Raw genomic sequence first — 72,089 nt, forward strand, 5'->3', positions numbered from 1 at the left:
ATTAGTCACAAATTCCAGTCTGGTTTCAAACCATTCAAGTCCATTCATTCAATTTTTAAAATAGCTTTCATCAATTAAGGTCCTTAACAACATGTGAAGTGTACACCTCATTTTTTAAAAACCTCCCTGGAACACTGTGCACAGAATTATGGAATTAGTTACTAGAATTATTTCTAATTATAGAAAAGATCTGTACATGACATTAAGAAGCCTCCCTCGAGTTGAGCTAATCTACTGTAAATTAAAGGATAATCTTTTGCAATGAATTCTAACCATTTATTAATCAAATTTGTATTAGCACATACATTGCTTTAACTCGCTATAATATTGACAGTTCCTTTTATTACCTGCCAGGTTTATAGTTGCAATATTTTCCGGTGTGTCTCGATTATTTAAATGAGAGGGATATTGCTCTGGCTAAAAATTAATTCTGTACAATAAGTTTGAAAAAGTTTTGAAATGCTCTAGACTGCAAAATAAATTTATGCAAATTCAGTCATTGTTTTAATAATACTTTTCCTAATTCATCAGTACAAATTCCGCATAAAATATTTAAAAATAGATTTTTAAATGTTTCCTTCTTTTTTTTTATTGAAAAGTTTTATCATACATTTTATCTTTAACAATCCCCCCAAGCCCTCCCCTATCCCTCCCTCCCTACCCCTCCCCCCCCTCCCCCCCCCCGACTTCCCAGAGCTAAGTACAAGGTATAAAAAACCAAAAAAAACCAATCGTAGACATTCATATGCTAACAACCATAAACTCTGAAATCCATCTCTCTCTAGCTCATATAGGGTAATTACAAACACTATTAATATAAGATATATAAAAAAAAGGAAAAGAGAAAAAAAGAGGAGAAAAAAAAAGGAAGACTTATTCAAATGCTACATGAAACTTCTTAGTCCCATATTTGTTCTGGATATACTCAATCCATTTTCTCCACTCCATAACATAACGTTCTTGCGAGTGATCTTTCAAATAAGCCGAGATCTTTGCCATCTCTGCCAGGTCAGAAACCTTTAAAGTCCATTCTTCTACAGTCGGCAGTTCCTCCTTCTTCCAATATTGGCCTATTAAGAGTCTTGCTGCCGTAATTAAATTCAACATCAGCTTAGTGTCCACAACCGTAGCATCTGTAATTATACCCAACAAAAAAAGTTGCGGACAAAACTTTATCCTTTGCTTGAAAATCTTCTGCATGTTCCACCAAATTTTTATCCAAAAGGCCTTAACCTTTTTACAAGTCCACCATATATGAAAATATGTTGCATCTTCTTCACCACACCTCCAGCATTTAGGCTGAAAGTTCGGATACATACTTGCCAGCTTTTTAGGATCTAAATGCCATCTGTAAAACATTTTATAAAAATTTTCTCTTAAATTTTGAGCTTGTGTGAATTTTACGTTCCTCACCCAAATCCTTTCCCATGTGTCCATTGTAATAACTTCTTGGATATTTTGGGCCCATTTAATCATACAATCCTTAACGAGTTCTGTTTCTGAGTCAATTTCTATCAAGGCAAGATATATCTGTTTGATATGTGCTGGACCCTGATTTCTGATTTGCTTTATCAGATTTTCATCAGTCATTGTAAAACCATTTTTCTGATCTTCTTTCCACCTGGCCCGTAGCTGAGTATATTGAAACCAAGTCTGAACAATCTTCTCATCTCGCAAGAGACTGTATGGTTTCAAACACCAGACATTTCTTTCCAAGCTTAGAATCTCCTTGTACGTAGTCACATCGTGTTTGAAACCAGCATGTATATTTTCTATTGCGTGTTTTGGGATTGCCCACAATGGTATCTTACAATCTAATTTATGTCTGTACTTCTTCCAAACCCTCAACAATGCCTGTCTTAAAATATGCACTCTAAAGACATTATCTACCTTCTTATCATACAACAAATATGCATGCCAGCCAAACAACAAGTCATGGCCCTCAAGATGTAATAATCTCTCTTGTGTCAAATTGATCCAATCACTTATTCCTGCTAAAGCAGCAGCTTCATAATATAATTTAAAATTAGGCATTTTAAGACCACCTCTTTCACGAGTATCCTGTATTATCTTTAGTTTAACTCGTGGCCTTTTCCCTGCCCATACAAATTTATTGATACCTCGCTGCCATTCCTCCAAGTTAGAATCTTTCTTAAGAACCGGTATCATTTGAAATAAAAATAAGAATTTAGGCAGGACATTCATTTTCACTGCTGCGATTCGCCCCAACAAAGACAATTGCAATTTTTCCCAACTCTCCATTTCTTTTTGAATTTTCCCCCATAATTTTTCATAGTTATTTTTATATAACTTTGTATTAGAGGGCGACAGAAGCACCCCCAAATATTTAACCCTTTTAACAATCTCAAATCCAGTTAATCCTTCTAAGAGAGCCTTTTGCGAAGCTGTCATATTTTTGGCCAGAATTTTAGTTTTTTGTGTATTAACTTTAAATCCAGAAACCTTCCCATGTTGTATTATTATCTCCATCAGGTCCACAACAGAGTTCTCCGGCTGGGTCACTGTAACAACCAGATCGTCTGCGAACGCTCTCAATCTATAATCCTGATCTCTAATTTGTATACCCTTAATTTTTTCCGAATTCCGTATTTTAACCAACAATATCTCCAATGTTAGTACAAATAACAAGGGCGATAACGGACACCCTTGCCTTGTGCCCTTCTCAATATTACATGCTTCTGTCAGGCTATTATTAACTATTATTCGGGCAGTTTGTTTTTGATATAATGCCCTAATTGGTTGCAAAAAATTATCCCCAAAATTCATTTTATCCAAGACTTTCATCAAAAATTGCCAATTCAATTGATCAAAAGCTTTTTCAGCATCTAAAAAAATTAGCGCCGCAGGGATCTGGTTGTTCCTTTCCAAAAACTCTAACACATCAACTATATGCCTCACATTATTTTTCATTTGCCTACCACTAATAAACCCCGTTTGGTCCCCATGAATCGTCTGTTGCAGAACCCTCATCAATCTATTAGCCAACACCTTAGCAAATATCTTGTAGTCTGTATTTAAAAGTGATATCGGTCTATAATTTTTAACTTGAGTAGCATCTTGGTCTTCCTTCGGAATCAAAGAAATAAAAGCAGTTCTCCAAGACGGAGGCACCTTTCCCACCCTCTGAATTGTCTGGAACAGTTCCTTTAACGGTTTTATCATCTCTAATTGTAGATTTTTGTAATAAGCCGCAGTCAAACCATCCGTGCCTGGCGCTTTGTCCACCTTCAATTCCTTAATTGCTATAAGAATTTCTTCTTCTGTTATCAATTGATTAATCCCCTCTTTTTGTTCTTGCGTAAGAACCGGGATGCTAGCATTCTCCAAATATATATCAATGTCTTTTTCATTAATCTTCTCCTTAGCATATAATTTAGAATAAAAATCCACAAAAGCATCCTTAATAAGATCCTGTTGAAACACAACCCTTCCCTTATGCTCAATTTTATCTATATTAGAAGCCCTTTGCTTTTTCCTCAGTCTATAAGCTAACCATCTACCTGGTTTATTAGCATTGCAAAAGGTGTTGTGCCTGGCAAACCGTAAATTGGTTGCCACTTGGTCAGCCATTAATTTATCAAATTGTCCTTTTAATAGCTTAATAACCTCCTTAGTCTTCACATCCGCTGGATTCAAAATCAAAGCCTTTTCTTTTTCCTTAATTTCATTCTCCAATTCTTTCCTCCTGGCTTCCAAAATACGTCTATGTTTATTGTTCATATATATCAACACCCCTCTCATATAGGCCTTGCTAGCATCCCAAACCATGTCCATAGAAGTGTCTTTGTTCATATTAATTTCAAAAAAATCCTTCATCCGCTGTTTACATTCTTCCACATTTCTCTGATTTCTAAACAAATTCTCATTTACGCGCCACGAGCGCCTATCTCTATTCTCCTTATTAATCTCTAGCCAAACTGGGCTGTGATCAGAAATAGTTCTTGCACATATCTTCACCTTTTTAATCCTTGAAAAAAAGTCATTAGTCAGCAAAATAAAATCGATCCTGGAGAAAGATTGATGTCTGTCAGAAAAAAAAGTATAATCCTTTTCATGCAAATGTATTTCACGCCAAATATCTCGCAGTTCCAAGTCATCCTTCATTTCAAAAAAGGATTTAGGCAGTCTAGCATGACTTGGAACGTGTTTAAAAGAACCAGCCTTATCCATCTGTACGTCCAAAACACCATTCCAATCCCCCATAAAAATAAACGATTTATAATCCAACTGAGTAAGCTTTGTGTGAAGTAAACTAAAAAAATCAGCTTGTTGTTGATTAGGAGCATATAATCCAACTAAAAGCGTCTTTTTACCTTCTAACAGCAACTCTATCATAACGTATCTTCCATGCTTATCTGCTTCAATTAAGTCCGCTGTTAAGGCACTTTTAACATAAACAACCACTCCATTTTTCTTATTCATTGCAGAAGCAACAAATTGCGTGCCCAACCTTAAGTTCAATAAATACTTTTGGTCCATAGCCCTAATATGCGTTTCTTGCAAACATATAACATCTATCTTGAATTGTTTTAAATATTGAAAAACTTTCTTCCTCTTCTGTGGTGAATTTAGTCCATTAACGTTCCAGGTTAAGAATTTAGTCACCATGCATGTCATCCCAAAGCTGTTGGAGCACATCTTTAATAGGCTCTCCTTTAGGCCGTGCTCCTCCCACTGCTTGGCTGTAAGTACGTTTTGGAAGTTCCATAGACTTCTGCTGATCTTGTTCTTTTATTTTTTTTGCTCGTTTTAAAGCAGCACGCGTCACCCTCTGCTCTCCAGGATCAGCCAAAGAAGTTGTAGCTTGATCTCCTCCAGCACCATTCTCCTCTGTCTGTCCAGCTTCAGCCTCTTGAAGTTTTCCTTCTCCAGATCCCTTTGCAGCTTCCAGAAGTGATAGTGGGGTTGCTTTTAAAACATTGTTGTAAAAATCCCGCGCCTGTGTCACAGTGACCAGACGGTACCTTTTGCCTTCATGCATCGCCACTAATCCAACTGGAATCTCCCATCTGAACCTTATATCACGTTGTTTGAGCTCTTGCACAAGAAATGCATAATCTTTTCTTCTCCTTAAAATCTTTGGAGGAATTTCTTTTAAAACCAAAACTTCTTGGTCAGCAATCACAACTTTAGTATCATAGGCAGCTTGAATAACTTCATCTCTAATTTCCCTCTTTGCAAAATATACCACCACATCTCTAGGTAACTTTCTCTGTCTAGCAATCCATGAGTTAACACGGAACACTTTATCCATGCCTCCCTTTATTTCAGATGCTGGCTGACCCAATACTGCTTCCAGAGCTTCAGAAATCAGCTGCTTTAGATCTTCCTTAACATTTTCTTTTAAACCTCTGATTCTAACAGCATATTGCATCTGGTAATATTGAACTAGACACAGTTCTCTGTCCATTTTGTCTCTTAAATCTTCATTCTCCAATACCTTTGCTTCTAATATGGCATTCTTTTGAGTCAAGTCCTCCACTTTTTCATCCAGATCTTGCACACATTCAGCCACACTACGCACTGTAGACAAAATGTCTACCCTCATCGCACTGAACTTCTCCTCCATCCTCTCCTCCAATTTCTCCTCCATCTTTGCCAATTTATCACCCATTGATTCCAAAATTACCTGGGCATGTTTTTCAAGAGCATCTTGTAAGTCCTTCGATGTCAGTGCAGCGGGAGGAAGCAAAGCTTGCAATGATGTCTGTTGTACCGGAGAAGTTCCAGCACTCCGAAGAGTTTTTGGGGGAGGTTTAGCCGCCATCTTTTTACTTTCACTTGTGACGCACTTTCACTTTAAGTTTATAAAGTCCATTAAGCTAGAGAGCAAAAATAAAAGTCCTCTTCACCTTATCCTCCTGTACCGCTCTGCCTGCTCTTTTTATTCCATGGTCTTTCCTTCTGGCAGGGGTGGTCGCAAACGCCTGGCTCCGCTCCAGAAATCACGGAGCGGAGACGCTGAACAGCTGGGAGCAACCCAGGCTACGGGGGAGTTCAATCCTTCAGCCGCCCAAGCTTTAAGCTCAGGCGGCCCCGGAGAACTCAACCCCTACCTGGGGCCTCTCCCCCTCCTCTTCTCCCGAGGAGGGGGCTTCAAATTCACCCGAACAGCTGATCGGCGCTGTTTCGGGTGAAAACAACACAGCTGAGCCGCGGGCAGCCCGAAAAGGCTGTCTCCGGCGCCGCGCCGCCACCGGAAGTCCAAAAATGATCCTATTTAATATCTTCTTCCTAGCGTTATTCCTGCACTGGCAGGTTTCACTTATTCATTTAACATCATGCACAGTTACGTGTATATTTATGTAGATTTGTGTACAATTCCTTTTTTTACTTTACTTTTCATTCTGAGGTTACTGTTTTTCCTTATCTTGTAGATTTTCTCTTGTTCCTCATTTTTAAATAAGAAGCGCTAGAAATTGTCTATCTAAAGTTCCCCAAGTTGTTTCCACCATAGATCTAAATGTGATTCTTATTGTCAATTCATAGTGACTTCCTGTACATCTCTTCAGAATGGAGCCTCCATTCTGCAATGAGCTACACAACAGGGTGAGAAAACAACATTCTAAACATCTGCTGAGCATTATACCACCAGTTCTCATCACAGGAAAGTGGTCCACAGAAAGGCAATCCAGGCTGCAGGAACTACAGATCCCATTCTGAGCCTCGAAAATCATTCCAAAGCATCAGAGTTGCCCAGAGCAAACCACATAAAGCTTTATGCAGTGTTTTCCAAAATTGCTAACTTATAAAATGTGTGGACTTCAATCTCAGGAATCCTGCGAGTTGAAGTCCCCTCTATTTTCAAGTTGCCAAGTTTGAAAAACGCTGCTTTAGTGTATGTATATCCAGCTGCAACTAATGACAATTCCGTAAGTCCTAAGATCTTCCTTCGAAAACGGTTGGGTGGCGGAAGGGTATTACCTCTCAGGTTAGCCCAAATCTTCAATCTATTGCTTTTCACCCAATCAGAAGCAAGCTGGGCGCCGGGGGCACGATAGCTGTGGGCCAACAAACTTCTCTTCCCATTGGCTCTTCGGCGACTCTTTTTCCTCATTCCTGAAAATGAGCAAAAGTTCTGCTTTGGTTTCCGCACCTTAATGCCGTTCCAGCGGCGTGCTCAGCCGATCGTAGGTCAGGTTGTGTGAACGTTGGAGGCAGGCAGCCTTTGGGATAGCTGCTTGTTTCCACGCCTTCGCTCTCTTTTGCCAGGGAGAAGCAAAGCAGACTATAAAGCTCGAAGTGGAAGACCGGCTGGGTTACATTGACTATATGGAGCTGAAAATTTTATAATATTCTTGTTCTTATTCCCACTGCAGCTGTTTGAGTGATTTAGGTTCGAGTTAACCTCACGTGTATAAGCACTTACGTGCAGTTCCCCTTTTATATTCATCTGTCTTTGTCGCACATTAAAACTAAATAGTGATTTGCTCGTTTGTGTGCTGGGTGAATTCAGCCCGCGTGGCTTGTGGAAGGAGGTGGAAACCACTTCTGACTATGATTTCAAATTCTAGAGCAGGGTGTTGCAGGGGAGACTTCAACTCCCAGAATTCAACGCGTAAACTCGTCTGGACTTTCACAAGCGGATGATAGAGTTCCCCCCCTTTCTGAAGACAGAGTGTCGCTGGCACGAGCTCTCAAGGTAGAGATGGTGGTAGGAACAGCTGTTTTTTCTCTTGGCTGGGAAAAAGGGAAATTGCTGGCAAAGGAAGGTGAACGCTAAAAAGCACCATCGGCGGCTGCGTAAACAAGTCTGGGAGAGAAGGTAAGTGGCAAAGAGAATATTTTAAACACTGGCTGGACGATCTATTTAATCTGAATACTGAATTGACCCGTTTTCTTGTGTTTGCCTAATGCAGGGGTCTTCAAACTTGGTCCTTTTATGACTTGTGGACTTCAACTCCCAGAATTCCTCAGCCAGTCAAGCTGGCTGAGGAATTCTGGGAGTTGAAGTCCACAAGTCATAAAAGGGCCAAGTTTGAAGACCTCTGGCCTAATGCATTAAATAACCAAATAGGCTAAATCACGCCCGCCTGCCCCTGGAACCAGGCTTAACATTTAACAGACATGGCCTGGTTGTGACAGCCACTGCCTCATTTTTCAGTGGCTTAGTTCAGCGAGTGGTTTGAACTGGGGACTCTGAAAATCCGGGCGGGGGGGGGGATGAAGAAGACGCTGCTACCAAAACTCAAGAGAGATGCCTAGAGTATTTCTTTAAAAAAAAAGATAATGGCTATTCAGTTTTTTAATTCCATTTATATCCCGCCCTTCTCCGAAGACTCAGGGCGGCTTACAAGCTTAGCAGTAGCCTTCATTCTATGTATATGCCTGCTTATTAGGGCTTTCATACACCCCCCAAGCGGCATTATTACAAAGTCATCTTATTGCCCCCAACAATCTGGGTCCTCATTTTACCTACCTCGGAAGGATGGAAGGCTGAGTCAACCTTGAGCCTGGTGGGATGTGAACCTGCACTAATTGCAGGCAGCTGGTGTTACTTAAGGAGGCATTAGCCCACTGCTCCACCAAGGCTCTTATTGAGCCTTGTACATGCGAACAAGATAGATTAAGATGATACACATCCCTTGGTATAAATTCACCGTTTTACTGAAAAGTTTTGAAATTGCTACACCTGAATTCCCTAATAAGAGCACAAAGCAAGTGTCCGTCCCATTAGTTCATAAACCTATCAAGATTCATCTTTAGTACCAATTTAAAACAAAATGAAATGCTCAGTAGTGAGGGTTATAAGGTTGTGAAATAATTTTGTTTCCAAATTTCTATTTTTCATTTAGCGCTGTTTTTAAATCGCAATAATTGGCGTTACTGAAAATTTGGGGTTTTTTATTTATAGTTAACATCAGTAGGTGGCAGTAATGCTCATCTTATTTTAACTTCCTTTAATTTCTTTAAGTTACTTTAAAAAATTACTGTTGGTTATTGCACAAACAATATGATAACCATAAATCATAGTTATTGATTTATTTCAAAACCTAAGAAAAATGAAAACGTGGGGGAAATAGGAAGGTGTCTATGTTCACCACCTTGAATTACTTATAAAGTAATAAAGGCAGAATAAAATTCTAATAAATAAACATCAAAATGTTATTATTTTAAAAAATAGATCACCCTCTTTTCCGGTCTTTGCATGTGTTTTTTTATGTTCTGTCAATTATCTGCAACAGTAACAACTCAAGTTTCTCTGTTATTTATTATGAGCAATTAATTGTCTTTGTTCTTTTAACTAGGAAAAGTGCGGCAACAAAAGCTGTCACAAAACAATGTATTCAGACAAAGCAATTGTCCCTTCAGTTCTGGCATTTCTGATCATTCTTCATGTGAAATAGCAAACATGTGCAAGCTTAAGTTAATGCAGAACATCAAACAGTCAATTCCTTGGTCTCACAGAAGTTTCATCCAGGGAAAACCATGGAACAAGAGAGAGTTGGTGGCCATCAGCTGGGATTGTGTGTGCTTTGTGGTTTACCAGCAGCAGGTAAAACTAGCACAGCACAAGAACTGAGTTCCTTCTTGAGGAAGCGCAAAGGATGGTCTTGCATTCTTCTCAGTTATGACAATCTCATTCCTTTGGAAGCATTCAGTCAAACAGAGGTAAGATCAGGGCAAGAGATATAGCAGAGTTTATTTAATCAAATGTATTATCATTTACTTCAGAAGACTCTGGGCAGTTAGAAGATTTTCTCACTGCATGTTTTTTAATGCAAAATCAGTAAGTTAATCAACGATAAATAGCAAATTATGAGAATAAACCAGAGTTAAATCCCAGTTTGGTGTAATGAAGGCATTAAGGGTGTGTGTACATGTGTGTGTGTGTACACACATTGCTTGTTGTCATTGCTCTGTTACGTTTTGGAGTTATTCATTGCCCTTCAGTTAATTCAATATTTTATTTTTAAAATTAACAGTGAAGGTTATCTTGAGTATATGTTGTCCTAAATTTGCTACTACACGTATAAGCTGGGTATAAAAGGAGCATATGAATTTATCATTAATTCATTAAATCCTTAACATTAATAAAACGTCATTTTAGTTTTAATTCACATTTTCTGTGACTTTATTTTCATAGCAATTAGTTTATTTTACATTAACAGAATATATTAACATTTTCAGTAAAAATAATTAAGAACACATCAATCTTTTAAAATGCTTCTGTATATTTAATAACATGAACATCAATACTAGCCTGCATTTTTAAAGCATACAGAAATATGCTATTGGAAATAGTTTTGTATCTGAATTTTACTGTTTTGTTCTTTAATTGTAATATTTATATTAATCACCATCATGATGTTAAATTTTGATAGTATTTTTATATATGATTACTTTGAGGGAATAAAAAGTAATGTTTGAATAAATGCATAATGTTTAGCAGATTAATATTAACCTAACTGATACTGTTAAGAGAGTTATACTGAGAGAAGTAAAAGAGTTTTACAGTACCTTAAAACATTGCTGTGTAAGCTTTTACAGAACATCTTCTTATGCCCCTTTTCCATTATTGAAATTAGTATTGTATACATAGTAATGGGGGGAGTGTAGCCATCATAACTTCAAAAATGGGTATTAAGTAGCTCTGGAAGGTCTGTTGTAACTTAAAACGGTTAAGTGACTTGTCATAAGTCAAGAACTACATACTGTACATACATGTGTGTGTACAGTGCTTTCAGAAACTATTCAGACCTACTTCACTTTTGCCCAATTTGTTATGCTGCAGCCTGATTCTACGGTTGTTGAAATTCATTTTTTTCCTCATTAATCTGTACTCAGTACCCCATAATGACAAAGTGAAAACAGAATTTTAGAAATGTCTGAAATTTTTTTGAAAAAGAAGAAAACTGAAATATCATATTGGCATAAGTATTCAAACCATTCACTCACTACTTTGTTAAAGTGTCTTTGGTAGCAATTACAGCCTCGGGTCTTTTTGGGTATGATGTGACAGGCTTTGCACACCTGGATTGAGGGATTTTCTGCCATTCTTCCTTGCAAATCCTCTCATGCTCAGTCAGGTTGGATGGCGACTGTTGCTGGACAGCCATTTTCAGGTCCCTCCAGAGATGTTCAGTAGGGTTCAAGTCAGGGCTCTGGGTGGGCCACTCTAGGACATACATAGAGTTCTCCCTAAGCCACTCCTATGTTGTCTTGGCTATGTGTTTAGGATTGTTGTCATATTGGAAAGTGAACCTTTGGCCCAGTCTGAGGTCCTGAGCACTGTGGAGCAGGTTTTCATTGAGGATATCTCTGTACTTTGCTCCATTCAGCTTTCCCTCAACCCTAACCAGTCTCCCAGTCCCTACTGCTGAAAAACACCCCTTCAGCATGATGCTGCCATGATCATGCTCCACTGTTGGGATGGTATTGGGCAGGTGATGAGCGGTGCCTGGTTTCCTCCAGACATAACATTTAGAATTGAGGCTAAACAGTTCAATTGTGGTTTCCTCAGACCAGAGAATCTTATTCCTCAAAGTCTGGGAGTCCTTCAGGTGCGTTTTTGCAAAGTCCAAGCTGGTTTTCATGTGTTTTGCACCAAGGAGAGGCTTCCGTCTAGTCACTCTGCCATAAAGACCAGATCAATGGAGGGCTGCAGTGATGGTTGTCCTTCTGTAGAGGTTGTTACAAGAGCTGTACAAAATATATGAAGAGGTATTTCCCAAATGTGGACATAAGCAAAACCATCCTTCCTCAAAGAATTAAAGCAGCCACATATTCCAGAAAGCTTAGCTGCACTGCTTTTTGCAAGTCTATGCATACACAGCTTGCTTCGCAGACTGTTCCAGCAAGAAGTGTTTTCTCTGAACACACATGCACATGGAGATAATCTGAAAAGGCCTTCAAAGCAATTGAGCCGAATCTTCAGAAAGATGCTTCTGTGCTTTGAGGGAGGGCACTTTCTTCATGCGCGTGCACTTTGCAAAATGCTCCTTTAAATGCTTTACATTGAATCCTTTGTCCAGTCGTGCCTGTGAATTTTCAGAGGGTTAGCTGCTAATCAATTCCAACAGGAACAAGACTTTGGTGGTTTCTCTGGAAAGACTCTAACAGTACCCTTATGGTGAAATTGAGTTTTCTGTCAAAATATGTATGTGGAGGAAGGTTTAAGTTAAATAGAATGAGGTGGCTAGACAGAAAAAATTGCCAGTGACCAAAATATGATGAACACCGATCTCCATTTTACACTGAGGTAAATAACAGTGCGTTTGTTGCTGTTGATAGCTCCAAATTGCAGCCAATCTGTAATCTAACGTGAATAATTGTCTTCTTACATTATAGATTTCTCATTGGAGATCATACCGGCATGAATTATTATTGTACCTTGAACACTTCCTTCAGGCTCTTATTATAGGATGCCATTACTTTCCTCCTTCAAACAGAACTGAAACAACGTGGAAAAGTTTTGTCTCCTGTTTGATGGAACAAGGATTAATATCTGCAGGAACAAAAGACTATGCATCTTGTCAATATTTAATAGATTTCATTCCACTCAGGCCAATATATTTTATTTTAGATGACAACTTTTATTATCGGAGCATGAGATATGAAGTGTACCAGTTAGCTCGCCAGTGTAAGTTTGATTTTATATTTTACACCAGCAATTCAACCTTACAACCCAGCAATGCAAACCATATGTTAAGCTATTATAGTTAAAAGGGGTGGGTTTTTTTAGAGTTTCGATGGTTTTATAACTGCTGAGCAAATTCCCTGGCCAGCAACTAACTAGCATGGTTTTTCCTCTGGTATTGAAAGAAATTTGGCCTTAAGAGACCGACACCAAAGGGGGAAGCCTTTCTCATTTGAAGGAGAATGTAATCCACTCACTTAATAAGCACAGGAGGGGGAAACCGATCACCCCGTGGTCCTGTTCAATACCTTCAGTATTCCAAAACTATTTTTCATGTAATGCAGATACGCATTTTAAAATTCTCTTGCTTGCATATTGACAAAAGAATTAACCTGAAAAACTTGTTTAAATAGCTAAGCAGATTTTTTGTGTGATTACATTTAATAAATGTTTAATTGTCCCTTAACCCATTGTTTAATTTTTAATTTCAGTAAAGATTTTTGCATCTTACACAGTCTATGTGCAATGAGTTTTAAATGACTGTTTTTGATAATTATATACATATATATATATTACTTTCTAGATTCCATGGGCTTCTGTCAATTGTTCCTAGACTGCCAAGTTGAAATTTGTTTAGAGAGAAACGCTCAGAGAAAGCAGCCATTACCTGAAGAAACCATATTTGCAATGGCACAAAAGTTAGAATGTCCAAATCCGAAGAAATACACATGGGAGCAAAATAGCCTTATTCTGAAAAATGCTGAATTTTCATTAGAAGATAAGTATGTGATCTCATTGGAACAATTATTTATATTCTTTTTATAATTGTCTCTGGGCATTCTCTGTAGAATTCTTGCTTCAGAGGAAAGGAAAACTTCTCACGTAGCCTAGTAAAAGTCACTTTTGGAAGCTATGGGGGAGGGGGAGGGCTTCTACTTGTAGAAAAATTCATATTCCTCCGTACTGAGTTGCAGTTTGTACATTGAACTTTTTCAGGGTTTAGCCTTTTAGATGGATGTTATTGACATTATCAGACATTATCCTTGATGCTAGTCATTCATTTGCATCCATTTGCAATTTAATTTTATATTTCTTTTCAGTCTTCAGGTGTTTAATTTGTTATCTTCTGCTTTGGAAAACCCAGTCAAACCCATGGAAGAGAATACAGAAGGAAAGGTACCTTGGATTCAGTGGGTAACAAGTTCAGGAAATTTTCTATACATTTGGAAGCCATTTATGGGGATAACATATTTAACCCCTGACATTATGGATAGAAATAAACAAGAGAGCTGAAAAGTTATTCATTGTTTTACACCAGGAGTGTCCAGTTTTTTTCTAAAATGGAGGATTGCATTTTTGATTGATTTTTTTAAATTTATACGCTACCCATCTCACTATAAAGTGACCCTGAGCATCTTGTAACATCATAAAAGGATAATGTAAAACAATGAGAACATTAAAAACAATCGGCATTAAAATTAAGATATTAAAATGATCAAAAGACTGGATAAAAGGGACCAATACACAATTGGTCGTTGACACTTCAGAAGCGGGTGAAATGGGATAGATGCAAAACCCAGATTCATTTTAATTATATTGTATCTAATCAATGTTTGGTATTTGTGTCACATGTTTGTTCAACTAATAGAGAGGCTTTAGAGGCCACACGCTTTGAAGGCCACAGATTGCACACACTATGGAAGCCAAACATTATTTATATAAAAATATAAATCTCATTTACTGTTTAATTTTTGCTTCCCAAAAGCTGAGTAGAATAAAAAAATGATTACAACTCAGAAGGCTCTTAATACACTTTACCTTATTGCTTAAGATTGTTTTCTATTTTTAAAGTTCCTAAGACAAAATTTAAATTTTCCAAACTCTCTCCTGGGCTTTTTATACAATCCATCACCAGTTTCTTAAATGTTGATCTTTGGCCTAAAGACACTGTATTCTGAAAATATAAAAGCAAATCCTACTTAGTACTATTAATGTTGGTGAGAGGGTTAAATGAAATAATACCACCAATTTTATAAGCTGCAAACAGATGGCAGTAATGATGCACTAGAGCATGGGTGTCAAACTCGCTGTGTCATGTGACGTGTCGCAATGTGTCACGACTTACTTTGTATTGCTGGAGGTGGGGTGGGCGCAGCTTCCATGCAACGGGGCCGCAAGCCAGCAGTTTGACACCCCTGCACTAGTGGTTCAGATGTGTTCTTTAGTATCTGTTCTTTCAATTCAATTGATGGAAAGTTGCCATGAGAAAAGGTTGCATTATGTAATTGTATGTGGGAATAACCTTGGGGGGGGGGGAGGAAGAGCTGCAACCTAGAAAATGATCTGATAAAACAGAATTTTAATCTGAAGCAGAAAGATTGGTGAAAATGTCTCAGAACTGCATCTCCCTAGTTCTGGACAGAGAAAACAACCCAAAAGTTGGATCTTGGTATTTTTCCCCGTTACCCTATAGTCTTTGGTGCCATGAAACTTTTTTCTCAAAATTGAATAAACACATTTCTGGACATCAAATGAGGTGGAAAGGATTGACAGAATTGCTAAGGCTTTAAGAAGCTTGTTCATCATTGGCAAAAATATGTAGTGATTATGTGGAGAAGGAATACAGGTAACAAAATGGCTCATTTCAAGAATTATTTCCCATTTTCATTACAATATCCCAATTTAAGCTAAAGTTACAGAGGAGAAGGCAATACTGTTCATTCAACCCTTGCGTATAAAGATTGTGAAGGGAACTTGCTGCAGAATTGGAAGAAAAAGCAGACCCTTTGGGGCCAGGCCAAAACTTGGCAGGGAAGGCGAAAAACTTTCAGAAAGTAACCTGGAATTGTTCCAGTATTGTGGGAATACAAACTAACCTGTAATTTATCAAATTTAGACACTGTCCATCTTACTGTCCAGAATTCTGGATACCTACGATGGACCAAGAATCAGTAACTCTTATTAAAACAACCTTGGTTGATCTTGGCTAGGAGATGGATCGGGCTATATGTGCAGGCAATGTTCTACATCAAGCTGATCAAGCTCTCAGGCGAACGGTCTCTGAAACAATGCAAAACGCTAAAGGTATGTTGAGCAAGGGATGACTTCACGAGGCAATGTAACTTTTATTTTCCTTCTGAGCATTTGACTGCAAGGGCGGGGTCTGCTTTTTTCAGATAACTCGAGTGTTGATCCATTGGTTGCAATAGGAATTGACTTACTGGTTTGTCTCTTGAGCCTAATGTCATGGCCTGAGGGAGGGCGACTGTCCCAAAGTCAGCCAGCCAGCCAGCTTTCGCACCGAGTGTTTTCATACACAGAAGAGATCATATATATTATTGGCAGTAGAAAAGTACTTGGCACATCACTGTTCTGCAGTGGCAGATCTGGTTCATATATTACACTAGACTTTTCTAGCCAAGACATCAGAGCGCTGGGCTGGCTGTAATATACTGAGAAGGATAGTAATCTCACAGTTGAAAAGTTGGTTGTTTTTTTATTGGGAGGTTGGGTATCATAGAAATAAAATTAACCCTCAAAAGCTTAGTATATATTGGTGGTGTACCCTATGGAGTAGATAAGCTGATTTATAGACTAAGCCATAACTGGCTGGGTTTATACAACACGTGTAACATATTTTTTATACTACAGTGGCTGATTGTAGAACCTCCTAAGCCAACGGAAATGAACCACATTATGACCTAGACTTTATAACTGATCTATTTTATAGTTGTAGCCATGTTTCTTTTTAGGTAATAGCTTTTCCTTCTCAAACGTTAAGATAACATAAAGTTTCAACTACAGCATTTCATCGTTTGTTTTGTTTTCCAGCCAAAGGCCTTACTCCAAGTGAGATGAAGATTTTGTCAGAGGAGCTCAACAAGCAGAAAATAAAATTCTTAGAAAATTTAAAACAAAAGACTAATAAAGAAAAGCAGTTCTATGTAGAAAATAGCACATTTAATATAACTTCTGTATTTTCCCAAGAGACAGATGATATTGTTAAAAAGTATTTAAATAAACAGTAGCATTTTATCTTGCTTCATAAAGTGGTATCAACTGTGTGATGGAAATTTAACAACAATAAAACTATAATACTTTCCCTGTGTAATTTTAAAAGCGGTTAGAATGTAGAATGTATTGTTCAATTTGAAGAAATGTTATTTCCTGCTTGAAGATGTTTAAGGGGCACTATATTTTTCTGCCAGCTGTCTATATTGGTGGCCTATAATTATGGCTCTTGTAAAGATAGGCAAGTTTAATTCTAAGTTCCTCATAAAAACCAGGCAAACAGGCTGGAAGATCCTCATACCTTGGTAAATAAAAGCAATAAAGTGTTAGGATAACTTTTAACAGATGTCTATTATATCAATTTGTTCATAATGCCTAATGGATTTTGGCTGATCAGAAAAAAACCTAAACAATAGTAGACATGCTTAATACCTGCAGGCAAATTCACTAAGAAATCCCAGGAATTTTTAAAAAGGCAGTGATCAACCACTTCCATATTATTGCCAGGATATCTACATGTTACAAGAGGAGCTTAATATGAACAAATGTACTTTATTAGCATCCTAATCAAAATAATGTTCAAAGTATTGTGATTCTATTTTTCATCCAAAATGGCTTCCTTTTGTTGGTGGCAAAAATAGGAAATCCAGGTTAGAATGTATTCTTGCATCACCTTTATATTTTACCATCTATCAAAAAATACATACTTTCTGATTTCAGGCAACTCACTATTCTCAGTGGTGTCCTTCCTGCCCCATTTTCCTGCTTTCAGTACAATGTCTAGCCAAGGTTGGTGATCATTAATGCTATTTATTCTTTTGAAATTACTGTACAGTTAGTCCTCGAATTACAATGGTTCATTTAGCAACTGTTTAAAGTTAAAACATTGCTAAGCGCATTGTGCTTTAGATTGTAAGCCGCCCTGAGTCTTCGGAGAAGGGCGGGATATAAATGGGATTAAAAACAAAAATGACACTGAAAAAATTAAGTTGTTTTTCACACTTATGACATTGCAGTATCCCTATCGTCACATGATCAAAATTCAGACACTTGGCAACTGACTCGTATTTATGACAGTTGCAATGTCTCGAGGTCATGGAATCATCTTTTGCAACATTCTGACAAGCAAAGTCAATGGGGAAGCCAGATTCATTTAGCAACTGTGTTACTAACTTAACTGCAGTGATTCACCTAATAACTGTGGCAAGAAAGATTGTATAATGGAGCAAAACTATCTCACTTAGCAACAGAAACTTTGGGCTCAATTGTGGTCATAAGTTGAGGACTACCTGTACATAATAAGGATGTATTTTTTTCAACCACATATTCCTTGAGCCTAAGCGTGCATGATCTGCAATATTCCTTGTTATTGACATTTTTCATCATATATTATCTGTCCTAAATACAACGTCCATCTCTCTCTGCATTGTCTTGCTTATCTATGTTCAACCCTTTATTTTTAACGGCTTCTGTACTCTTGGTCATAACTTGGTCATTGTCCATGCTTCTGTTTGCTACAAAAGTACTGGCAAGACTTAAAAGCAAACAATCTGTCAAGTCTTTTAATTTCCTCCAAAAATAAACTTTATTTTTTTTAAAAAAGCCATCATTTGCTCAGTACCGTTTCTTCATTGCTACATGGCCATTTGTTGTTGAAACTTATAATTGTTGCGCTCTTGACTTTTTTTTGCCAGTTAGCATATCTGATTCAGTTATTTCATTGTGCCTACCCATTCGTGCTTCTTAGTTATTTCAGTTCATAAGTAAATGAATTAAAGAGAGAAAAAATAGGTAACATCCCATTTTGATTTCTTGGGCTTCGATATTTTAAAATACAAAGTTCCTAAGCGCAGTAAGGCAGAAATTGTTCATGAGTGAAGTGCTAGAATGGGACAGTACTATCAATGATCCTGTTACTTGCTTCCCTAGTATAATTGGCACCAACTTGCTACTGGCATTTTTCTGTTAAATTTGCTCTCCTTACCACCTAGCAAAACAGGACGAATGAACTGGTTATGTTAGTAGACTACAATAATCTAATTGACAAGTTGTATTCTCTATTTACCCATTATTGCAAGTGACCACTGGTAATTATATAAATAAAAGATGTTATGTGAGATAGATGGAAGCTATGTGGATATTCAATAGTACAAATTATTCAAAATAATGATCTGTTGTAAGATTATATAAAAATATTTTCCAAAATCCAGTTTTTTTGTATGGTTATAGAAATAGGCTTCTTTCATTAGAATAGAAACTAAATATTTCTTTTTAGAACCTATGGCAGAATGTCATTGTGAGAAAAAATACTTTGAGACTGAAAGAGCTTCCAACAGGGAATTTGCTGAGGTTTTGTATTTATGCAGATGGAAAACCTAGCTAGCATTTTTTAAAGTCATATTCAAAAACTTAACAGACTGTAACAAAACAAAATAAGGCTATGTGCTTCCTGTCCAAAACTATAATTGGGTTAAAACAGCACAGCATTTGGGTTCCTATCACAAAAGCACAAACATACTGACAGTTCCATTGAAGCTGAGTGCTTTGACATCTCATGCAAATATGGCTTTTGTTACTGAAATCATGGATTTTAAATAAATTTATTGATTTCTCAACTACTTTAAGCAGTTGCACCCCACTCAACTTTAAATTAGATCTTTATGATGGATTTCATGATTCCCCCCTCCCAGCAATAGAATTTAAGCTTATATACCACCCCATGGTGCTTTATAGCACTCTCTGGCAGTTTACATTTTTTTGCATTTTGCCTCCAACAATCTGGGTCCTCATTTACCGACCTCAAGCTTAGAAGGATGGAAGGCTAAGTCAACCTTGAGGCTCGTCAGGATCAAATTCCAAGCTGTGAGCTGCGAGTTTGCCTGCAATACTGCATTCTAACCATGCGCCACCAGAGATCTTATCCTACTTATCAATCTTTGTGTTACAGGCAGCAGTTCACAATCAATGGTTCTGCAAAAGGGATCAGGGAAACTCTAAAATAAGTGGAATTACCCCTTGGGCAGCACTGCCACCTTAATGCCAAAATCTAAACTCATTTAATAAAACAAAAAATGATAACAGAACATTAAAAGTATTAGCATTTATTGAGCTTTTGCTGCAATTTTATTGATGTAGAATCCAATTTTTAAATTTCTACATTTCCTAAGGACCTATTAATGAAGGTATTTCATGTAATGACCCTATTTGAAAGTTGTACAGATAATCAACAGATCACAAGAATTGGTACCTTAGACTTGCACTGTCTAATTAGTGGAGTCCAGTGTAACCTAGTCAGTAATTTTGGCCAGATTGGTCCAAGTAGAAATCTTTGGAAGCTGCAAAACTATGTAGTGCTGTTATAGGGATTCAAAATATCTGCAGATCAGCTTTCCCTAAAGAGATCACTGATAAAGACTTTCTCATAAGTTCCTATGCACAAACCCATATGTACTTTTAATCATTAAAATGGTAGAATATACCATTTGTATTTTAATTTGGAGGTAAACCAGAACATTACCTCTTTCAAATGCAAGACCTGCAGAAGTCTTGGATCCCCGTATCAGCACTACGTATTTTGAAACTTCCTAAGATTTCTGCATGGAAATCAGTGTGGCTATACAAAGACCAAAATCATTGACTACATTACAGCTGATTTCTGAACATAGGTATCACTGGAATCTGCTAGAAAGGAATGTCAGGTAAGTAGATAATGATGTGTTGTTTTTTTTAAAAAACCCTGCAAATATTTAATATTTTACTCAACTGTTAAGCTATTGAATATTCTCATAAAAACATTTACAGCATTTTTGCAAATAAAAGTATCAATCACTCAAATCTTTATTACCATCATAGATGAGCAATGCAAATTAAGATTTGAAATATTCTTGGGAGATTCCCCCCCCAAAAAGAAATATCTCCCACTCTGAAGAAATATATGAGTCCACTGATTTGCTTTAGGCAAATGGTGTCATCAACAGTTATCCTGCCCAAATCATAGCTACTTACCAGATGCTTCTACCTTTCACGGTTTACTGCAGATGGGCAACACCTAAACCCAACTTCTATCAGCAGATATGTCCAGCAGTGATGGGAATTTCAGTGCCAGGCTGTCTGTGACATCCTTTTGCAAGGGATTTTAAATACCACTGATGGTACCTGTGTTAACCAGCAAAACTTCTAATAAAAAAAATCAGGAAATTCTAAAAATGCTCTGACCAGTGACTACATGTAAGAATATCTCTAAGTGAATGATATCTTCTTTTCTTACACCCTGTACTCCCTTCTTCCAAAGCCTTTCCTCAAGGTCTGGAAAGGTCCATTTTTCAGAGGGACCAAAAGTTCTGAAGATGATTGTAATCACATTCCCAAACATGAAAAGAAGCAGGATTTTTAAAAAGTTCAATAAATGCACTCTATCATATTTGAAATGGGTATGTGCATATTTACTTGTTATGCAAGGGATAGCAATATAAAGTGTATTTTTGTTTCCTGTGAAATAAAAAAATATACAATAAAAGTGCATTTCAGTGTTTTTCTTCTGTATGCTATTAAAGAATTATGTGCTATAAACTAGTATTTTGTACTCTACTAGAATAATTTGTTTAAAGTGCCTATTTTTTCCTAAGTATTTTTAAGACAGAAGTATTGTACATCTTATATCCACTGCAGTTCATTAATGTGATTCTGCATATTTGCATCTTGCCTTAACATGTCCAGAATCTTTCAAGAAAACCAAAGTCTAGACTATTCTTTGTCCATTGTTACCTCTATGACTAGAATGCTGTTTCCAAAAAAAGAAATGGTTTATGGTTAAAATGACCACACAAAACCTGAATGGGTCATCGAAATCATGTAACTTTCTTGCTGTTTCATTTCCATTAAAAGACGTTACTGCTTAGAAGGCAAAGGCAAAATAGCACAGACATCTGCACTCAAAGGCAATGAAAATATTTGTAATGTGCTGCAAAGCTTGTCAAAAGGATTATGGTACATTCTTTTAACACATTATCCATTTTGTTCTAAAGTTTTCTTTTTCCAGAGTTTTGAAAAGTTGCAAATGTTTTAAGACCAGGCATTGTTTGGTTGTATTCTGTCCCCCACCCTCAAGAACAGAATAGTAGTACTGGAAGGTGGGTATTTTTGTACTCTTATTTCACATTATTACTTCCACAATGTACTATTACAAAAGGAATATCATTAAACACCTGACTGCAATTACAGGATCTTGGGTGTAGGAAATTCTAGATTTTGTTAATTTTTTCTGGTAATTTCCTGGTAATCCTTAGAAAATTTTCTAGCAGTTTAGCATGTGGTCCCACACATACAATCTTACAGCCTCCATACTGATTGTATTAGGCTAATTTAAGAAAAGCAGAATTATAGGCTATTTTGTGGCATAGGCTAACCTAAGGAATTGTAGCTGTGCTAGAACTGATCCACTATTTCGAATTATATAAAGTAAATCCACATTTTGTTGTTCTAACAAACCTGTTTAGAAGGTATGATTGCACTGTAAGCCTCACTTTTGTTTTAGGAACTCAGTATAAAGAATACCATGACTAGCAAACATATCATCGGCAAATTTTGACGATATATTGTCTGCATCCAACATTAGTTATCTGGATTCCCCCAAAGACAACTTTCCAATGATGTAAGAAACAGAAATGTGTTTAAACAAATAAATAAAAGAAAGCACGGTGTACGTTAAAAATTCAGTCAATGCTGGCTATGTTGGCCTCTGGCAAAATGGCAAGCAAAGTCATACTTGTTTTTACACTTGCAACCACAAATGTTGCATTGGAAAGGGTTCTCAAATCCATGGCATCCCATATGAATAGTGTACAGGATATTGTCAGCAAAATACATATCACAGTGCTGGCAGTGATGCAGAAGCTGAGGATCTTGAGCCGGAAGAGTTGGTGCTGGCGTACTTGGTTGACTGTTACTGATACTTGGCGTGCTGGCCTGGGCACTGTGGTCACTACTTGGACCAGCCACCGGACTGTAATTTCTTTGCGAATGTACAGGACGAGGATCTGGACTTGTGGGGGATGAGTTCTGGGGAATACTGGTTGTTACACCTGGAACAGAAGTTGCTGCAGCAGGTTGCTGCATCATAAAAGGCTTTTCATCTTGACATGGTACAACATCAGGAGATGGTGGGTTCTGGTTTTCAGGGGGGAGACTGGACAACTGTCCTGCTAAAGTAGATAGCTGGTTTAGAGGGTTATCTATCATAAGGTCTTGTGAATCTCTCGGCAATCCACTAGTCTCTGTTGGCTTTGTTATACTTTCATAGGCTTCAGCCTGAATATTTGGAATTTCATGAGTGAAATCATTAAGATAGTCTGGCTTCTGAACCACCATGGAAGGTGGACTTAAGTTAATTAGCGCTCTTCGGCTATACCCCAAGTTACTGGTCTTTTTTTGCAAAACACCCCACATTTTCTTGCTACTAAGGGAAGGCCTTGTACCCTTTATTGGCACCATTTTATGTTTGCGTCTCCGGTGGTGAGACAAGTTGCTTCTGTCACTACAGCGGAAGGAACACAGTTCACATTTGTAAGGTTTTTCACCAGTATGAGACCGCATATGAGCTTCCAGGTGACGTTCATAGGCGGATGCAAAGGGACATAGATGGCATCTATGTGGCTTTTCACCTGGAGAAGCAAGAAGAAAGCTTTATTTTGATCACTTTTTTATGGCAAAGCACCCTAATAAAGCAAAGGAAGTAAGAAACTACATCAGTGTCTGAAATAAGGCATTGAAGTGAGATGAGTTCTAAGGTCAGGACTTCTACTTTTAGCAAGTTCTAAGCAGTTAAGACACTTAGCAATTACAAGAACCAATTAGATCCAAAATCTAAATTGCAGTCTTATTTCTAGAGTAACAAAACTAAAATAAGTCTGCCACATGACAAATATAATGTGGCTTGTTTTTCTTGGCTTAACTTATATTTAAATTTTAAGCATTTGTTGGAATATATCACAGGAAAACACATAGCTCACATGCAATGTATTGAAGTGTACAACACCACTACAAAAATATAAAATATACAGATACAATGATACCTGTGTGAATTCTGATATGTTCTATGAGTCGTGCTGTTCCTTTGCTGGCATAGTTACAATATCGGCATTTTAATTTCCCATCAAAAGTTCTTTCAAAACCATCTACTAACACTCCTGAGTTTTCATCCAGTGGAACTTCTACTGAAGGATGATCTAATCCATTTTGATCGCCTTCTGTCCCTGCTGTAATTAACAACAGAAAGGCACATCAAGCTTCTTATTGGGAAACATTGTACAGGTTACAGGGAAAGAGGAAAAAGGAGTATTTCTTAAACACTGAGCCTCTTTTCATTTATACAGATGTATGAAAGCTCAGCTGCACCATGTTAACCTACCTCCTTGAAGTGTCTCTGCATCTTTGTCCCCACTAACAGAGCCTGAAATCATGTTCACATGGTGAGTCTGTTGAGTTAGGTATTCCTGAAAATCTTTTACAAAATCCAAAGGTTCTGGTTTCTTTTCACCCATAGTCACACTATAAATTCACAATGTTGCAAACCTAAAACATGACATCGAGTTAAAATTTATGCCAAAACTGTTTCAGGATTTAGTACAGTAATTTGTTGCAAAAGTACCATTCTAACTTACACAATAAAAAAGGGGGTGGTAAGATAAATAAGTGTCATGTGTGCATATACTTCCTTGTTGCTTTTTCTAAAACACTGAAAAAGAAAAACAACAAAATGAAGAGCTAACATTTTGAAAGGCAACATGCCAATATCTAGCACCATTTTTATTCTCCGTAATCCTTCTGGTTTATATAGAGACATTCTTAGAAAATTAAACAAATGGGGGCACCCCAGTAATTAGTTTAATGGAAAGGACTAGGGGTGACATGATAGCAATGTTCCAATATCTAAGGGGCTGCCACAAAGAAGGGGTGGATGGGTCAACCTATTCTCCAAAGCACCTGAAGGCAAGACAAGAAGCAATGGATGGAAACTAATCACGGAGAGAAGCAACTTAGAACTAAGGAGAAATTTCCTGACAGTGAGAATAATTAATCAGTGGAATGACCTGCCTTGTGGGTGCTCCAGCACTGGAGGTTTTTAAGAAGAGATTGGACAACCCTTTGTCTGAAATGGTATAGGGTTTCCTACTGGAGCACTAGACTAGAAAACCTACAACTCCCACCCAACTCTGTTACTCTGTTAATTCATTTGTATATATGTCCATCTAACCAATTAAAAAGAGATGGGTAAACTGGGCTAGTAAAGATGCTTACAGGACTAAAGCTGCAGTGCCACCATACTAGTTTGCCTTATGGTAAATAGGCTGCTTCTAACTGGACCAGTCATAATGACAGTCATTTTATGAATAAGCAAGTTCCACTGGTTGCTACTTGGTGAGAACACATCTTACTCTCAACATTCTAAACAAGCCCAAATAAACTGTCCACCCAACAGAAACTGGCTGGATTTGCAGAGCATAAGCCAGTTTTGTAATAGTGATTTACTGGAAACTACAATTGTTTAACTACAAGCGAAGTCACAATAAAAAGCAATTCCATCATGGCTTAGTGTAGTAAATGAAACCAGTGATTTATCACTACATGTATACATTAGATCTTTATAAAAATATTGACTTTTATTTCGTCAACACAAAACATTTTGGCAATGACTGAAGTCTCGCATATGTGTTTTATGATTACATAAGAGTTACTATAAAATTATTAAACATTCCTTGAGCACTTAAAAGTTCATCGCAATTCCCCAATATGCATTTCATTTCATTAAAATGGATCCTTAAAACAAGACTGGCTCTCCAGCTGGTGCTGAACTAGAAGGGCTGAATATTGCCCACCTCTGTGCTATGAAAAAAGAGACCCATGATTTGAGTAACGATTAAAATGGTTGTATGTGCTTTTAAAAGGCAAGATCTCTAAAATGACAATTTTCCTATTCGAAATATCATACCTGAATTTATTATGTTGAAAACATTGTGAATTCTTCAAATCTTACAAGATTTCTTATGAGATATAAAGCAGATGTGTCCCACTTTTCCTAACAGAAAAAAAATCAGAACATATTAGCTAAATTAGCACATCTATTCTTTGTAGTTCAACAGCCATAATGCCCTATATCACATCAAAATTATAGAAAGCAGAAATAAACTACACCATAATTTTTAACTTAGTGGATATTTGTGAAAGTTCATCAAAATGTACAAATCAATTCAACCAGCAACAATAGAAAGATCACAATCCACAGAAAAGTAACCTTCCCTTATACATAAGGAATCTCATAGATCATTACTAGATCAGTACAATCATTTGGAGTAATCATAATTTACAAAGCAATGAAGGCTCCACAAAGCATACTAAGCAAATCGAAAAAACCTGCAACAAAGGAAAATAAAACAGAAGTTATCTACAAAATAAAATGTATGCAACAACACTATATTGGATGAAATAGCAAAAGATAGCTAAACATATCCGCAAATGCCAACTTGCTGTCAAAAGGTATGACTCGACTTTATTAATCATGCTCCTGGAGGATAACTTCTTAGAAACAGTAGAACTATTACAAGAAGCTAGATTGAAAAATGCAAGTTTTTTTAGAAATATGTCACTCCAACCCAGCAACAGACATAGAGCAGGGCGGGGAATTCTGGGAGTTGAAGTCCACAGGTCTTAAAGTTGCCAAGGTTGGGGACCCCTGACATAAGAGGATGAAACTCTTAGCTATGGACCTGTCAAAAATATAATCAAGGTCCAGTTGGCCAACTCAACACCCAACAACATTCCTTCCATCACACAGCAATCAGTCAGCACCTACAAACTAGACTAATCTCCTTATCACAATTATAATTACAGTTCAAAAACCACACACAAAAAAGAATGCTATCCTCCCAACAGGCTATCCCTTCATACAGCTATAACATAGGAAACAATCAACTTACAAATAAGATAGAATACCAGTTAAACAATTTACTAACAACAAGTCATCACTTGCAAAACAACATCCACCCACCATATTCTAGACAGAAAGATATATAACCTCATTCAGTCAATGAACCTTGTCTATCCAAAATTCCACTGCTCATGTTACCTAGTAGGGCAATGAAACACCTACAACCCAAAACCAACCTTGGAAACTGCAAAAATTCAACATGCCAGGACTGATCTATATCTATTTGTTCCACTGCAATATATGTTACCATCAGCAATTTTGTCTTGTTGGACTTCACTTTGATCCTATATTTTGCTAGCTTCTTAAAACTTCAAATCATCTCAAATTATGCTCTCTCTGTTTCTTCTTAAGTTGTTCTCTTTATAAGCAAATTCCTTGGGATTTACTTTTTCCTCAGCTTTTCAACAGACCAACGTGGCTCTGTTTCAACAGTCAACCCATGATTACCTGCAAGTCCCAGTCTAATCTTTAAGTTGCCTTTTCACAAAATCATGCCTAGAACAGCTACAACTGATTTAATCCCAATATAAAGAAACAAAACTAAACACTACAAAGCAGATAGTGATTATGAAGGGAAATAATAAAATAAAGCTACAAACTCTTCTCCAAACTACTTCCCCTTTTTTTCTTGTCTTTCTTTTTCATTCCCCTCTCCCTGCATCTCCAGTTGCAAATTATCCATTTCCTCTGCTATCCCTGCTCACCCTCCAACTTGCATATGTAAACTAGACCAGCCCAAGGCTAATGCGTAACTTAAAACATGGCTGTTTTCACCAAAATTGCCTTTTAATCCTTTCACAAAACAATCCTATCACCTAAAATAAGAAGAGAGACCACAGGTATCCCATCCTCTTAACAATGGAATTCTTAGCAGCTTTGCTTTACAAATGCATTTTCCTTTATTTAAATATCTATCTTTCTTGCTCAAAATGTGTCCATGAATCAGCTGGAAATTTTCTGCTTATCAACCCCAAAATGTATAAAGATCTTTGCCTTTCTATTATTCAGGATCTTTCTTTCTTGCAAAACAGGCACCCAATGGTCATTGAAAAAAAACTGGCCATTTCTCCTCAGCATTATGCTCCTTTCTTCAGCTAAAATTTCAGGACACTGATAATATTTTTCTTCACACTCCTTAAAATGTTTTACTTAATTCTGTAAAGCTTTCATCAGAGGTATGCTCAAATACTGCTAAAGTTCTTTTTTTTAATTATTAAATGTTAATATTATATAACGATTGAATCCACAAAGCATTTACATCAGTTAAAAATTTGCAAACTTAAATATTTATAAAATATCACTGGTTGACATGCTCCAGTTTTAGTACAATTGGCCTATCTAGAGAGCTAAAACTAATTTAGAGTGTTCTGTAGTGAACATTATATGGATTATAAAGATTTATCAACTACAATGCTGGACTCAATAGGAACACACGTATACAAACATTCGGTTTATGATCAGACTTCTTAACCAACGACAGAAATACTGCACAAAACAGGAACTGATTACAGATACCAGATGAAAACAAATATGAAATAGTCATTACTACGGTAGCGCTAAACTTTTTAAATCTGGATTATTTCACATTTAAAATATATCACTTGAATGTGATTCAAAACAAGAGTTTCATAGGAATACAAGTTAAAACAGGCAAGAAAATGGTAAGAGAGCACCTCTCCACCCTAGACGAGTTCAAATCACCAGGGCCAGATGGATCACACTGCAAGGTTCTGAAGGGACTGGCAGATGTGAACTCAGAACCACTGAACTATACGTTTCAAAGATCCTGGAACACTGGGAAAAGAAATGGTATATAGGGTTTCCTGCCTAGCAGGGGGTTGGACTAGAAGACCTCCGAGGTCCCTTCCAACTGTGTCATTCTATTCTATCTCAAACCAGGAACACTTTACACCACTTTACACCAGTGTTTCCTACTCTTGGAAATTTTTAAATGTGTGGACTTCAACTACCAGAATTCTTAAACATCTTAAACAGTTGCTAAAGCTGAGAAATACTGCTTGAAACTCAAAAAGGATTGTGTGTATCTGTATCTCTAGTCTTTATGCTGTTGGTGTATTTTTGGTTACTTTTCTTTTTTGAAGTTTCATTTTTAACTTAAAAAGATTAAAAAAGCCAGTAGAGGTTTTTCGGCAGACCAGAGGGGTGGTTTCATGTACTGCCTGTATCCCATGGATGGGGCTTTGCTTGTTTGTGCAGACCGGTTTCTGGCATGCCGCGGACCGGTTGGGGACCCCTGGCCTAAGTTATCTAAACATTAAAATAGTAATAATATATATTATTTGACTTATAACAATAAAACAAATAAAAATTTTAAAAACTATTCAAAATTATATAAATTACCTTAATTACTTTAGTCCAAATCAGCTTCAAAGCACTTACAGAGGCAAAAATCCACTCGTGAGATTTATGCTCCATCATACTTGGGAATACATTTTTCTCATTAATGCCTCTACAATCAGCCTGCAAGAAAATGAAACCAGGATATATATTTTAATTAAAAGTGACATTTGCTTTATGTACTTTTAACAGAAGGATAACTTGTATTTTTACTAATCAAGCTTTTAATATAACTTAGGAATGTTAGTATGGTCTCAGAAAAAGGAAAATTTCCATTACTCTGGAAGAAACATTCATTCATTCCAATGCTATATATCTCATGTCTCTCATACTTTCTGGTTTGAGAGTTCAATCTCAATAGTGAGACTGTTGAGAAAAGAGCAATATTTCCCTAGAAAGATTCCTTCCTCAATCCCATTAGACAATCATGTCAAAACTTAGCAATATTAAGAGATTGGCCCTAGCTAAAGAAGAAAGCAGCAAACCAGCAATAGTCTGATTTTCAAATTAAGGGTAGGCATTTGAGTGATATAATATTGTTAAATAATATTTTTCAAACATTTAAATTTCAGATGATTGTCATCAGGTCTAATACCAATTGCAAAAAGACATTAGAAAAGCCATTCTTTTCCACAACAGTTAATCTCAACAACAGCCAGCCAGCCAGCCAACCTGAAACCAGACCATGACTCAGAGGCAATCAAACGAACAAAACACCATTTGTATCACACACACGATACTTAAACACCAAAGACTATGGCCCAGCAACAAAAACCAACCAACCAAACAGCCCGAAACCAGACTATGGCTCAGAAGCATCCGGACAAATAACACCCAGACCAATTTACATCACACAAAAAGGTATTTAAAGGCCAATGCCCGACAGACCAGCACAATCCAAAGTGCACTGAAGATTTCCCCCCTCCCGAATGGAGACGAAAGGTTTGCAGCCAAACCAAGCAGCTTGGAGATTAAACCAACAGCTCAACTACCAACCTGAGCTACTAATGTTCAAACACATCTCAGTTAAATTTTATTATTATATTTTTATTCATTCTTCTCCAAGGGATTTCATATTACTAACAGTTCCCCTTGCTCTCGATTTTATTTTAGCATGAAATAGATTAGGCTAAGTGACTGATAGCTCAATGTCATTAAATGAGATTCACAGCTGAGTAAGATTAGATTTTGGATCTTCCTGAGTATCCTTTGACACTATCCTTGTTCAGTCATGATACTGTCTTACAATTTTTTTTTCTGTTAGAAATTCATAGTTGTAGCAGATAGCGAGTAGAAAATAATGTGTATGATCCTTGAATTGTTCCCAGCAAAGACAAACTGCCATCTTTATAGTACCTTTCCTGAAATAATTGAAAGAGCTCATCTGATAAGAGTAATTATCTGAATTCACACATGGAGAATCATGTGACTGTCCCCCCCAATAATTATGGCATTTAAGCTTCAATAACGTCATACAATTACAGATATTTCTTATCAAAGGCAAGGAACACCTTGTTTGTGATCCTTATACCAGAATGTAACCTACAAACACCAAGAACTGATAAAAGTATGTTGCATTCCTGATTTTAATCTAAAGCCCCTAATAATGCCAAAACAAAAACAAGTGAAAATGTTATGTGTAAACACGTGTGTAAATGGAAGAAAAGTATTATACTTTTTAAGCTCACAAAACACAGCTACAACTTCATCCTGGGTGTGTACAAGCAGGACAGAAGGAAGGACAGGTACTTTCCTGTCTTCCTTGAGCTTCTATTTCTTAAAACTATTTTCTTTTCCTCTACAATCAACCTGAGAAGTTGGTGCAGGAGGAAACGAGGATGATCTGTGCCATCTATAGAGATGGTCTATGGCAGGGATGTCAAACTGCCAGCCTCCGGGCCGGATGAGTCACCAGGAAACCGTGCCCACCCCATTGCCGGCAATGGTGGAAAAGCACTGATATGTCACGTGACATCATGAGTTTGACATGTCTTGCCTATGGAGATTCTCAGTCATCCAGGTCATAGTTTTCCAAAAGGTGCATTTTCAAGAGGCAACTGGACTTTTTTTTTTTTTGGAAGATGTTTCACTTCTCATCCAAGAAGCTTCTTCAGCTCTATAGCGATGGTATTCTACTTTCCATGTTGGGATATTTCTTCCAATCCAGATTCTTCCACAACCTGTGCATAAAATGTCCCTAATAGATCTGCGTTTCCTAATATCAGCAAGCCATAAATTGAAGGGATTTCTGCAGGGATTGGAAGTCCAGTCTCTAACCTGGAACAAGTAATTCCAGACTATCATGTTTTATCCACACCTCCACAAAAATACTTCTATAGTATTATAAAATTAAAATCCAAATGGAGTAAATCATAAATGTTGTGCTCTAACAAAAAGAAGTTATGCAGAAAACCCTAAGAACTGAATATTACCATTTACATGAAATTACCTACAAGATCTAGGATGGTTGTGTCACAATATTCACTAACAACAACTTTTAAAACCACCACTCTAGCTGGTTGGCCACACCTAACAATTTTGGCTGATAAAAAAACAAATGAACACCCAACTTACAGATGGGAGACCACCAGAAAACCTAATGTTGTAAGCTACCGAGAGAAAAATATAGAGGTGGCCTACTTATATTCATTGAACAAATAAATTGCATATCAAATGTACGAAAGAAAACTAAACAGCTGTGAGAAAGGGGAAGATCAAGAAAATCATGGCTGATGGAACTGATGAGATTGCAAGACAGAATAGTGACTTTAAAGAATAAAAGGCAATATATGGAATGATTATGGAGATGATAGAAGCAAGGATAGAAGTGTTGGGAAAAGTAAATGATATTGAGATAAACTAATTTTAATTTTCTTTTTCCAAGCTCATGTCTTTAATTTCTTTGGCTTATAGTTACAGTATCTTACTACTTTTCTGTGCATCACTGTGTTCTAAAATATGTGATGTATATGTCTGTAATTTGCCTTTAAATAATATGGCAGAGCAACACATTTCAATAGAGTGGGTATTAAGTTACATATCATGTATTCTCCAGTATTAACAGTCTCACTATAATGCATATAATCTATAATATCAATATAAACTATCCCTGCACAAATATCCCAAGGTGTGTGGGGGGGTCTTTTTAATTCAAAAATAGTGTATACAAAAACAATCTAGGTTGTAGACTGAACATGATTTTTTTTAACTCTGAGGTTTCTGTAACTGAAGAATTTACTTTGTACTGCATAGGGCAGATATAGTAGTTTAATGCTCATGTCTCTTTAATTTGAAATTTGTCTAAGCTTGTCCATATCTATGTTTATGACTCCTTATTGCTAATTTTTTTGGCTAAAATAATTTATCAAAACTAAAATGGAGATAATAAAAGAAACACAACATGCAAAAAGATACACCGTTAAAGTGTTTTGGGAAGGAAGACCATTATTTTTTCCTTCATTATAAAATACATTTTACTTTATTCACAGTGGCTGACTTTTATTTCCAGAGAAAAGGAATAAGCAAGCTACATCATCTCTTGCTTCAAATCAAAATCCACAGAGATCCAGTTAGGAAATGTTTCTACATCTCTGATTCCATGGTACAGTATAATTTCTTATTTATAGGTTAAAGTGGCACTTAAAGCAGAGGCAGAAAATTACATTACGATTATGGTAATCATTCTATTCTTCCTTACAATGTTTATTCAACAGAATACTGTATTGATTAAGGTTTCATTTGGATGATTATTTCACTTCAGTGGCAATCTTCTGGAAATACTTTTAATGCACGTTCAGATAAGCAGAGGGGCATGAAAATGTCTTAATGCCTCCAGGAACACTGCAGTGCCCTTTGTACAGCCCTAATAGCTGCCACTCGTACCCTTCTTGGTACCTCTCAGCCTACTTCCCTTCCTTACAGAACATAGTCAATAAAAACTTGAAAGGATAGGAAGCAGAGGAACCTACTGTACCTTCACCAGTACCTTGAGAGTTCTGCTGAATGAATTACGCACAATCCTGTTAGAAAAGAACACCTCATTTGCTAGCAGCTATTTAGTTACTTTGCCTGTGCAATCCTGTGCAGTTATGGTTACAGTCGCTTTCATATAATTGCTATACATAAAAGCTGGGGAGACCATACAACGGATCCGTAGGCAGTTGGAATAGAACTCAGATTTTTCATTCACCAGAACTCCAAAGGCCTTCTTCTCTATGACTTACTTAGCCTCTGGCCTTCCTTTCTTCAGACCCACACAAAAACTGGCTTGCTTACTACTGCTTTGCCACCTTACCAAAAGCTCTATTCTTATAAACATTGAAAGCAATTCCTATTTGCTTCTATTCTCATCACTATGATCACCGGGTACTTTCCTTCCCTTTTGGCTTCAGCTGTGCCAGCCAAGAAGACCGCATGTTTGACCACACACCCATTTGTGGACATGAAACCAACAGAACCAAAGGCCGAGTAGGTCATCTGGAGCGTTGCTGTGTGTCTCCCGTTTGCGTTCGCAGAAAGGAGTGTGCGGTTGTCTGAGGTGGTTTAAAGGTGTGAGAAAGTGAAGGTCTAGTGCAGGGGTCATCAACCTTGGCTCTTTTATGACTCGCGGACTTCAACTCCCAGAATTCCCGAGCCAGCATAGCTGGCTCGGGAATTCTGGGAGTTGAAGTCCGCGAGTCATAAAAGAGCCAAGGTTGCCGACCCCTGGTCTAGTGATTAAAGATTAAAGAAAAAGGCTGTGTAACAATGGCTGTTAAGGAAATGAAAAGGCATACGAATAAGAGTCACTGAAGCAGTAGGCGTGAGCTTAGATGGACTCCAGAAGATGGTAGAGGACAGGAAGGCCTGGAGGAACGTTGTCCATAGGGTCGCGATGGGTCGGACACGACTTCGCAGCTAACAACAACAACGAATAAGAACGACCACACTCCCCTATTAACACAAAACAAGCGACGCTGTTGTAGACCCCTAACAGAGACACAGAAACACCAGAAGCAGGGGAAAAAACAAAACAAAACATTCCTAACACCTTCTCAACGTTTGCAGCTCTCCGGGATTTAAATTCTGGCAGCGGCAGTTTTCGCCTTCCAAAGTTGGGCATTTCCTCCCTCTCTCTCTCTCTCGACACGCACACACACACACACGAACCCGCTCCCAAGAATGCAGTCCCGGGATGGTCAGCAGGGTGACCGGGGAGGGGCGGGTTTCAAGAGAGAGGGGAGGGCCTGCCTTGCAACCGAAGCTGGGGGCGGGGGGGGCGAAAGACCTTTCGGCTTTCCTCGCTTCCAGGGCTCGACGGACTGCCGAAATCCTTTTTTTTTTTTGCACAGCGGGGCGATGGAGGCTGCCCGCAGCTGGCCGTTTCCCTCCCGGAAGCGCTCAAAAGTCACGCTCCGAACTCATCCCGGAGCTCCCGCGTCTTTCCCTCTCCCCCACCACCACCTCCGCGGACGTAGGAGACTCTTCCAAGGCGCCTCTCCCCGGACACCAGCCTTTTGCCCTTGACTCGCTATCTCCCGTCAGCCGCAAGGTAGAGCCTGCCACCTTCACAAATAACCGTGACAGAGGAGGAGGAGGAAGGAAAGAAGAGACTCGGAACAAGGAGGACGACGCTGCCTTCCCCGACTCACCGCCGCTGCACTTTGCAGTCACCTGGGCCCCCAACTCTCGTCGCTACCGCCTCCATGTTTGTTGTGTCTCCCGGAGCTAAACGTAACTCATCGCTTCGCCTTAACGAAGTCCCGCGAGAGTTCGGTACAGTCTGTCCCGCTCGGCCAAGGCAGGGGGAAGGAAAAAAAAAAGGGGGGGGGGACTTTAAGGAGGATTTCCCAAAGAGTTCGCTCGATTCATGGTTTTTACAAAAGTTTCCGGCTCTCGGACGCAGATTGGCTCCGGAACGTGCGGGAGAACAACGCCACTACCAGTCATTTGGGTTTTGGCATAAACACTGTCTCTAACCTGAGCATGATTTTAAGCAAAGGTTTGTCGCTTGGGCAGAGGGCAAGGTTTCCTCTGGGTAGGATGACGTGAGTGGAACCGCCACCATTCTTGCCCCGCAGATGCTGGATTCCAACGGGAACCAGAAGTAAAAATAGCACAATTTCCTGTCTCTTTGAGGTCCTCAGTTGAAATCTGCGATTATCTAACCTCGCGCAGCTGAGAGGCGGAAAGAACCTTGAAGGCGAATTGGGATAAAGCAGTAGCAAGCAGCGATGGCACCTGCGGGTGCTTTGGCTTTGCTGAGATGGTGCAGGAAAGTAAGGGGCTGTAAAACTTGGGGCGAGAGGCAAAGAGCTGCCGCCCTTGATGGCTCCGTGGCAGAGCGCGAGCTTAACACGCCGAAGGGTCGCGGTCGGTGCCTGGCACAGCCAGATGTTCAAATAACGGGCAGGGGTAGGCAACCTTGACTCTTTTATGACTAGTAGACTTCATGGCTGGCTCAGGAATTCTGGGAGTTGAAGTCCACGAATCATAAAAGAGCCAAGGTTGCTTACCCCTGAACTAGGGGATTGGGGAGAAAAGTTGCTGGTCCAGGTTTTGAAAGCCTGTTTTGCCTTTGCGGAGACAAATTCTGAGATGTATTCTCTAAGCCAGATATTTTGGCTTGGGGTGTTGTGTGAAGCAAACGTTGTGGTTTGCAACACAAAATTAATTGCCTAGACCAGGGTCAGCTATGCTGACTCAGGAATTCTGGGAGTTGAATTCACTAGACTAGCAATCCATGAACTTTGATAAGGAACAAAAACTATATTTATTGGACCGAGTATGTAAACTGATGAGAATCCAAACGGGGGCATGTTTAGAATATAGTTCCCTTACTCTGTGTTTGCTCCAAGACATGGCCGTGTTTGGTTGCTGTCCACAGCTTTATGTTCCCAGATTGCAGTGTTCAGGGGATACAACATTAAAGCATTGTCACCTTTTAAAATTAAAGTATTGATGTTGTATGTAATGAAGGGGTATGGATACAGTTAGGGTTGTTCAACGAAAAACTACAAGGATAATAAGGTGAAAGGAATATCAGAATTTTTGTACGGCTATGCTAATTTTCATAGAGATCCAGTTGCTGAAATTTCTCCTTGTGCACCTATTCAGAAGTATTTTTAATTTGGTTGATGCGGCCCTGAAATAAGAGTAAATTCTCTCCAATGCTCTTTTCACAGTGAGGAAGGAATCTGTCGTAGGCAAGCTTTAAGCATATGCTACATTGTCAAATGCATGCAGTATATTATATTCTTTTTCATTTTTCATTAATTGCAAAAGTGAACCCTTACAGTATTGCACTTAAGAATGAGCCCTATTGCATGCAGACCTATTTCTGAGTAAAGAGGCTCAAGATTTTGTAAAAAAAATCTCATTTTAAAAATAAAGTTGCGTTTACATTTTATAGCATGCACATTAAATAGACCTTGTGTTTATCCAGTTCACTGAGGAATTCTAATATATTTTCATAGACCTAAGCAAGATAAGCGAATTGAGAATGAGGTAAAAGGCATAAGAGAAAATATTTAGTCATTGTAAGTTAAGATACTTTTAGCACTCCTAATGCTTACGAACAATTCCCTAAGTTACAAATATTGCAGCACCACGGCAGTCCTTCGCCCTTACGAGCGACCTCAGTGGTTCTGCAACATTCACCCTGGTTATTCCCTCCCTCCCCACCTCTGCTCTGGGCCTCCCTAGGCACCAGGCCTTCAATACTCACCCTGCAAAAATCGATATCCTTTGCTTTCTTGGCTGCTCCAGGCCTTCAGTGCGTTTGCAGAGAATGGAGGCCTAAAGCAACGCAAGATTACACAAAATCAGTGGGGCAAGATCTCACACTACTGATCTTTTGTGATCTCATGGTACTTTAGGCCTCTGTTGTCTGCAACAGAGAACGGAACTTAAGCTGGGGAGGCTGGATCGGGGCTCCGGAGGCCTTTTCCAGGCCGCTGCTGCCCGGATTTGAGGCCGGAGAATGCTTCCGCCCCCCCCCCCCCCGTGGTCCAATCTGGGCTCCGGTGGCTTTTTCCAGGCCCAATCTGGTTATTGGATATCTTAGTGGGTCAGGAAGGCCTTGGGGGCCTGTTCCAGCACTAGGCCCTGCAGAGCCTTCCCCACCCTGAGATACCTCATGTTCGCTTAATGAGCTACTTGCGTTTTAGTGAGCAAGGGAGTGATCTCGAGATTCACTCTACGAGTTTTTGAGTGGAATGGGCAGGCTCTATTATACTTGTAACTTGAGGACTACCTGTTTATTGCCCATATTTTTAAGGCTTACATATATAATCTGTAACACAGACATGTGGAACAAATTAGAAGTTCAGATTTTATATGAAATGTGATTATTTGCTGAATCTAATATTAACTAAGTATTTTCTTTTTTTTAAATCTTAAAATATTTTTGCCCATAGCCCGGATGGAATATGCCGCTCTGCATAAATCATTGGATGACTCATTCTTGTCTCTCTAAATCTTTCAAATCGGAAGCTTTGCCACATATAGTCAAAGAAGGATTAACTTGTGCTCCACTTCAGACATTTACAGAAGAAGAGTTAATGATTAAAGAATCAGGTAATGTGTCCAGTGTAATTGAACAGATTCAAATTCTTTCAGCAAAATCCTCTATAAATTTGGCAGGATTTCCACTAGTGGTTTACTACTTCTATAATTGCTCAACTTTTTTTGTGCTGATACAACAGTAACAAGATCAGATTTTGCAAAACCTCAGTGATAGAAGATTGATTTTAAAAGATGATATAAGTACCTAATAAAGAAATACCCCAAAGCCAGTATTTATAATAGTTTGTAAATGGGTTAATTTGTGAAATGTTTTCTCCTACCTGGGTATTGTGCAAATAGTAGTCTGTGCAAATCTGAAGGACAGAACACTGACTGTTTATGCTAAAGATATGCTAATAATATGAGTGCAACAAATTCAGTTCTTCTAGCACTGTCCTTCACAAGCATGGGTGTCAAACTCACCGCATCACCTGAAGTTTTGCAATGTATTGTAACTTTTTTTGCATTGCTGGAGCTGGGGTGGGTGCGTCCTCTGTATGATGTAACCGGCCCATGGGCTGGCAGTTTGACACCCCTGATCTGGAGACTACCTTAAATGCCAATATATTGTTGTTTGTATCCCTCAGCTTGGAGATTTGTGCAGTGTATTGGCAGTCAGTCAGTCTGCTGTTATATATATATATATATATATATATATATATATATATATATATATATATATATATATATATATATATATATATATATATATATATATATATATATATATATATATATATATATATATGTTTAAGTATTTGTCAAGGCTTTTTGAATGGACCTTGCTAATTAACTCTTTCATTCCTGTTTTGGCCCGGCTCAGGGCTTATCCACAGGAACTAGTCAACTTATGACAGCTCATTATTTGTGCAAATTATTCAAATTGCTAATAAAGAATTTGGGAGGCTAAGATGATCATTTCGAACTCATTTATGTTCTCATCAGTTAGTCATACCCTTTATCTGAGATTCGAACCCGGGCTGATTGTACATCAGGGAGTGTTTTAACCTCCTGAGCCACGGGGTTCTTTCTCTCTTATATTAGCTGGAAGGCAAGGCAAATGTATGTTTAAGTATTTGTCAAGGCTTTTTGAATGGACCTTGCTAATTAACTCTTTCATTCCTGTTTTGGCCCGGCTCAGGGCTTATCCACAGGAACTAGTCAACTTATGACAGCTCATTATTTGTGCAAATTATTCAAATTGCTAATAAAGAATTTGGGAGGCTAAGATGATCAGCTAATATAAGAGAGAAAGAACCCCGTGGCTCAGGAGGTTAAAACACTCCCTGATATACAATCAGCCCGGGTTCGAATCTCAGATAAAGGGTATGACTAACTGATGAGAACATAAATGAGTTCGAAATGATCATCTTAGCCTCCCAAATTCTTTATTAGCAATTTGAATAATTTGCACACACACACACACACACACACACACACACACACACACACATATATATATATATATATATATATATATATATATATATATATATATATATATATATATATTCACTAAAGCTTGATTCCTTTATATCCTTTTTTCTTTTCTTTAGTAAAAAAATTTGCTCAAGATCAAGTTGTTCCATTAGTAAAAAAAATGGATGCCGATGCAAAAATGGATGATTTTTTATTTCAAGGACTATTTGAAAAAGGGGTTTGTACATTATTTTTTATCCTTAAAAATGACTTAAGCTTCTTTTTCAACTTTAACTACAATGTGAACATGCTAGGTTTTATACATTATAAACTGTATGTGCAGTATATTGGTTGTTAGCTATAATAATATGGTATATTAGAATATTATAATCTAAAAATGAATTATGATCATTGCTGAGTGAACATTGGGACAGAATGCTGTTTTTCATTTTTTCTGTAGGTGTTAGTCTTTATCTTCTACTTAAAGGAGAGACAATTTACCAAATTGCTTCAGTGGAAATAGATCGGGGAAGATACATGTGTTGTATGCAACAAGCATTTTGATTATTATTTAATAAGAATAAAGATCTCACAGCAATCAACAAGAGTGGTTTATGTATCACTGATTTCAAGGCCTGCTGCCTAATATTTATTTTATTTTTTTATTTTATTTTAATCCCATTTATATCCCGCCCTTCTCCGAAGACTCAGGGCGGCTTACAATTTAAGCACAAACCAATGTGCTTAGCAATAGCCTTCATTCTATGTATATGCCTGCTTATTAGGGCTTTCGCCCCTGCCCCCCAAGCGGCATTATTACAAAGTCAGTTTATTGCCCCCAACAATCTGGGTCCTCATTTTACCTACCTCGGAAGGATGGAAGGCTGAGTCAACCTTGAGCCTGGTGGGATGCGAACCTGCACTAATTGCAAGCAGCTGGTGTTACTTAAGGAGGCATTAGCCCACTGCTCCACCAAGGCTCCATTGACTTACTAGATTTAATTGCAAATAATTATACAACTAATTGTGGAATTATTTAGAAATTCAATTGGATGTCAGTGGCTCTTGTTTTGACTAGAAGTTTTGATATTGGGGTATAAATCTTGACTTGTACACTTTTCTTCTCCATAACAAAAACTTATCCTGTTTTTCTTAGTTAATGAGTATTGAGCTTGAAGCAGAATATGGAGGAACCGGATCTTCTTTCTTTTCTACCATTCTGGTTGTTGAGGAGTTAGCCAAAGTTGACCCATCGGTATCACTTGCGTGTGAACTCCAGAATACTTTCACTAATAAAATGTTTACAATATATGGCACAGAAGAACAAAAGAGAATCTATTTGCCCAGGTTGGCAAAAGACATGGTAGGTAAAGTACATTCATGAGTAAGTTAAAACATAAATTTACAAAGTTTGCAGTAGTGCCATTTACTATTACTAGTAGGTGAGTAATATTACTCTTAATATGAAATTAAGATCCCAATCAACATGCAAGTTACACTGAAACACTGTGATGTTCAAGTTAACATTAGCATACTCCCAATTGGAATTGTACAGGCAGTCCTTGACTTATGACCACAATTAGAACCAGAATTTCTGTTGCTAAGCAAGGCAGTTAAGTAAGTCGCAGCCAGTTTTACGACTTTTTTTTTTGCCATGGTTGTTAAACTTCTGCAGTGAAGTGAATCCAGTTTGCCTCGTTGATTTTTCTTGTGGGAAGCCAGCTGGAAAGGTTACCCCAAATATACTGCAACCATCATAAATACTTGCAGGTTGCCAACTGTCCGAATTTTGATCATGTGATGCTTCTATGTTCGTACCGTATTTTCCGGCGTATAAGACGACTTTTGAACCCCTGAAAATCTTCTCAAAAGTTGGGGGGTCGTCTTATACGCCCAGTCGCCTTATGCGCCGGAAAATCAGTGGGTGGCGTCTGGCGGGAGCTGGCAGGGCAGTCCTGCGCACGCCCGCACTCCCCGGCTGCTCCTTAGCAGCCGGGGAGTGCGCGCATGTGCAGGACTGCCCTGCCGACTCCTGTCCGACGCCCTTCGCTCTTGAGGCAGCAGCTGCCTCAAGAGCGAAGAGCGTGGAGCCGGCAGGGAAGTCCTGCGTGTGCGTGCGTTCCTTGCCGGCTCGCTCTTCCCTCGCGTCGGACGGGAGCCGGCAGGGCAGTCCTGCACACGGGCGCACTCCCTGGCTGCTCCTTAGCAGCTGGGGAGTGCGTGCGTGTGCAGGACTGCCCTGCCGACTCCCGTCCGACGCCCTTCGCTTTTGAGGCAGCAGCTGCCTCAAGAGCGAAGAGCGTGGAGCCGGCAGGGAAGTCCTGCGTGCACGTGCGTTTGCAGGACTTCCCTGCCGGCTCGCTCTTCCCTCGCGTTGGACGGGAGCCGGCAGGGCAGTCCTGCGCACGGGCGCACTCCCCGGCTGCTCCTTAGCAGCTGGGGAGTGCGCGCGTGTGCAGGACTGCCCTGCCGACTCCCGTCCGACGCCCTTCGCTCTTGAGGCAGCTGCTGCCTCAAGAGGGAAGAGCCGGCTCGCTCTTCCCTCTTGAGGCAGCAGCTGCCTCAAGAGCGAAGAGCGTGGAGCCGGCAGGGAAGTCCTGCGTGCACGTGCGTTTGCAGGACTTCCCTGCCGGCTCGCTCTTCCCTAAGAGCGTCGGACGGGAGCCGGCAGGGAACTCCTGCTCCCGTCCGACGCTGCGCTTCCGCTGGGCAGTGCTGGCCGAGACGAGCCAGCAGGCAGCCGCCGTGAGCGCGGCGCTGAGGGGCAGCAGCCCCATGCGCAGCAGCAGCCGCCGGCTCAGCAACAGGTCCGAGCGCAGGAGCCGCACCGCCAGGCTGCCCAGGAAAAGCAGCCACACCGAGAGGCTGCACGCCCAGTCCAGCTCCATGAGGGGCAGGGCGGGAAGCCGGGCGGGAAGAGGGACCGGGAGCCCGGGCCGAGCACGCCTCGGCCGACGGTGAGAGGGAAGCGGCACATGAAAAAGAGGCTGCGGGCGGAGCTGCCCCGCCCTGCGCCGAATGGGAGAAGTTCAAGGCCTGGGGGGGAAAGCAGGAGGGGCGCCGCCCGTGGCGGGCGGCGGCTGCCCTCCGGCGCTGCCTGCCGCCCGGGATACGCTGCGTCTCGGGGGCCAGCAGAAGCCCGGGAGCAGTGGGAGGGCCGGCGGGGCCAGTCAGGCCTTCGCCTCCTCTGCGACGGACAGGGAAGGCAGGGCATGTAAGTATTTTCCGGCGTATAAGACAAAAAACCTTGAAAAACTTCTTAAAAGTAGGGGGTCGTCTTATACGCCGGGTCGTCTTATACGCCGGAAAATACGGTAAGTGTCCATTGTAAATCACTTTTTTCAGTGTTATTGTAACTTTGAATGTCCAGTAAATGAATGGTTGAAAGTCGAGGACTACCTACTCTACGTAGAGTTGCTATTGATATAATAATAATAATAATAATAATAATAATAATAATAATAATAATAATAATAATAATAATAATAATAATAATAATAAGAAGTTGGAAGGGACCTTGGAGGTCATCTTTGTGTTTTAAAACATAATCTCTTATTTAGATCTTTCACTGTCTTGGATACTTGCAAATTTTGGAGTTCAAAATTATAGTGTATTTCACTGACTAGAAAACCAAGGACAGTCTAGAGGTTTTTGACAGAAGCTATAAAATGTGAAATGTTACTTTTAAATGTTACATTTTATTAAATTATTAAATATTTCATTTTTTTATTTATCACATTTATATAGCCGTCCATCTCAGGAAGATGACTCTGAATGGCATACAATAAAAAACAGACCATAAAAAACCAAACATTAATAAATAAATATTTAAAAATATTAGGAGGGAGCATCTTTACACACATTTAAATTAATAGCTTTGACCTGATCAAATATGCAGTATTTGAACAAGCCGGCCTGGCCTGAAGGGGGATGGGTTGGGTTTTTATCTCATTTTTAATATCTGTATTTATTGTTTTTAGCTGGGCATATGTTTAATTTTCTTTTAACTTTTGTATTTTTGTATTTTTTATATATATGCCCTGTTCACCGCCCTGAGTCCTTCAGGAGAAGGGCGGTATATAAATAAAATTATTATTATTATTATTATTATTATTATTATTATTATTATTATTATTATTATTATTATTATTATTATTATTATTATTATTTGTGAAATAGAAAAGGTGGCATGGTTAATTACATTTAAATAGCATATCCTTCAAAACTATTGTAAAGAGGGAGCTTTTCAAATGTTTTCCTTGACTGACTACCTGCCTTTATCATTATATCAATGGCTAAATGTGCCAATACAATAGTAACCAAGCCTTTGCCTCTGTATTTTATAAATTGTCTTGACCTCTTTCAAGGCAAATACCATAAAAGGAAAGATTTCTCTGATTACTTTGCCAAACCTAGACTTTCAGTGTCCAGTGGAATTAGCTGACAACTGAATTCTGTGTTAAATGGTAGATGGGCGCCATCTGCATTTCTGAATCAGGAGCTGGCAGTGATGCTTTCTCTATGAGGACTCGGGCTGAAAAGCAAGGGGATTACTACATCATCAATGGATCAAAGATGTGGATTAGCTTTGCAGAACAAGCAGGACTGTTTTTGGTGATGGCAAATACAAACCCTTCAGCAGTAAGTAGTTAAAATCACTGTAATGTGATTGTACATGTATTGCTACACTAAGGTGAAAAATATAGGATAATGCCAACGTTTCATCTTGCTTTTTCCAGTTGCCATTTTCACATAAATCTTCAGCTTATAGAGTATCTTCATCTGCTTGGAAACTTCAACAGACATAGGGGCAGAAATCGTGGTCTTTGCCTCTTTTCCAGGGTTCCCCCCCACCTTAATCTGAGAAGACCTGCTCGTTCAGACCAATGGTAAACAGGAAAGCCTACTATGCTTGAAGAATAAGGTGTTGGTACTTTGTGACCACACTGAAGATTGAAGTTTTGACCACTTGCAGGTGGCCTAAAGGATTATTCAGGAAGGGACTGTCTTTGAAGGCAGAGTTGACCCAATTGCAATGCAAACAATAAATAGCCTCCTTTTCTTTGCTTTGCTTCAATGTTTTCAAGCTATCTTGGTCTCAAACAGTTCGCTTCTAATCAGAGGCTGGTAATCTCTTCACCTATCCAGGAGAACGTTGCAGATCTTATGCTGTAAAGCAGGGGTATCAAACTCGTCACGTGATGTGTTGCGACCAATCGTGACTTTTTTGCCATTGCCGGCAATGGGGTGGGCGCTGTTTTGCTATGATTCATTGGCTCGCGGGCCGGCAGTTTGACATCCCTGCTGTAAAGTGACAAACACACATTTTTAATGCAGCTGAAGTTTCATAAAAATGCCAAACCTGATGAGAGATAACTCCTTGAATCTCATTTAATGAAACAAAATCTTATGTAGTTTCCTTGCCTGAAATCACCCATGAGCAATTTACACTGAAGTCTCACAAAATTTTGTAGTTTTTTATTCATTTGAGCTTTGTACGTATATCTGTACAGATGATCCAGAAGTGGTGTGGAATGGTACGGGCATTGTGTGGCCAACCCAAACACTATTATATTAACCACAGTGCTTTTGCTTAGAGCAGGGGTCAGCAACCTGAAACAGTGAAAGAGCCACTCGGAACCAGTTCCCTCACAAAAGGAAAAACTGGGAGCCGCAAAAAATGTGTGCGCATGCGCGTACATGCGCACATGCGCAGAACAGGGTTTGACTGAAGAGTGGAGCCAAGGCGAGATATGCACCTACCCTACATATTTGAATTGATTGGTCGAACTTTTTTAGTCCCACTTTTTTTTTTTTGGACTGCACATGGCAGAGGCCTGGGAGCCGCAGGAGATGGCTGAAAGAGCCGCATGCGGCTCCGGAGCGGGTTGCAGACCTGTGGCTTAGAGAATCCATGCGAGTCTTGATATAAAATACAGTGCTATGGTAGGAACTGCAGGTGGATCACCACTGTGGGAAAAAGTAATCCCCAATTATAGATGCTCAAAGAAGGATCCCCTTTTTTGAATAGAACTTTGAGTATGAATTATTTTGCAGGGGTTGGAATATATTTATCTGGCATATACTCGCCACATAGTTCATGTATTATTGTATCTACCTTTTTCCCCCAGGGCTATAAAGGAATTACATGTTTCATAGTAGACCGTAATACAGATGGCCTGCATGTAGGAAAGAAAGAAGATAAGCTGGGAATCAGAGCAGCATCTACATGTCCTGTGACATTTGAAAATGTGAAGGTAGAATAAAACTTGTAAAGCAGTGTTCTGAGTTTGTAATTCTATGAAGTAAGTCAGTAGGCTAAAGTTATAGGAGCCCATGAATTTGGAAAGAGAATGATGTATTTCAGGTTTGCATTTTTTTTATAGATGGGTGATAGCCTTAAATATTAAATATATTATCAGTTGGAAGGCACATGGCCATAATTTATAATTAACCAAGCTTAAAGCCAATTTCTGAATATCAAAAATTGCACCATCTTGGTTTTCTGCTTTGTTTTTTATTTATTTCTAAAATTTGGATATCGCCATTTAAAACTAGATTTTATCAGTTTTTGAATGCCGTATCATAATAATGGCCTTTTGATTTTTAGAAACAACAAAAAAGGAGTCAATACTGATTATGTTTTGTTTTGTTTTGTTTTTATTTTGTTTTTGTAGGTTCCTGAAAGCAATATAATGGGACAAGTTGGTCAGGGCTATAAGTATGCTATTGGAATGCTGAATGTAGGAAGAATTGGCATAGCTGCGCAGGTGAGTAAACTGCAAAATAGTTGTCCTCAATGGGCAAATCACAATAAAAGAGGAACTTTAACTCCTGAGTTCCCCTTTGATTTTGAAAATAATTGCCCTTGCAATAGTAAGCTGAAAAAGAAGCTCAGTAGTAACACGCAGAGAGTTTAGATCAGGGGTGTCAAACTCAATTTCATTGAGGGCCGCATCAGCATTGTGGTTGCCCTCAGGGGGCCGGGTGGGTATGGCCAGGGTGGGCGTGGCCTACTGTGTGGGCGTGGCTAGAGTGCATATGGCCTACTGGGTGGGAGTGACCAGCTCTACATCGTTCGTATCAAGGGTGCCTATGGGGGCCTGGGCAGGAGTGGGATAGATCTGGGGGTCTCTGGTAGAAGGAGTCTCTAGGCCAGGGCCAAGGCTGTGGGGGCCGTTCCCTCACTGTTTCCAGGATGGCTTCGCGGGCCACATGAAACCACTTCGCGGGCCAGATCTGGCCCCCGGGCCTTGTGTTTGACATGTCTGGTTTAGATGCACGAGAGAGTCAGTTAAGTAGGAATGACAACAATAGGTATGGAGACAATCCTGACAGTTGATTAAAAAGAAATGCATCCTTAGGGATAAAAGTGTTGTCCATACACAATAGAACAAAGAATAATTTTAGGCATGCTCAAAAACCTGACTTTGGATTTTTGCCTTTTTGAACTACAGGCAACTGTCACATTCTACAATCTACCTTTGAAAATGCCATCTGTTTCAGAAATCGCTTACTATGAAAAAAGGAACTATTTTAATTTTTAATGTAATTTTATTGAAAGTTTTAGAAACGAGAAAAACGAGTTCAAACTAAAATAGAATAAGAAGGGGAAATGGGGAAAAAAGAAAAAGCCAAGGTAGAAAAAGAAAAGAAAAAGTATATGAAAATTAGAAAAGAAATAAAATGATATAAAGATGTGACTTCTGATCTTCTTTATGGTGTTCACAAATACAATTGTACATTTACCTCTTTCCATAAAGTTATGTCGTGACTCTGTTCTTCGTATATACTATATAATCATCAAAAGAGAAGGGAACTATTTTCAATCAAATGAAATCCTAGCTTCTTTGGGGGCATGGAATTAGCTGCATAAATTGTTGAATCACAGCTGCTGTCTAATCTTAATGTTGAATATTACAGTTACTCTTTGTATGGATGATAAATGATTATAAGAGATCCATCAAAATTACATTGATAGAATAGTTATTCTGCTAAGACAATCCTAGAAATTCCAGTATGTACAGTATCTATAGCTGCTCTGAATAGTCCATTTGAAGTCTCTTAATTTTTTCCTGGATTTAATTCTTGTGAAAGACAGTTTATCATTCTTGCGCTACATTTGGGTTCTTTGTGAAGTCCCATAGTTGGCAGATTAGAGGTCTTTTGTTGTGCAGAAGGACTTTATTTCAAAAATACTAATCCAAACCTTTGGAGTAAAGCAGATAACTCTGTAATCTATTCTTTGCCGCCATACTTTTCTTACTCCTCAGTAATTCTTTTTTAACGGAAGGCATTTTATGGCTTCCAGATGTTTCTGGATTACAGTTTCTTTGTTTCATGGCCCTGGGTCATATTAGCTGACTATGTTAGGACAGCATGCCAGCCCTATTTTAGAATGAACAAATCTAGAATTAAGTTACCAGGCCTTCTGGAACCACTGTTTAGTTATAAACCTATTTCAATAGTTTCTATGAAATTAAGTCGCTATGTGTGAAGTAAGGTGCTTTGCAATAATTTTAATGTTTGTTTATCTGCACACAGATGCTGGGATTAGCACAGGGGTGTTTTGATCATACTATCCCATACACAAAGGAAAGAACCCAGTTTGGAAAAAGCATTTTTGATTTTCAGGTATTGATTGATGTGTTCTGTGAAAGAGATATAAACATAAAATATAAATAATTATGACTGGTAGAGACAAACATTATAAACCATACTGTAATGTTACTATTCTACAGCAGCTAGTGCTAAGTATTTACCACAAAGTAAAATATTGCTAGTCCATGTACGATATGCCATATGCTAAATAAATAATAACCACAAAGTATTAAATTGAACAACATATCTAAAATGTGACTACCGTTCCAGATGAAAATTCTTTACCTTTTATTATTTCATATATCATGACAAAATTGTTAATTTTGATGAATGACGGTGACAACAGTGATTTCCCCTTCTTTGTCTAGTTTTTAATTCAATTTTGGCCATTCTAGCCACTGACCTTTACACACTCACTCATAACTAAGCACTTTCAAGCGCAATTAGATTTATAACTGAGTAAAGGATTGCTTAAGAATTGCAAAGATGCTACCATAAGATTGAGAACTCCATGTATAGTTGATGGTCATGAAAGGAGATTTAATTTTTCTTGAAGCTAATGTTTCAATATAAGTTTTATTTCTAAGGGACTGCAACATCAGATTGCTCAAGTGGCCATTCAGATTGAAGCTGCAAGATTGCTGGTCTATAATGCTGCCCGATTTGCAGAAACTGGGAAACCATTTATAAAACAAGCAAGCATGGCTAAATATTATGCAGCAGAGGTAAGCTCTCTATTTTTTTTCTGTTTCAATTTTAAGCAGAAATGAAGGGGAATTGTTGTTTCTTTCAGGTTTTAACTCTCTTTGTTTTGGCCAGCTATGTAGAGGAGAAAAATGACACCTTAAATATATTTTATAGGATTATTTAAAAAAGAAAGAATAAATTAATTCCTACTTTAAAAGACAGAAATTATATTATAAATTTCAATTGTCTGTGTGTTTATTTGCAAACTAGATAGGACTTATATGCTGCTCTGGTCCCAAATGACTTTTGAGTAGAGTTTTGGTTTTTGGAGATATTTTTGCTTCCTTGGACCACTCCCTGCCAAGGTTTTTTTGGAAGTGGTTTGCATTGCTTCCTTCTTAGGGCTGAAAGAAAGTGACTAGCTCAAGATCACCCCACTAGCTTTGTGTAAAAGGCAAGATTAGAACTCAAAATCTCCTAATTTTTAGCTTGATGACTTAGCTACTACACCAAACTGGCTTTCAATGGCTAATAGACCATCTTAAAGTAAGAAATTAAATACAAACAAATTAGAGTGTGGTATCACTGCAAATTTTATCTTATTGAAGACTGTAAATTGAATCATATACAGATTTGTTATCTCTGAAATAAAATTCAAGTGCAGGTTGCCATGAGCTTAAACGTTTGGTTTGGTTTGGTTTAAGCATCCCCATTTAATTTTTTTGTCATATGAATATCAAAGTTCTTTGTCAGATTCTTCCCAGGATGTATGGCAAATTATATTTCATAATAAACTGCTATGATCAAAAGAATTGTAGTTTCCCAGCCAAAATCCATAAGCTTTAGAGCTCTTTAATTAGCATCATTAGCTGAACATGGCATTATTTGATTAATGTTTTGTATTTTTGTAATATATTTATTAGAGGGGTGGTTAATAGTAGAAACCAAAGAGTTCATAAACCCTCACAACAGTCTTACTGTATATCTTAAAGGTTGCAACTCTAACAACAAGTAAATGTATTGAGTGGATGGGTGGAGTTGGCTTTACGAAAGATTATCCGGTTGAAAAATTTTACAGGGACTGCAAGATTGGTAAGTTATATATGATGCATCTCTATGTTGCATTATATTGAATGCAGAATTTAATTATTGTAAAGCTGTTAAGCATCAATTTTCAGAGTTTTCTGATAGATATTCAGTGGCAAATTCTTCGTTTATCTGAAAAGAAGAATTTTTCTTCTCTTTTTCCTTAGTAATTTTCCTTTAAAATGGAATGGTTGGCTTAGATGAGTTGAAAATATCGTAACGAAAGCTGATACATTTCTTCTATCTAATTTTCTTAGAGGAAGAGTAGTTAAAGTTCACAGTAATTTTCCTTTGTGGACATGTTTATGTGTATATATTATTCATTAGTTTAGTTATTAGATTTTTATCCTACCTTTATTACTTTATAAATAACTCGATGTGGTGAACATACCAAATATTCTTATTACATCCATTTTAGCCTTTTCATTCATCTCACTTCCCTGAATATCCTCATCAGTTCTGTGTATAAATTTACACCACCTTCATTCAGTTCAATTACATCCTTTCTCTTAATTTCACACACAATGTATTTGTTTTTCTTCCTTTCATTTAATTAATTAATTAATTCATATCCTTGTTAAATAAGCCATGATGGTTTTGTTCACACATAATGCTTTAAATCATGGCTTATGGCTGAGCTGATACATGATCAAGCAAAATAAAATAAATCATGTTACACTTTAGAACAATATATAAATCCAATCATTGTTTCATCAGTAAACGACTTAGTGATTCATATATCCCTCACTCCACTGAACTGTCATTTATACAGGTTGTCATTGAAATAAATGTAACAATTTCATCCATATCAATGTAATAGCCTGTGAGCGTAACGTTGAGAGATAGGAGGAGGAGCTGCAGACTAGACAAACAGCATGTAGAAGATTTCTCAGAACCAGGAGGGAACATGGAAAATCAGAAACTACTCCCTAGTTTTTCAGGGAGTAAAAGGAACACAGAGGAGAAATATTTTCAGTCTTGCAAAATTATGTTAATGTAAGCTTATAATAAAGATAAAAGCTTGTACTCGTGGTTGAGCTTCGTGCCTGGACTATACAAAGGACTAGCAGCAGTTGATCGCCTCCCTTACGTCTACCTTGTGATAAAGTTTTACGTATCTACTGAAAGGCTAACAAACTGCAGGTTGCAAACATTCCTGTTAAAATACGCTATAGAATGTTTAGCTCGACCTTGATTACATATTGAATCTTTACAGGAGGGTGTTTGCTGAAAGTGCTTTAATCAGTTTTTGTATGACTCCTTGATTCATTTTTCCCCCCTGATGGTTTTTTTCAGGTACCATATACGAAGGAACTTCAAATATCCAGTTAAACACTATTGCAAAATGCATCGCCCAAGAGTATTGAAATTCCAGGAATTGAATGACTTGTTGCCAACCTGATTACTTCTCAGAAAATTAAATATGGTTTCACTTGCTTGTGGGTTGCAGATTGCGGGTTTTAGAACAAGGAACCAAATTACAGTAATTTTTAATCATTGTGCAACTTTCTTACAAGAGTACAATGTAAATGGCAGGACTATTTGGAATCAGTAATACACCATAAGAATTCTTACTTGTTTTTCCAATTACTGTGAAATAAGAGATTATGCACTTCCACACTTCCTTTTAAACAAACAAAGAAACAATCTCATCTGCCTTTGTATTAGTCCAGTGGTTCTCACCTTTTCTTCACCATGGATACCCCTTTAAATATCTTTTGTGGCCATGGCCATGGACCTCCACCCCCAAACTTAACTTAAGATTTAAATCATAACATTTCTTTAAGCCTTCGTGGACTCCCTTTGACGACATCGAGGCCTCTCAGGTCCGCAGACCACAGGTTGAGAACCACTGTATTAGCCTGTCAAATATTTAGGAGGTCTTTTTAATTCTGTTTATCAAAGTGATAAGCCTGAGCATATTCAAGAATGTTCCACTACTCTGCAGCACTTGCATGTTAGTGCTAATAGTAACAAATCAGTCCTTGAAAAGATTATCTCACTATTTAGAAAATGACAAAGTAAATACTAAAGAGCCGTGGTGGTGCAATGGTTAGAATGCAATATTGCAGGCTAATTCTGTTGACTGCCGGCTGCCAGCAGTTTGGCGGTTTGATTCTCACTGGCTTAAGGTTGACTCAGCCTTCCATCCTTCTGAGGTTGGTAAAATGAGGACCCAGATTGTTGGAGACAATAGGCTGACTCTTTAAACCGCTTAAAGCCCTGTGAAGCAGTATATAAATCTACGTGCTGGTGCTAGCTACTCAGTGACTGGGTAACTGGGGAGATGAAGCAGATTTTTATCCTTTGCTGTTCAGTTAGTGATACTGTATGTATGTACGCATATATATTTGTTAGTAGTATGGTAGATTTCCTAACAGGAATCCTGTTACCATTGTTTGAAGTGTCCAGTGTTTAATGACAAGATGAAAGTCATTCAGAAGCAGCAGTTTTATCGCTTTGTTCCAGGTTTCTTAATCCCACCCAGTAGAACCAATATTATAGGGTTTGCGGTTTTTTGTTTTTTTTCTAGGAGCTTCAGAGTTCTAAATTTTCTCCATCAGGGTCGTAGTTGAGGACAGGGAACGTTTTGGTTCTTATATACAGTATACAAAAGCCTGCCAATTTTATCCTGTTTCTCCTTTCCTTATGTCAGAGATCTTTCTATGAAGGCAGGGAGTGGAGGTACTACTTTCAATTCAGAACTCTCTCTTAAATCTCAAAGAGGGATTCCCAGTCTTTACTACAGTCCAGCCCTTTTATCCGTATGTAACACTCTGTGTTTGATCCTCAGCATTCTGTATAAATTAAACATAAGTACCAGTATTCCCAATTAACAGAACTTTAGTTTCTGAAGAATTCTATTTATTTTGACGTATGAACTGTTGCAATCTGTTCTAGAATAATGTGTTAGAACAGAGGCCCCCAACCTTTTGGGCACCAGGGACTGGTTCCATGGAGAGTTTTTTTTTCTGCGGACCAGAGGGGGCGTGGTTTTACATGCTTCCTGGATCCTGTGGATGGGGCTTTGCTTGTTTGCGCGGACCGGTTTCTGGCATGCTGAGGCCCAGTGCCGGTTCATGACCAGGGGTTGGGGACCCCTGTGTTAGAAGGCATAAATGATATATAAAGACAACAAGAACTTGTGTTTTACGTTGAACAGTCTGTGGAAATGTTGGCTTCTTGAAAGTGCAGATAAGAAAAGATCCAAGTCCTAGTTAAATCAGTGAGCTTGCCTTAGCTGCCATCACAATCTTTGCCTTTATTGGATTATAGAATGTATTCTACCTCATTGGGAGGAATTGTGGCAACAGACTTTATCAGATGAAAGTGCCTGCTTTACTTAGTGCCATATTTGAAATATAGATGTGTCTTACATATGTAAATCACCTATGTATGATATGTGCCCTTACTAGTACCCGTGTTTTCCCAAAAGTAAGACCTACCTCAAAAATAAGCCCTAGCTTGATTTTTTTGGGGGGGATTGGCCTAATATAAGCCCTACCCCAAAAATAAGCCCTAATTTTGGGGTGAGGCACACACCTAAAATTCAAGCTGGGTTGGGGGTGTGGAGTTGCCCCATGTGCCCTGTACCCACTTACCTTGCAGCCAGGCCTCTCCTTGCTGGTCTACTTCTTCTGTGGCATCCCAAGGCCTGCATTTCACAGTCAGCGGCCTTTCCAGAAGGACACTGCAGCCGAGAACCGAGCTATGGATTCAATCCATAGCTCGGTTATGCAGGGGTCTGCAAGATTGAATCCATAGCTCGGTTCTCGGCTGCAGTAGCCTTCCGGAAAGGCCTTTGACTGCAAAATGCAGGCTGGAGCTCCATTCTTAGCTGCAGAATGAAGCTGCTCCTTCGGTCGCAGAAGGAGTGGGCCAGCTAGGCGGGGCTGTCGGTGCCAGAGGTGAGTGGAAAAGATACCCTCCCCCCAAAAATAAGATCTGGTGCCTCTTTTGGAGGCAAAAAATAATAAGATCAGGTCTCATTTTCGGGGAAACATGGTAAGTAAGACTGATCCCTTGAAAAGGGGATTATTCATTGCATTTGCACAGAGGAACAAAGAAGACAAAAACGACATGAGAAAAGAAGGAACCGTAGAACATTGGGCAATATACTGACATTGTAAACTGTCCAGAGATAGTTATAAAGCACTATGGGGCTGTATTTAACCTCTAAGTGCTATTGCTATTGCCGTTCAACATTCCTAAAAGCTTATTGGCCCAAGCCTCTTCGAGAAGGGAGTGAAAATGAGAGATGATTTGCTAGGAAGAAGTGGTGCGCTATGGTCAGACAGTATAGTCATCATGTATCTTGAGGTGCCACGGATGGTAGGAGAGAGACAGTTCTAAGGATAAGAATGCAAAGTCTTCAGAACAAATGCAGGCCTATTGGTTATATCTTTTAAATGTCAAGTGCTGCACCGCTTTGTCTCATTTTTAAATTGTCTTCGGGGATGAGTAACATCCTACTCTTGACTGGGAAAGATACATACATACATGTACTGATAGTACACACAAGTTTGAACAACTCTAGGCTGTGTGGGAGAGTAGCTGAAGGTGGTTGGCAATTGAAAAGTTATTAACAAAATTTCTTGCTGTACCCAGTTTGTACTGCTGACAGGCAATCTCCTCTAGCCTAGACAGCTAACTGTAAATCCAACATATTAACTTTGTATTTGAAATGGTTTTGTATCAAGCATTCCTTGCTTGGATAAATATTATCCTGTTTACTTTGGGCTACATGTAATGAACTGTATTCATTTTTTTTTTAAAAAAAAGATGATTTTTTTTCCAACTTAGAGGTACATTTTGCAAACAGAACATCTAATATGGGCATATGTTTGTATTGCTTGTATGTTTGTATTGGTGATGCAAACTTGATTCTTGGATATGTATTTTGTAATTTTCACACTGATTGTAAGCTTAATCTGCAAAATAATGCTGTGAGTCTGAAAAGGTAATTAAATGCAAAAGTTAAGTAAATGAGTAATGAAATATAAGGCATGTGGTCTCTCACACACAAGGATCACAAACAGCACAAAGTGTTTGAGTTCCATGCTTCTTTACCTTCTTCCTATAGCAGGGTTAGGCAACCTTGGCTCTTTTATGACTCGTGGACTTCAACTTCCAGAATTCCTGAGTCAGCCATGCTGAGGAGAAATGGAGAGGTTTCCATACTCAGCCATGCTGGCTCATGAATTCTGGGAGTTGAAGTCCAAGAGTCATAAAAGAGCCAAGGTTGCCTACCCCTCGTAGACCTCATTTGCCTCTTCTATTCTTCTTACCAGCTATTCATAAGAAATCAAATACATGTCAGATGTCTCATCTAGTTTATTGTATCCTGAAACAGCCAACACACAACTAGCCATAGAGAAAGTGACATTGGACATAACATCCTAGTGCAGGATGGGAAACTTGCTTATTTTAAGACCATATGGTACTTAGAGCCGTGGTGGTGCAGTGGTTAGAATGCAGTACTGCAGGCTCCAGGAGTTCGATTCTGAATGGCTCAAGGTTGACTCAGCCTTCCATCCTTCTGAGGTTGGTAAAATGAGGACCCAGATTGTTGGGGGCAATAGGCTGACTCTGGAAACCATTTAGAGAGGGCTGTAAAGGACTGTGAAGCGGTATGTAAGTCAAATGCTATTGCTATTGTGGGAAGTTAGCATCCCAGAGAAGGAAATATTAAAAGGTCAGAAAAATATATTTCCTCAAAGGATCTTAAAGAGACAGAAAAGCATGCCCAGTTTTCTTAATGGTCCCAGGTCTCCCTCCCCCAGGCAGAGACCAGCTCTGTAGAAATGCAGATGTAAATCCAGGAAGGTTGAAGCCAGAAGATTAAGAAGACAAAGACACCTAAAATCTACATACCTCACCCAAACCCATCAGCCCCAGGGAAGCAGGATATGACCTTTGGGACATAACGAGATTAACCCATCACCATCAGAATACCAGAAAGGCACACTCAGACTCAGGTCAGAATACATGACACAGGAAATAGCCTCAAACAGGAACAGGAAACAACTCCAAACAAAAGTCTCTAGAGGGTATAAAAACCCATTCCCTACATGTGCTTAGCCCTTTTTCTCTTTTCTGCCAGAGCCATCTTTCTGTCTGGCTCTCCTCTTCAATAAACTGCAACCTTCTTTCTAAAGCAGTTGCCATGTTTATTCCCAGCTTGGACTGAACCATGATGAAGACTTTTCTTTCAACACTATTATGGTAGGACAAAGGTTGCATTCATTCTTAAGCATAAGCATGTCCAGACACATGCACACACAGAGTGAAGTGGTTTGCAGGCTAACTAGTTTTGCACAACATGGCCATTCAAGCTACAATCCCATTCCCAAATCCATGCTGGCAGCCTCTCAGACATCCATATATTCAGTCATGTAGTTGCAGCTAAGAAGGTAGACAGCATTTTTCTTTTCAAATTCTGCTGGTTTATGTATGTATTTTTAATGGAATACTAAAAAAACCCATAAAAATAATGTAAATAAAGATACAGTAAATATTTTAAAACTAACTTTTAGGAACTTTTCCAAAGAGCAGGTGATAACTAGTATCGTGGACGAAAAAAGATTGATTCCAGCGGAGTGGATATATCTGAGTTGGTTACTGTGTGTCTTTCTCATGGTTTATTGAGTGAGGTTTACAGAAAAGCAAAAATACCATATTAAGGTTTTTAATGTTTGTATGTTTGAAGTTATTTGAAGTCTGTCCTCTCTTGATCTCGATACAGTTTAGATTGCTAGGAGGAAAATTTAAAGGTTTTCTGTTCCTTTGCACTTCTCTTGTCATCTTCTGATTTAACATTGCTGCAGCCATTGCTATAATGCCAGTTTTCCTTAACAAGACATGCTGACTATTGAACATTACAGAAGTAAAGCATTGTTTGTATCAGTATGGATAAGGCTCTGGAAACTGGGTCTTGCAAAAACAGCTTTCCAGAAAATCAGCTGCATTTGCAGTATCAGTAAGACAGGAAAGGGCTGGCAAATGACAGAGAGGAAAGGCTACATCAAAGGCCCTTGAGGGCTGCTGGTTGCCCACCTCTGACCTTATGTAAGATGGAAATGTTGTTGAATCAATTGGAAAGAATGAGTATAACATCATCAAATGTAATGTATATTTATGTGGAAAATTGCCAAGTAAATCCAAAATAGTTCCTTTTGACTTCAGAAAAGGAAACTTCTCAAAAATGAAATTAAAGCCAAAAAGGTCAAATGTCTCCACTGCATCTGGGGTTACTCAAACTGCACGGATAGAAACTCAGCTAGGATAAATATTGCAGGTCAGAAAAGGTCTCAACAAGTCCACCAGCTCATCAATGCAGTTAATAAGCAGTGGCAATAGTGCCAAGGAAGCTATTAGAGAAGGAAATTTTTCCCTCACAAAATAAAAGCAACATATCCACCAAAGAGATGCAAGTAGAAAAGAGAGGCCAAAAAGAGGTTTTTGAAGAGTACGGTACATAACAAAACAACTGGAAAAACTTCAAATGCATTACAACTAGGAAACCATCAGGGAGATGGTTGAATTACAAATCTTACTTCCACAGATTTGTGTACTGCCCATTGAAATTGCAAACTAGATTCTTCAACTGAAATTTTCCCAAGAATTGAATATTTTTATTTGGCCACATGTGATTAGACATACAAGGAATTTGTCTCAGGTGCAGAAGCTCTCAGTGTACATGCAAAGCAACATCATCATCATCATCATATTGAGCATTAGGTTTTGAATTATTTCGACCAGTTAAATCCATCCAGTTGCTATGTTTTTTAACTAGTCATATTGATGCATTTTCTTTGTTTTCTTTTTCTTGTTTATTTTCTTGTGCTATCTATTTATTGTTCTATTTTGCTTTGTTTAAACTTTCTTTTTATTTCTTCATTTTTTATGGGTTTGAGCAGCCTAGAGTAGCAAGATAGGTGGCAAATAGATTAAAATTAATAATCGAACCAAAATATTGAGATAAAATATAAAATGGTTTATATTTATATAATGTGTTCTTAAGATTGGCTTTTGTACCAAAACTCTAAAATGTAGTTATAATAATTTTTTTTTTACAAAGAACTGGGGTGATGCATAAAATTGCTGACCCTTTTCATGAAATGGGCTGTGAAATATAACTCTATAGATAGAAGGAGAAAGCTTGCTGAAGAAAACTTGCTTCTTAAAAAAAATAAAAATAAAAATAAATCTTGCATTACTAACTTTTTAAATTTGACCACATCAACATGTATGTGATTCACTGACACTATTTACTTGGACCCCTAAAAAGGTTCTGATTAATTCTCTGAACAAACCCTAGGATAAGAATGTCTTTCCCAACCTACTGATGTCAGTTGGTGTTGGGCTACTGTTCCTCTAACTTACACTTGATGTAAAATATTTGGATATCACATGATCAGGGCAGACAGGAAAAGAAGATCCTGTTAAGCTTGATAACTAAAGGTTGGAAGAGCTGGGTCAGTTCTTAGAGGAATACAGAGAGTGAAATGCAGTATTGAACAAAGTGTCTATCAGGGTCAGGATGTTTGCAGACCAAAAACCAGGTTAGCAGTTACTGTAGGATAACATAATATATGTAAACTTTCTGTCGGGAAGGTTGTAGCTCTGAAGCATGGCTGGGAAAACAAAAGAATCAGAATTCTTTTGTGCCTTTCCTTATGCTCACCAACAGCTGTTATTTCCAAAACGTTATTTGTCATCTGTGAGCCTTGTTTGAAAGAAATGTATAGGGTGAACTAGTTACAGGATTTAAAAAAAACAACAACTTGTCCAGTTATATTGTGTTTTCAATGATCTTGTAGCCTGCCTTGTAAATTGATTGAAAAGAGACCCAATCCTAATAAATAGTAAACAGCAGCCTTAATATCCAATATCCTAGGACCTAGGTGGTACAATTAGATAAGAATACATTACTCATCACTATGTATCTTTTGCTGGAGTTATTTACTCACAATCTCAAAGGATCAAATGTATTTTGAATTGTTTAGGGCCTTCGATGGATACAGTTTCTTCCCAACTGCTTGGCGTTGTACCTAATGCCACCTTTTTCCAGGATCACCTATGAAACTGGCTAGAAGTGGGGTTGTTAGGACTGTTCTTGCTTTAATTTTATCTTTATGACTTGCTAAGGTTTCTGTTGTTGTCAAGAGTGATTTAAGAAGTTGCCCTAAGATTTCCAAGAGACTCTCCCAGTCCTGGAGTCCATTTCAGCAGGAAAAAAAAAATGCACTGATAAATTATTCAAGTTTAGCATGGCCGTGTTCTTCCTCATGGGACAATTTCTAAAACTTATTACATAAGCATGAAATGTTGCACAGAAAACAACCAACCGTGTTGTTTAGCATTTTCTTCCACTTAAGCCTGCCACTAGAGGGCTGTGCATTTCTCAGTATTGTAAATAAACGGAACATATTGGAATCTATACAGCAGAGGGCACAGGAGCGCTTCCATTCAATCCCAAAATTATTAAATCTGTGTTGCATCGAAGGCACTGAAGGGGAAGAAAAGCATGGGGAAAAGTGCCAAGAAAGCCTGCCATTCTGGGAATAATTAAATGTATTTGTTTCCCGAGTTAACATTTTTGAAGGTTGATAATAAGTTCTCTTTGGCACTGAAGTGAGATGACTTTTCAAAGAGTACAGTGTTCATTCATTATGGTTTTTCTTCTTCTTACTGTTTGGTGCCAAATTTTCATTAATTCTAAAAATGCAGCTGCTTTTTCTCCCCATGAATAGAAAATTAAGTATGTTTCCCTCCTCCGTTTTTCACAGTGGAAGTCAGGCCATTTGTCCATCTTTTGTGTGTGTGTGTGTGTGTGTGTGGCTTTGGGGCCCCATTCTCTAGTATTGTGCTGCTGCACATTTTTCATAGTTACAAACCAACAACATGGGAGAAAAGGGATGAAAAGTAAAACATTGTGGTTTCCACTGGCACGTTACCACCATGCCACCATTATCAGTCTTGGCCATCTAATTTTTTTTATTTTTACAGGCCTTTTTTTTCTCCAAGCCACAAAAGATTTCCTTTCTCTTGGTCTCTATATTAACTGGCAACAACTTTGATATGGTTTCTTCTGGTTTCTTCTCTTTGCCATTTGGTGCAATTGTTCTTGTACCAAATATTCAGAAAAGCTTCTTTCCTATAGACATTTAACTATCTTTTTGTAACTTACAGTTCACTTGCATAAGACTTGGTTGTGATGATTTCTATTGAAAAGCTTTCTCATGTCAAAAGAATGGTAAAGAAATTGGAGTGTAATTGGGAGGAGTGGGTGACAGCCTTCAGCCTGAATCTGCCTCTTGGAATCATATGAAAAATTTAATTACCTAGGGTGATCAGAAGATTTGCTCACAAATTATCTTTTAAGGAATAGAAACTTTTAGCCTATGTGCAATTCACAGATTTTTTCCCCATGATTGTACACATTTTGAGAGGAAAACGTTTCAATAATAATCTGACTTTTAAAGAAGCAAGAATCACATTTAGAGCTTTTCCCCCAATCGATGTCTTTATTTTATCCAAAAGAACTTCACATATTTACAAAGTACTTACATATTTGGTTTTGCAAGCATGTTGTAGAACAGCCTTTCCCAAACTCCACAGATTTGAAATACTTGGGATTATAGATCCCATATTTCCTGACAGCCATATTGACTGATACCAATGGATTTTGTAGTTTAAGAACCAGATTGAGGATAGGTATGACAGATTCAGATCAATTGTGAAGTAGTGTGACTCTTCTTGCCCTAGAAGAGTTTCTAGTTCCATAGAAACATTTTATTTGGTCCAACTGTGCTTTATAAAGCGTTCCCTTTTAGCTTGATTATTTGTTTAACATTTATGTTCCACAGGCCGGTTTATTAGATAAAATACGATAACCATCAGCATGAAGTGAGTAAACAGGATGCATTTGCCAGAATTCATCAGTGAAATTTGAGAGTCTCTGACAAGTTACCTTCTGAAACAATAATATATATTTAGATAATCTGATAGCCTGAGATAATTCTATTTGTAGCATTTTAAGAAAGAAAAATGAACAGGCAGTCATAGCTAGCCATTTAAAGGCTTGTTTGTGTTCATTTCTGGGGAAAAAACAAACCACCAAGGGAAAACTTCTGATAATGTTTCAAAAACTATAAGATTGGATAAAGCATATGAGGATGAAGCTGTATTAGATGCAACAAACGAAGCCCGCTAACATGAACTGCTAGAGTAATCAGTGTTTTGCAAGACAGAGAATCAAAGGAAAGAGCAGAAAAAAGGGAGCAGCCAGAAATAAGATCTATAGAAGATGCTCTGTACTATTGGAATTCAGTATTGCTTTCTGGCATTTTCCATCCAAGAAAAGAATATGGATGATGCTTTCCAAAAACAAGTAGCAGATCCTATAAAAATATGTAAAGAGACGCGGTGGCTTCTGCCAACCTAGCAGTTCGAAAGCATGTAAAAATGCAAGTAGAAAAATAGGGACCACTACGGTGGGAAGGTAACAGCGTTCCATGTGCCTTTGGTGTCTAGTCATGCCGGCCACATGACCACGGAGACGTCCTTGGACAAGCGCTGGCTCTTCGGCTTTGAAACGGAGATGAGCACCGGCCCCTAGAGTCAGAAACGACTAGCACGCATGTGCGGGGGAACCTTTACCTTTACCTATAAAAATATGTAAAGTAGCAATGATAAATGGCAGCTTCTAATTACTCCAGTATCAACTGAGAGACAAATCTAGACCTTCTTGATTTGTCTTGCTGACAACTTTTTCCTTCTGAGGGTGGAGGAGTGGATAATAGAATCAATTACCATCGATTCGATGCTAACTAATGAGGAAGAAACACAGTCAAGGATTTGCAAGTGGCAGGAAAGTTAGAGAAGATGACTATGTAATGTTGGGGTTGTTCATTCTAAGAATAACTAAATCTGTAATCAGGTACTGTATATGTGCAACTTCAAAAAAGGAGAGTTCAAAGAATCCTATAGAAAGGCAAGTAGGATTCCATGGCAGAAATTAATGGGAAAAAGAGTTCAGTATAGGTTTCCAAAAAGGGGAACTATTAAAAGACAATTTCAGCTGGGACAAAAAGTATTTGACTTGACAAAGTATCCCATAGCATTCTGGTTTACAAGCTAGTGAAGTGTGGACTGGATGGTACATTTGTGGATGCATTTGAGTTGAAGCCCTTATTCAGAGAGCGCTCAGCTGAGATTCCTAATCATCTTGAGAAATTGAGTGCGATGCCAAGAGTTCTGCTCCAGGGTTTATACTTCCAATAATGATTGTTAATGATGGTTCCCTTGAAAATGATGAGGTCTAGACTGAAGGGTAACTGGCTTGGTAATAGTAACTTGTGAAAAACAAACTGTTGGAAAAAAAGTTCATACAGTTTACACATTTTCTAGTTCTCTATTTCTCCTATGGATGTGTTAAGGTTGAAGTCTTAAGAGTTGCTCTGCAAAGAAATGAAAATGAAAATGCCTTATCCTTTAGTTTATATTCTTTTTATCTTATTTAAAATATGTGGTAAGAATATATAAAATATTAAATCTAAAATAAATTTGATCAATCAATCCAACAGAAGAAATGGAAGATATATTACTCAGATAACCTAGGCCTGTGCAAATCTTGATTCCAAGTTCTCTTACAATCTAACTTCAATTCTTTTGATATGATTTAAGGGTTTTTATTTTTATTATTTTTATTTATATCCTGCCTTTATTATTTTTCCAAATAACTCAAGGTGGCAAACATATCAAACACATCTTCCTCCTCCTATTCTCCCTACTACAACAACCCTGTGAGGTGAGTTGGGCTAAGAGAGAGTAATTGGCCCAAGGTCTGGCTTTCATGGCTAAGGTGAGACTAGAACTCACAGCTTCCTGGTTTCTTGAATGATACTTTAATCACTAGAACAAACTGGCTCTCTATATACCATGTTTCCCTGAAAATAAGACCCATCTGGAAAATAAGCCCTAGCATGATTTTTCAGGACACTCGTAATATAAGCCCCACTCCAAAAATAAGCCCCAGTTAAGATTATCAGCCAAACGAATGCATTTAGTACCATATCTCCCTGAAAATAAGACCTAACCGGAAAATAAGCCCTAATGCAGACATGTCAAACAAAAGGCCCGGGGGCCAGATCCGGACCGCAAAGTGGTTTCATGTGGCCCGCGAAGCCATCCTGGAAACAGTGAGGGAACGGCCCCCACTGCCTTGGCCCTGGCCCAGAGATCCTCCTTCTGCCAGAGACCCTCAGATCTGTCCCACTCCTGCCCAGGCACCCTTGATGCGAACGATGTAGAGCTGGCCACACCCACCCAGTAGGCCACGCCCACCCAGGCCATACCCACCCGGCCCCTTGAGGGCAACTGCAATGCTGATGCGGCCCTCAATGAAATTGAGTTTGACACCCCTGCCCTAATGCGTCTTTTGGAGCAAATATAAATATAAATCTATGTCTTATTTTGGGGGAAACATGGTAGGAAAGTATATAATTCCATTGATCTGAACACTTGCTTATTTTCTAAACTGTCCAAATATTATTACTGCTTAAAATGTACTGTATAGTAGGCAGTGAAATGACAGCAAACACATTCTATTTTTATTAAAAATAAAATTATTGCTACATTTATACATAGTGATAAAAAAGCAAGAATATATTCAAGGATTTTCTACAAAACCGCCAATGAAGGTGGCCTTCAAATTCTAAGATTAAATCTTATTATAATACTAATCTTATCAGTAACCTATTTGGCTTGATAAAGTCAGGAGAATTAATACCCTAGTTAAAGATGGAATGCATAAATATATCACTAGCAAAAACTTGGGCACTTCCTTTTGCCAAAAATATGTACAAAGTATTAAAACATTTCTTCTGAACATGTTCAAAATTTGGAAAACGTGGCCCACTAAATTAACTCTAGACCATTAACTTCAACCTTTTATATTTAATTACGGTATGCCTTTTATTACAAAGATAAAATTAAACAGTATCAAGGCTGGGAAATGAAAGGACAAGAACATTTAAAAGGTTACTTAATAAGGAAATTCTTATAATGGAAGAAAAAAAATACAAATAATTTTATGAAATTTTATTCATTCATAGTTTTAAATAATCAGCTTCTATATTTCACTACAATCCCAGGAGTTAAACTACATGCAACTAGAGCCATGCCAAATTTAAAATTCAGCTGAAATAATTTCCTACTTGGGAGAAAGGAAGAATTTTTAAAATGTACAATGTTCTGTTAGAGAAGAAGATAAAATTTTGAAATTGATTAAAACATTATGGGGATCAGATATAAAAGCCTTTTTTAACTTTATGATTATCTGGCTGACATAGAAAACCACTGAAATCAATTTTGGACAAACTCTGGGATAAATTTTAGGATATGTAAAAAATATAAAGAAACAGGTCCATATAATAATATGTGGTGGGATCCCTTTCAGAGAACTGCCAGCTCCTGGAGATGCTTTCAGCCTCTAGAGTCCATTACTGACTAGAAGGTTTGGTTCAATAATCTGATTGGAACACTACAATTATATGATCCTATATGGATTACTGCCTTGTCGTGGCGAAGGGGCTTGTGTAATTCAATGAAGCTATGAGCTATGCCGTGCAGGGCCACCCAAGACGGAAAGGTCATAGCAGAGAGTTCTGACAAAACGTGATACACTGGAGAAGGAAATGGCAACACACTCCAGTATCTTTGCCATGAAAACCCTATGGACAGTACCAAAAGGCAAAACGATATGACACTGGAAGATGAGGCCCTCAGGTCGGAAGGCGTCCAATATGCAACTGGGGAAGAGCAGAGGGCTAGTACTAGTAGCGCCAGAAAGAATGAAGCGACTGGGCCAAAGCCGAAAGGATGCTCAGCTGTGGATGTATCTGGTGGTGAAAGGAAAGTCCGATGCTGTAAAGATTTTTTCTCCATAGGAACCTGGAATGTAAGATCCATGAATCAAGGAAAGCTGGACGTCGTCAAACAAGAGATGACAAGACTGAACATCGACATCTTAGGTATCAGCAAACTAAAATGGACAGGAATGGGTGAATTTAATTCAGATGACCATCAGGTATACTACTGCGGGCAAGAATCCCTCAGAAGAAATGGAGTAGCCTTCATAGTCAATAAAAGAGTAGGAAAAGCAATACTGGGATACATTCCTCAAAATAACAGAATGATCTCAGTTCAAATCCAAGGCAAACCATTCAATATCACAGTAGTCCAAGTCTATGCCCCAACCACCGGTGCTGAAGAGGATGAAATTGACCGGTTCTATGAAGCCCTACAGCACCTTATAGAACTAACACCAAAAAATGATGTCCTTATCATCATGGGGGATTGGAATGCTAAAGTAGGAAGCCAAAAGATAACCGGAATAACAGGCAAGTCTGGCCTTGGAGTACAAAATGAAGCAGGGCACAGGCTGATAGAATTTTGTCAAGAGAATACGATGGTCATAGCAAACACTCTTTTCCAACAACCCAAGAGACGGTTCTACACATGGACATCACCAGACGGTCAACACAGAAATCAGATTGACTATATGCTCTGCAGCCAAAGATGGAGAAGCTCTATACAGTCAGTAAAAACAAGACTAGGAGCTGACTGTGGCTCAGACCATGAGCTTCTCATTGCAAAGTTTAGACTTAAACTAAAGAAAGTAGGGAAAAGCACTAGGCCACTCAGGTATGAATTAAATCATATCCCTGTTGAATATACAGTAGAGGTGACAAATAGATTTAAGGAATTAGATCTGATAGACAGAGTACCTGAAGAACTATGGACAGAGGTTTACAACATTGTACAACAGGTAGCAACCAAAACCATCCCAAAGAAAAAGAAATGCAAGAAAGCAAAATGGCTGTCTGAGGAAGCTTTGCAAATAGCTGAGGAAAGGAGGGAAGTGAAAGGCAAGGGAGAAAAAGAAAGATACGCCCAATTGAATGCAGAATTCCAGAGAATAGCTAGAAGAGATAAGAATGCCTTCTTAAATGAACAGTGCAAAGAAATAGAAGAAAACAATAGAATAGGGAGGACCAGAGATCTTTTCAAGAAAATTGAAGAGATGAAGGGAACGTTTAATGCAAAAATGGGCATGATAAAGGACCAAAATGGCAGGGACCTAACAGAGGCAGAAGAGATTAAGAAGAGGTGGCAAAATTACACAGAAGAACTATACAAGAATGAGCTTAACGTCCCTGATAATCACAATGAGGTGGTCACTGACCTCAAGCCAGATATCCTAGAATGTGAAGTGAAGTGGGCCTTAGAAAAACTGAGCAACAACAAAGCTAGTGGAGGTGACAGTATTCCAGCTGAGCTATTCAAAATCTTAAAAGACGATGCAGTAAAAGTGCTACACTCAATTTGCCAGCAAATTTGGAAAACTCAACAGTGGCCACAGGATTGGAAAAGATCAGTTTACATTCCAATTCCAAAGAAAGGCAGTGCCAAAGAATGTTCAAACTATCGCACCATTGCACTCATTTCTCATGCTAGTAAAGTTATGCTTAAAATCCTACAAGCTAGACTCCAGCAGTATGTGGATCGAGAACTACCAGAAGTACAGGCAGGATTTCCAAGAGGCAGAGGAACTAGAGATCAAATTGCCAACGTACGCTGTATCATGGAGAAAGCTAGAGAGTTCCAGAAAAACATCTACTTCTGCTTCATTGACTATGCTAAAGCCTTTGATTGTGTGGATCATAACAAACTGTGGCAAGTTCTTAAAGAAATGGGCGTACCACACCATCTTATTTGTCTCTTGAGAAACCTATATGTGGGCCAAGAAGCAACAGTGAGAACTGGACACGGAACCACTGATTGGTTCAAAATTGGGAAAGGAGTCCGGCAAGGCTGTATACTGTCGCCCTGCCTATTTAACTTATATGCAGAGCACATCATGAGAAAGGCAGGGCTTGATGAATCAAAAGTTGGAATTAAGATTGCCAGAAGAAATATCAACAACCTAAGATATGCAGATGATACCACTCTAATGGCAGAAAGTGAAGAAGAACTAAAGAGCCTCTTGTTGCGGGTGAAGAAGGAGAGTGCAAAACTTGGGTTGAAACTTAACATTAAGAAAACCAAGATCATGGCATCCGGCCCTCTCAATTCCTGGCAAATAGATGGGGAAGAAATGGAGGTAGTGACAGATGTTATTTTCCTGGGCTCCAAGATCACTGCAGATGGGGACTGTAGCCAAGAAATTAAAAGACGCTTGCTCCTTGGGAGGAAAGCCATGGCAAATCTAGACAGCACACTAAAAAGCAGAGATATCACCCTGTCAACAAAAGTGCATATAGTCAAGGCTATGGTCTTCCCAGTTGCAATGTATGGCAGTGAAAGTTGGAGCATAAAAAAGGCTCAGCGCCAAAGAATTGAGGCCTTTGAACTGTAGTGCTGGGGAAGACTCCTGCGAGTCCCTTGGACTGCAAGGCGATCAAACCGGTCAGTCCTAGAGGAGATCAACCCTGACTGCTCTTTAGAAGGCCAGATCCTGAAGCTAAAACTCAAATACTTTGGCCACCTAATGAGAAGGAAGGACTCACTGGAGAAGAGCCTAATGCTGGGAAAGATTGAGGGCAATAGAAGAAGGGGACGACAGAGAATGAGGTGGCTGGATGGAGTCACTGAAGCAGTAGGCGTGAGCTTAAATGGACTCCAGCAGATGGTAGAGGACAGGAAGGCCTGGAGGAACGTTGTCCATAGAGTCGCGATGGGTCGGACATGACTTTGCAGCTAACAACAACAACAAATAATATCCTATAGGGACGCGGTGGCTCAGTGGGTTAGGATGCTGAGCTTGTCAATCAGAAGGTCGGCAGTTTGGTGGGTTGAATCCCGAGTGCCGCATAACAGAGTGAGCGCCTGTTACTTGTCACAGCTTCTGCCAACCTAGCAGTTCGAAAGCACGTAAAAATGCAAGTAGAAAAATAGGGACCACTACGGTGGGAAGGTAACAGCGTTCCGTGCGCCTTTGGCGTCTAGTCATGCCGGCCACATGACCACAGAGACGTCCTCGGACAAGCGGTGACTCTTTGGCTTTGAAACAGAGATGAGCATTGGGCCCTAGAGTTGGAAATGACTAGCACGCATGTGCGGGGGAATCTTTACTTTTATGTAATGAATTGTGCTAGCTGACAGCTGCACTATTCTCTCTCCCCCCAACCCCTCTTATCATAAAGTATGCTAACTCTACTTTAGGGCATACTTGTTATAGTTTCCCATTTGCTTTTCTTTAGGAAAAAAACTCTTCATGGATTAGATTTTGAAGTTAAGTCCTCAGCTCTGTAGGGGGACCATCATGTTCATTTGAAAACACAACTCGTCTAAAAAGTGTGTGTTTGTGTGTGTGTGTGTGTGTGTGTGTGTATGTGTGTGTGTGTAGAGCAGGGGTGTCAAACTGCCGCCCTGCAGGCCCAATTGCCGGCAATGGCAAAAAAAAGTCGAGATACATCGTGATACGTCACGTGACATTACGAGTTTGACACCCCTGCTGTAGAGGAACTCAGAAATGACCTTGGACATGTTATCCAATAATATAGATATGGACCTGCTCCTGATGACCACCGGTAACTCCTAACACATGATGAAAGAACTGATGGCTGCTAAGTGAAGGTGGTCATATCTTCACTGGGCAGATATGTGATAAGGAAAAGTTTGGGAGTGTCTTTTAACTGAACAACAATTATTATAGGGTATGTACAACACCACACTTTGGATTTATTTCCTACCTCACATTGCAGAAAATTGTAGCACCATACAATTATGTAATGAAACAAATGGCTTCCACACCTGCTGTAATATTTAAGTTTTGCATTTATTTCTCTGACATCCTACTTTTTCTCCTCCAAGAGTCCAAATCATGAGAGAATGCAAATGTTGAAAGACGGAGTGGAAAACTGTCCCCGCAAAGCAGTTTGGTGTAGAACAATAGTTAAAGGAGAAAAGACATTCCTTTGTCATTTTTGTGTTCAAAACTCTACTCCTCTCCATCATCCGCATTTCCCCTTTTAATAGTTTTGGGATGTGGAGACACAGTACTTAGAATGCAGTATTGCAGGCTAACTCTGCCAACTGCTGACTGTCAGCAGTTCGATCCTGACTGGCTTAAGGTTGACTCAGCCTTCCATCCTTCTGAGGTCAGTAAAATGAGGACCCAGATTGGGGGCAATATGCTGATGTAGACTACTTAGAAAGGGCTGTAAAGCACTATGAAATGGTGTATAAATCTAAGTGCTATTGCTATTGCGATTCTTTGTTATGTTCTGTTTTTTGCAAGTAGCTACAAAGTTGAGATTCTTTAGTTTAAGTCAACCTTAGAACCTCTTCAGTTCTAAACAAATAATTCCTTTTTCTTTCTTTATTCTCTAAAGAAATTAATTAATCTAGAACATTTCCTTTACAAGTAAAACTTCTCAACACTTTGAACTACATGTTCAGGATATTTTTAATTAGGGGAGAATGAGGCCTAGTTTTGAACTGGCTTGTGTCTCCTGTTAAAAGTACGCCCATAGTAATTTCTACACAGATAATGAAAGCCATGCCTGTCTTCTAAAACTGACTGATTTATGCGCTGTTTGCTGTTTTTGAGAACACAAAACAATTAATTTATGTGTGAAAAGAACAGTGAATTAATCCTAGTGAGCCCTGGAGGCTTTTGAGACCTGCATCGTATGTTGAGCTCGTTTAAAACTTGCATAAGAAATTAATGTAGACTCAAGCCCTTTCATTTGAAAAGTGCAGCAGTGGTGGCTGTCCCTGGGATATCTGTAGGATCATTATTCAGAAAGGTTAAGGGGACTTTATTTTTTTGTATTTTGAATTTCTTTTTTTTTTTAAAAACATATTCAGTATGTATTTGGCAGTAGCAGCTCAACGTGGTGTATTTCAACTTATTAAGAGAGATTTAAAAGAAAAGAAAAAGTAAGAAAGAAAGATAAAGAAATGGGGGAGCTTTTTATTCACCTTCCACTTAATTTCCTTGCTGCCATGCCAGTCCTTACTTAATGAATATAATTGCTACCTTTGATGAAAATACTATTATCAAGATCACACATTACATTGGAAAACAGTTTTTTTCTTTAAACACTGCTACTGAGGTCTCTAATTATGCATGTAACAAGTGGCTCCCGAACAAAAGACCATGTTGTCTACAATTGCTAGGAATTGGAGCAAGGCAAATTTGAACAAAGGACAGATTAGATGTGCTCCAAGAGGCACAATGCCCATTCCCCTGATTAATTTCCTGCAAAAACTAAAACAATTCTCTTTTAAAATAGAAACTGAACCCTCAGCTCCAGAATGATCCATATGCCGCTTGTGCTCATCTATAGGATGATAATGGCTGCAGATTTTGGTCTAATAGTTAATAATTTAAAGAGGAAAGCTCTTTTGATAAACTTCTCTTTTCATATGTAAATAGGCACTACAAGCTTTTCAGGAATAGGGAACAAAGAAAAACTGACTTCTCCATAGAAATCAGAAGCCAAGGAGCATCTTTGCTAGCTCTAAATCTGTATTTCACTCTATAGAATCTAATTTTTAAATCAAAACTCTTTTAATGGAATGTAGCCAGTGGAAAGCATTGTTCATGATAATATAGTTTAAGAAACATTGCCTAGTTAAGACTAAGGTCTGCAATAGTTTTAGTTTTATAGCAATAGAAAAGAAATCAAATAAATAATGTAGCAAAGTCAGAGCAACTAGCAATAACATTCCCCTGTTACATTGTCCAAATTAATTTTGCTCTTTCTTTAAACCATGATTTTTTAAAAAAATTTTTTTCCCTTACTTGGTCTTTAAAACATTCATCAATTATTTCTACTTATTACATGAAGAGTGGGGTGGTAGTATGATTTTCCTAACATTGCACATTATCTTTATAGTAGAACAGAAACACAGAGAGAGAGAGACATACAAATTGAGAGAGAATATGAAACATTATAAAGGCAAAGGTAAAGGTTCCCCCGCACATGCGTGCTAGTCGTTTCCAACTCTAGGGGCCGGTGCTCATCTCCGTTTCAAAGCCGAAGAGCCAGCGCTTGTTCGAGGATGTCTCCGTGGTCATGTGGCCGGCATGACTAGACGCCAAAGGCGCACGGAACGCTGTTACCTTCCCACCGTAGTGGTCCCTATTTTTCTACTTGCATTTTTACGTGCTTTCCAACTGCTAGGTTGGCAGAAGCTGTGACAAGTAACAGGCGCTGTTACCTTCCCACCGTAGTGGTCCCTATTTTTCTACTTGCATTTTTACATGCTTTTGAACTGCTAGGTTGGCAGAAGCTGGGACGAGTAACAGGCGCTCACTCTGCTACACGGCACTCGGATTCGACCCGCCAAACTGCCGACCTTCTGACCGACAAGCTCAGCGTCCTAACCCACTGAGCCACCACGTCCCTATGAAACATTATACCATTATGTAATAAATTAAACAGCTAGATGTACCTCCACGGAGCACAATGAGATGCTCAGTAACTATTCACTGGAATCAATAAAAAGCTAAAAATTATTTTTTAAAATAGTTTTATTGGTTTATCAAAATATAAAATACAAAGGGAAATACAGAAAAGTAATGGAAAACTAGGAGGGTGGGAGAGAGAGTAAAGTGTAAAGAGGGAAAAGAAAAAATAAAGGCACCAACTTCCAACTGTCTTTAGAACAGTGGAAGATAACATTAGAATTGCAACTTTTTTACGTTTGCACAACAGTATGTACAAACCATTTCTATAACAATAAACCCATCTAGCAAAAAACAAATTAAGATTTCATTTTTTTTATTGCAAACACAAAATCTGGAAGCAATTTCAAAATAGAAACGAGGTTAGATATATTCTCTCCTTTGGATAAAAGAATCAGTTTGACCATCTCTGCTTCTCTTTGCTATGGGGAACAATATATACCTCTATTGACTCATTGATCTTTATCATAATTCATATTAAGGGAATCCTCTGTATAATTTCAGGGGTTTTTTTAACCTTAAAGGGAGAAAGCACTTTTTCTAATTTGAATATTTTACTAACTTTAAACAATACTCAACTATTATATATGAAGGGGAAGGGGAAAAAAGCTTCTTCATTTTAAACTCAGAACCCAAAACACAAAACTACATTAGAGCTTTCACCAGCATTACATAAAAAAGAGGACTCATTTTATACATATAGGTGGTACCTTGCTCAATAGTAGGAACTGTGGGAGGGATCTTGGAGTCCTAGTAGACAATCACTTCAATATGAGCCAGCAGTGTGCTGCAGCTGCCAAAAAAGCCAACACAGTGCTAGGCTCCATTAACAGAGGGATAGAATCAAGATCATGTGAAGTGTTAATGCCACTTTACAATGCCTTGGTAAGGCCACACTTGGAATACTGCATCCAGTTTTGGTCACCATGATGTAGAAAAGATGTTGAGACTCTAGAAAGAGTACAGAGAAGAGCAACAAAGATGATCAGGGGACTGGAGGCTAAAACATATAGGGAATGGTTGCTGGAATTGGGTATGTCTAGTTTAATGAAAAGAAGGACTAGGGGTGACATGATAAGCAGTGTTCCAATATCTCAGGGGCTGCCACAAAGAAGAGGGAGTCACAAGCTATTCTCCAAAGCACCTGAAGGCAAGACAAGAAGCAATGGATGAAAAATAACCAAAGAGAGAAGCAACCTAGAAAAGGAGTGTCAAACTGCCGGCTCACGAGCTGGATGTGTCTCGTAGAAGCCGTGCCCACCCCATTGCCAGCAATGGCAAAACTGTCCCAATATGTTGCGCGACATCATGTG

The 72,089-nt window shown here is 38.6% G+C and overlaps 3 protein-coding genes across 7 annotated transcripts; 2 read left to right on the plus strand and 1 right to left on the minus strand.

The window, feature by feature from the left end:
* Positions 1-7,644: 7,644 nt before the first annotated feature.
* Positions 7,645-21,072, plus strand: PSTK (phosphoseryl-tRNA kinase). 4 transcript variants are annotated; one of them, XM_081329296.1, is made up of 8 exons: positions 7,645-7,786; positions 9,270-9,633; positions 12,313-12,604; positions 13,185-13,383; positions 13,702-13,777; positions 15,592-15,685; positions 17,333-17,401; positions 20,904-21,072. In XM_081329296.1, exons 2-8 carry the CDS (start codon positions 9,451-9,453, stop codon positions 20,954-20,956), a joined length of 966 nt encoding a protein of 321 aa, XP_081185422.1. In that variant the 5' UTR covers positions 7,645-7,786; positions 9,270-9,450; the 3' UTR covers positions 20,957-21,072. The 4 variants fall into 4 exon arrangements, with proteins under 4 accessions (XP_081185422.1, XP_081185420.1, XP_081185423.1 ...); XM_081329294.1 differs by lacking the exon at positions 20,904-21,072 and having other exon boundaries at positions 13,702-13,795; positions 16,433-18,216; XM_081329297.1 differs by lacking the exon at positions 20,904-21,072 and having other exon boundaries at positions 13,702-13,791; positions 16,433-18,216.
* A 1,108-nt stretch (positions 21,073-22,180) lies between these two features.
* Positions 22,181-34,682, minus strand: IKZF5 (IKAROS family zinc finger 5). Of its 2 annotated transcripts, XM_081329293.1 has the most exons (7): positions 34,583-34,682; positions 28,956-29,075; positions 25,599-25,685; positions 24,271-24,344; positions 24,018-24,181; positions 23,683-23,865; positions 22,181-23,271 (listed from the first exon to the last, which is right to left on the minus strand). In XM_081329293.1, the coding sequence occupies exons 5-7, from the start codon at positions 24,148-24,150 to the stop codon at positions 22,328-22,330; spliced, it is 1,260 nt and encodes a 419-aa protein (XP_081185419.1). In that variant the 5' UTR covers positions 24,151-24,181; positions 24,271-24,344; positions 25,599-25,685; positions 28,956-29,075; positions 34,583-34,682; the 3' UTR covers positions 22,181-22,327. The 2 variants fall into 2 exon arrangements, with proteins under 2 accessions (XP_081185419.1, XP_081185418.1); XM_081329292.1 differs by lacking the exon at positions 24,271-24,344.
* A 360-nt stretch (positions 34,683-35,042) lies between these two features.
* On the plus strand, positions 35,043-54,278 carry ACADSB (acyl-CoA dehydrogenase short/branched chain). Its single transcript, XM_081329867.1, has 11 exons — positions 35,043-35,209; positions 37,349-37,508; positions 39,053-39,153; positions 40,072-40,278; positions 43,386-43,556; positions 45,047-45,172; positions 45,593-45,685; positions 47,460-47,549; positions 48,104-48,241; positions 49,196-49,295; positions 50,586-54,278. Exons 1-11 carry the CDS (start codon positions 35,165-35,167, stop codon positions 50,654-50,656), a joined length of 1,302 nt encoding a protein of 433 aa, XP_081185993.1. The 5' UTR covers positions 35,043-35,164; the 3' UTR covers positions 50,657-54,278.
* Positions 54,279-72,089: the final 17,811 nt, after the last annotated feature.

The sequence above is a fragment of the Vipera berus genome (assembly GCF_964194415.1).
Source record: "Vipera berus genome assembly, chromosome: 5".
Lineage (NCBI taxonomy): Eukaryota > Metazoa > Chordata > Lepidosauria > Squamata > Viperidae > Vipera > Vipera berus.

Coding starts and splice junctions, on each gene's coding strand:
- PSTK (XM_081329294.1), top strand. CDS start 9,451: ATGGAACAAGAGAGAGTTGGTGGCCATCAGCTGGGATTGTGTGTGCTT. Junction 9,634..12,312: donor AAGCATTCAGTCAAACAGAG/GTAAGATCAGGG, acceptor CTTACATTATAG/ATTTCTCATTGGAGATCATA. Junction 15,686..16,432: donor AACAATGCAAAACGCTAAAG/GTATGTTGAGCA, acceptor TTTGTTTTCCAG/CCAAAGGCCTTACTCCAAGT.
- IKZF5 (XM_081329292.1), bottom strand. CDS start 24,150: ATGGGTGAAAAGAAACCAGAACCTTTGGATTTTGTAAAAGATTTTCAG. Junction 23,866..24,017: donor TGCAGAGACACTTCAAGGAG/GTAGGTTAACAT, acceptor TGTTAATTACAG/CAGGGACAGAAGGCGATCAA. Junction 23,272..23,682: donor ACATATCAGAATTCACACAG/GTATCATTGTAT, acceptor TTGCTTCTCCAG/GTGAAAAGCCACATAGATGC.
- ACADSB (XM_081329867.1), top strand. CDS start 35,165: ATGGCACCTGCGGGTGCTTTGGCTTTGCTGAGATGGTGCAGGAAA. Junction 37,509..39,052: donor GTTAATGATTAAAGAATCAG/GTAATGTGTCCA, acceptor TCTTTTCTTTAG/TAAAAAAATTTGCTCAAGAT. Junction 43,557..45,046: donor CAAATACAAACCCTTCAGCA/GTAAGTAGTTAA, acceptor TTTTTCCCCCAG/GGCTATAAAGGAATTACATG.